The sequence below is a fragment of the Musca autumnalis genome, unplaced genomic scaffold, assembly GCF_047663935.1.
Source record: "Musca autumnalis isolate F117 unplaced genomic scaffold, ASM4766393v1 scaffold_5, whole genome shotgun sequence".
NCBI lineage: Eukaryota > Metazoa > Arthropoda > Insecta > Diptera > Muscidae > Musca > Musca autumnalis.
The window spans coordinates 173,241,003-173,313,091 of record NW_027412088.1 but is presented as its reverse complement, the minus strand read 5'-3'; the positions used below and the strand labels follow the sequence as shown (position 1 = coordinate 173,313,091).

At 36.6% G+C, this 72,089-nt stretch overlaps 20 non-coding genes across 20 annotated transcripts; 18 read left to right on the top strand and 2 right to left on the bottom strand.

Annotated features, from left to right (window-relative positions):
• Positions 1-23,096: 23,096 nt before the first annotated feature.
• TRNAR-ACG (transfer RNA arginine (anticodon ACG)) lies at positions 23,097-23,169 on the bottom strand. The gene has a single exon. It is a non-coding gene; the product is annotated as a tRNA-Arg (tRNA).
• Positions 23,170-23,389: 220 nt separating this feature from the next.
• TRNAR-ACG (transfer RNA arginine (anticodon ACG)) lies at positions 23,390-23,462 on the top strand. Its single transcript has one exon. It is a non-coding gene; the product is annotated as a tRNA-Arg (tRNA).
• Positions 23,463-29,741: 6,279 nt separating this feature from the next.
• Positions 29,742-29,814, top strand: TRNAR-ACG (transfer RNA arginine (anticodon ACG)). Its single transcript has one exon. It is a non-coding gene; the product is annotated as a tRNA-Arg (tRNA).
• Positions 29,815-30,073: 259 nt separating this feature from the next.
• Positions 30,074-30,146, top strand: TRNAR-ACG (transfer RNA arginine (anticodon ACG)). Its single transcript has one exon. It is a non-coding gene; the product is annotated as a tRNA-Arg (tRNA).
• Positions 30,147-30,579: 433 nt separating this feature from the next.
• TRNAR-ACG (transfer RNA arginine (anticodon ACG)) lies at positions 30,580-30,652 on the top strand. Its single transcript has one exon. It is a non-coding gene; the product is annotated as a tRNA-Arg (tRNA).
• Positions 30,653-30,998: 346 nt separating this feature from the next.
• Positions 30,999-31,071, top strand: TRNAR-ACG (transfer RNA arginine (anticodon ACG)). Its single transcript has one exon. It is a non-coding gene; the product is annotated as a tRNA-Arg (tRNA).
• Positions 31,072-31,274: 203 nt separating this feature from the next.
• Positions 31,275-31,347, top strand: TRNAR-ACG (transfer RNA arginine (anticodon ACG)). The gene has a single exon. It is a non-coding gene; the product is annotated as a tRNA-Arg (tRNA).
• A 608-nt stretch (positions 31,348-31,955) lies between these two features.
• TRNAR-ACG (transfer RNA arginine (anticodon ACG)) lies at positions 31,956-32,028 on the top strand. The gene has a single exon. It is a non-coding gene; the product is annotated as a tRNA-Arg (tRNA).
• Positions 32,029-32,895: 867 nt separating this feature from the next.
• Positions 32,896-32,968, top strand: TRNAR-ACG (transfer RNA arginine (anticodon ACG)). Its single transcript has one exon. It is a non-coding gene; the product is annotated as a tRNA-Arg (tRNA).
• Positions 32,969-49,831: 16,863 nt separating this feature from the next.
• TRNAR-ACG (transfer RNA arginine (anticodon ACG)) lies at positions 49,832-49,904 on the top strand. Its single transcript has one exon. It is a non-coding gene; the product is annotated as a tRNA-Arg (tRNA).
• Positions 49,905-50,145: 241 nt separating this feature from the next.
• Positions 50,146-50,218, top strand: TRNAR-ACG (transfer RNA arginine (anticodon ACG)). The gene has a single exon. It is a non-coding gene; the product is annotated as a tRNA-Arg (tRNA).
• A 472-nt stretch (positions 50,219-50,690) lies between these two features.
• TRNAR-ACG (transfer RNA arginine (anticodon ACG)) lies at positions 50,691-50,763 on the top strand. Its single transcript has one exon. It is a non-coding gene; the product is annotated as a tRNA-Arg (tRNA).
• A 407-nt stretch (positions 50,764-51,170) lies between these two features.
• TRNAR-ACG (transfer RNA arginine (anticodon ACG)) lies at positions 51,171-51,243 on the top strand. The gene has a single exon. It is a non-coding gene; the product is annotated as a tRNA-Arg (tRNA).
• Positions 51,244-51,847: 604 nt separating this feature from the next.
• On the top strand, positions 51,848-51,920 carry TRNAR-ACG (transfer RNA arginine (anticodon ACG)). The gene has a single exon. It is a non-coding gene; the product is annotated as a tRNA-Arg (tRNA).
• Positions 51,921-52,314: 394 nt separating this feature from the next.
• On the top strand, positions 52,315-52,387 carry TRNAR-ACG (transfer RNA arginine (anticodon ACG)). Its single transcript has one exon. It is a non-coding gene; the product is annotated as a tRNA-Arg (tRNA).
• A 1,908-nt stretch (positions 52,388-54,295) lies between these two features.
• On the top strand, positions 54,296-54,368 carry TRNAR-ACG (transfer RNA arginine (anticodon ACG)). The gene has a single exon. It is a non-coding gene; the product is annotated as a tRNA-Arg (tRNA).
• A 303-nt stretch (positions 54,369-54,671) lies between these two features.
• Positions 54,672-54,744, top strand: TRNAR-ACG (transfer RNA arginine (anticodon ACG)). The gene has a single exon. It is a non-coding gene; the product is annotated as a tRNA-Arg (tRNA).
• Positions 54,745-56,566: 1,822 nt separating this feature from the next.
• TRNAR-ACG (transfer RNA arginine (anticodon ACG)) lies at positions 56,567-56,639 on the top strand. Its single transcript has one exon. It is a non-coding gene; the product is annotated as a tRNA-Arg (tRNA).
• Positions 56,640-58,276: 1,637 nt separating this feature from the next.
• On the top strand, positions 58,277-58,349 carry TRNAR-ACG (transfer RNA arginine (anticodon ACG)). Its single transcript has one exon. It is a non-coding gene; the product is annotated as a tRNA-Arg (tRNA).
• A 5,628-nt stretch (positions 58,350-63,977) lies between these two features.
• On the bottom strand, positions 63,978-64,050 carry TRNAR-ACG (transfer RNA arginine (anticodon ACG)). Its single transcript has one exon. It is a non-coding gene; the product is annotated as a tRNA-Arg (tRNA).
• Positions 64,051-72,089: the final 8,039 nt, after the last annotated feature.

Sequence of the window (72,089 nt, the reverse complement as noted above, 5' to 3'; positions counted from 1 at the left end):
GAACCACTGGTGAACTAGTAAAATTCTGCTGAGGTAGTAAACCTGTGAAAAGCTTTTGAACTTATGGTGAGCTAATGAATCTTTGGAGAGATAGTGAAACTTTGGTGAGCTAGTGAACCATTGGTAAGCTAGTGAACCACTGGTGAACTAGTGAAACTCTGCTGAGGTAGTGAACCTGCGAAAAGCTATTGAACCTATGGTAAGCTAATGAATCTTTGGTGAGATAGTGAACCATTGTTGAGCTAGTGAACCACTGGTGAGCTAGTGAACTTCTGGTGAGCTAGTGAACCTTTGGTGAGGTATTGAATCTTTGGTGAGCTAGTGAAACTTTGGTGAGCTATTGAGCCACTGGTGAGTAGTGAAACTTTGAAAAGCGAGTGAACCTTTGGTCAGATAATGAATCTTTGGTGAGCTAGTGAAACTTTGGTGAGCTGGTGCACCTTTGGTGAGCTAGTGAACCTTTTTACAGCTAGTAAACCATTGGTTAGCTTATGAGTCATTGGGGAGCTAGTGAACCTTTGGTGAGCTAATGAACCCAATGGACCATTGGTGAGCTAGTGAACCATTGGTAAGCTAGTGAACCATTGTTGAGCTGGTGAACCACTGGTGAACTAGTGAAATTCTGCTGAGGTAGTGAACCTGTGAAAAGCTATTGAACCTATAGTGAGCTAATGAATCTTTCGAGAGATAGTGAAACTTTGGTGAGCTAGTGAACCATTGGTAAGCTAGTGAACCATTGTTTAGCTAGTGAACCACTGGTGAACTAGTGAAATTCTGCTGAGGTAGTGAACCTGCGAAAAGCTATTGAACCTATGGTAAGCTAATGAATCTTTGGTGAGCTATTGAACCACTGCTAATCTAGTGAAACTTTGGTGAGCTAGTGAACTTCTGGTGAGCTAGTGAACCTTTGGTGAGGTATTGAATCTTTGGTGCTAGTCAACCACTGAACCTTTTGTGAGTCAGTGAACCTTTGGTGAGCTAGTGAACCTTTGGTGGGCTAGTTAACCTTTGGTGAGCTAGTGAACCTTTGGTGAGCTAGAAAACCTTTGGTGAGCTAGAAAACCTTTGGTGAGCTAGTTTACCTTTGGTGAGCTAGTAAGCCACTGGTGACCTAGTGAACTTCTGGTGGGCTAGTGAACCTCTGTTGAGCTAGTGAAGCACTGGTGAGCTAGTGAACCACTGGTGAGCTAGTGAACCACTGGTGAGCTAGTGAACTTCTGCTGAGGTAGTGAACTTCTGCTGAGGTAGTGAACCACTGGTGAGCTAGTGAACTTCTGCTGAGGTAGTGAACCTTTGAAAAGCTAGTGAACCTTTGGTGAGCTAATGAATCTTTGGTGAGCTAGTGAAACTTTGGTGAGCTGGTGCACCTTTGGTGAGCTAGTGAACCTTTTTAGAGCTAGTGAACCATTGGTTAGCTTATGAATCATTGGGGAGCTAGTGAACCCTTGGTGAGCTAATGAACCCAATGGACCATTGGTGAGCTAGTGAACCATTGGTAAGCTAGTGAACCATTGTTGAGCTAGTGAACCACTGGTGAACTAGTGAAATTCTGCTGAGGTAGTGAACCTGTGAAAAGCTATTGAACCTATGGTGAGCTAATGAATCTTTGGTGAGATAGTGAACCATTGGTGAGCTAGTGAACTTATGATGAGGTAGTGAACCTTTGAAAAGCTAATGAATCTTTGGTGAGCTAGTGAACCTTTGTAGAGCTAGTGAACCATTGGTGTGCTAATGAATTTCTAGGGAGCTAGTGAACCTTTGATGAGCTAGTGAACCCATTTAACCATTCATTGGTGAGCTAGTTAACCATTGGTAAGATAATGAATCTTTGGTGAGATAGTGAAACGTTGGTGAGCTAGTGAACCTATTGAACCACTGGTAATCTAGTGAACCTTTGGTGAACTAGTGAACTTCTGGTGAGCTAGTGAGCTTCTGGTGAGCTAGTGCTCCATTGGTGAATTAGTGAACCTTTGGTGAGATAGTGAACCATTGGTAAGCTAGTGAACCATTGTTAAGCTAGTGAACCTTTGCTGAGCTAGTGTACCATTGCTGAGCTAGTGAACCATTGGTGAGCTTATGAAACATTGCTGAGATAGTAAAATGTTGGTGAGCTTGTTATCCATTGGGGAGCAAGGTGACCATTGATGAGCGTTGGTGAGCTCTCTGCTATCCTGTTGCTATCATTTTGAAACATTAGAATTACCCAATACCATTGACCCAACTCCCCATTTTTCTTCTATAAAGAAAATGTTTACATTATAAAATTCTCTTTTAAATACCCAACACTCTTAAACCGCCAATCTTTCTAAGAAGTACCGATACCAAAAACAACGCTAACAACAAACAACCGATAACATTACTTTGTAATGACACTGCTGCTCATTGCATTGGCATATAATTTTGTAGTTTGTATTTAAAATCCCAATACTCTTAAGCGGTTTTTGTTTGCTCGAATAATCTAAATCAGCTACAGCTACAAGTTACACCGCCGGGGAAAAGCTGGAAGTAGGTTACGCATTTTCTTCCTTGGCCAGAATGAGAAAAAATGCACAACAACTACAGATTAACAGTACTCAACAGAGCAATCATGATGAAAGTTTCTATGGCCCCGTGGAATAACAATAGCAATAACAACAACAACGAATGAAGGAAAAAAACTATCAAGAAGTTGAAAAGAAAGAACACTTCCCCCCAAAAAGACAAGACACACAAACTATAAAAGTCAGTACGTAAACATATCCTTGTCGCTCGCTAAAGCCCAAACAAATTGTGGAACGATACGGGCCAACAAAAAAACAACTTCCGAATTTACACCAGGCAAGGCAGCTTAACTAAAATTCCTTAGCAATCCTAAAGAGGAGAAAAAAAAATAAAATAATATTAAAAACGGAGGATGGTGCAAAGTATTTTGGCACAAACAGCGAAAAAAAGATGCTCCAAACCACAACACAAAGTTAAGGAAGTCCCAGAACCAGAGACACAAAGGAAGAGAGAGCTAGAGCATGCGATTGAAGATAAACCACTGCAGTTTAGGCAGTCTCTGGTACTACCACCAACAAAAAAAAAAACACGACACCAGGCAAACGGAAGTAATTGCAAAAGAATTACTCGAACATGACAAGCACAGGATACAACAAAAAGTAGAGGTACAACAACGTCATCAACACCATAAAGAAAATAATGCACACAAACTCAAACCTCTGCAAGCAAATCAGCTTTAGGATTGAAAAAAAAAACAAAATCCCCTGCAGTAGTTCTCTGGTTTTCAGGCATTTATTCCACCAATTGTAAGTCGCAAGGGTTGCTCTTGGCTTATCACGTATTTGAGAATTTGCTTTGCCTTTTTTTCCTCTTCTTCTTTGCCTTTAGACCAGTAGTCTCAATAGAATTTGAATATTTTTAGGAAAGCTTCATTTGATGGCAGGCAGCTACTACTGTCATAAATATGTGAATTGTTTTGTCACGACTTGTTTCTATCCTCTGGTGGCTTTACTCGATTCTTCTGTTGCGGCATGATTTTGACTCCAGGCAAATGACTTGCATAACAATTAGCAGAGCATGGATATTGGTTTCTAATGGGGTCTTTTTTATTAGCAGAGTTTTGTAAGCTAATGAAGTATGGAATGAGCTACAAAAGTTGGGGTAAAAGTACAGATACTAGGATGCAATTCATGGAAACTATTGAGCTATGAACTCTCGTAAAAGGTCTATAGAAGCAACATTTCTTTTAGAAAGGGTCTATAGGAGCAACCTTTCTTTTAGAAAGGGTCTATAGGAGCAACCTTTCTTTTAGAAAGGGTCTATAGGAGCACCCTTTCTTTCAGAAAGGGTCTATAGGAGCAACCTTTCTTTAAGAAAGGGTCTATAGGACCAACTTTCTTTCAGAAAGGGTTTATAGAAACACCCTTTTTTTCAGGAAGGGTTTATAGAAGCACCCTTTCTTTCAGAAAGGGTTTATAGAAGCACCCTTTCTTTCAGAAAGGGTTTATAGAAGCACCCTTTCTTTCAGAAAGGGTTTAAAGAAGCACCCTTTCTTTTAGAAAGGGTTTATAGAAGCACCCTTTCTTTCAGAAAGGGTTTATAGAAGCACCCTTTCTTTCAGGAAGGGTTTATAGAAGCACCCTTTCTTTCAGAAAGGGTCTATAGGAGCAACCTTTCTTTAAGAAAGGGTTTATAGAAGCACCCTTTCCTTAAGAAAGGGTCTATAGGAGCAACCTTTCTTTCAGAAAGGGTTTATAGAAGCACCCTTTCTTTCAGAAAGGGTTTATAGAAGCACCCTTTCTTTCAGAAAGGGTTTATAGAAGCACCCTTTCTTTCAGAAAGGGTTTATAGAAGCACCCTTTCTTTCAGAAAGGGTTTATAGAAGCACCCTTTCTTTCAGAAAGGGTTTATAGAAGCACCCTTTCTTTCAGAAAGGGTTTATAGAAGCACCCTTTCTTTCAGAAAGGGTTTATAGAAGCACCCTTTCTTTCAGAAAGGGTTTATAGAAGCACCCTTTCTTTCAGAAAGGGTTTATAGAAGCACCCTTTCTTTCAGAAAGGGTTTATAGAAGCACCCTTTCTTTCAGAAAGGGTTTATAGAAGCACCCTTTCTTTCAGAAAGGGTTTATAGAAGCACCCTTTCTTTCAGAAAGGGTTTATAGAAGCACCCTTTCTTTCAGAAAGGGTTTATAGAAGCACCCTTTCTTTCAGAAAGGGTTTATAGAAGCACCCTTTCTTTCAGAAAGGGTTTATAGAAGCACCCTTTCTTTCAGAAAGGGTTTATAGAAGCACCCTTTCTTTCAGAAAGGGTTTATAGAAGCACCCTTTCTTTCAGAAAGGGTTTATAGAAGCACCCTTTCTTTCAGAAAGGGTTTATAGAAGCACCCTTTCTTTCAGAAAGGGTTTATAGAAGCACCCTTTCTTTCAGAAAGGGTTTATAGAAGCACCCTTTCTTTCAGAAAGGGTTTATAGAAGCACCCTTTCTTTCAGAAAGGGTTTATAGAAGCACCCTTTCTTTCAGAAAGGGTTTATAGAAGCACCCTTTCTTTCAGAAAGGGTTTATAGAAGCACCCTTTCTTTCAGAAAGGGTTTATAGAAGCACCCTTTCTTTCAGAAAGGGTTTATAGAAGCACCCTTTCTTTCAGAAAGGGTTTATAGAAGCACCCTTTCTGAAAGAAAGGGTTTATAGAAGCACCCTTTCTTTCAGAAATGGTTTATAGAAGCACCCTTTCTGAAAGAAAGGGTTTATAGAAGCACCCTTTCTGAAAGAAAGGGTTTATAGAAGCACCCTTTCTGAAAGAAAGGGTTTATAGAAGCACCCTTTCTGAAAGAAAGGGTTTATAGAAGCACCCTTTCTTTCAGAAAGGGTTTATAGAAGCACCCTTTCTTTCAGAAAGGGTTTATAGAAGCACCCTTTCTTTCAGAAAGGGTTTATAGAAGCACCCTTTCTTTCAGAAAGGGTTTATAGAAGCACCCTTTCTTTCAGAAAGGGTTTATAGAAGCACCCTTTCTTTCAGAAAGGGTTTATAGAAGCACCCTTTCTTTCAGAAAGGGTTTATAGAAGCACCCTTTCTTTCAGAAAGGGTTTATAGAAGCACCCTTTCTTTCAGAAAGGGTTTATAGAAGCACCCTTTCTTTCAGAAAGGGTTTATAGAAGCACCCTTTCTTTCAGAAAGGGTTTATAGAAGCACCCTTTCTTTCAGAAAGGGTTTATAGAAGCACCCTTTCTTTTAGAAAGGGTTTAAAGAATCACCCTTTCTTTCAGAAAGGGTTTATAGAAGCACCCTTTCTTTCAGAAAGGGTTTATAGAAGCACCCTTTCTTTCAGAAAGGGTTTATAGAAGCACCCTTTCTTTTAGAAAGGGTTTAAAGAATCACCCTTTCTTTCAGAAAGGGTTTATAGAAGCATCCTTTATTTCAGAAAGGGTTTATAGAAGCACCCTTTCTTTTAGAAAGGGTTTATAGAAGCACCCTTTCTTTCAGAAAGGGTTTATAGAAGCACCCTTTCTTTCAGAAAGGGTTTATAGAAGCACCCTTTCTTTCAGAAAGGGTTTATAGAAGCACCCTTTCTGAAAGAAAGGGTTTATAGAAGCACCCTTTCTGAAAGAAAGGGTTTATAGAAGCACCCTTTCTGAAAGAAAGGGTTTATAGAAGCACCCTTTCTGAAAGAAAGGGTTTATAGAAGCACCCTTTCTGAAAGAAAGGGTTTATAGAAGCACCCTTTCTTTCAGAAAGGGTTTATAGAAGCACCCTTTCTTTCAGAAAGGGTTTATAGAAGCACCCTTTCTTTCAGAAAGGGTTTATAGAAGCACCCTTTCTTTCAGAAAGGGTTTATAGAAGCACCCTTTCTTTCAGAAAGGGTTTATAGAAGCACCCTTTCTTTCAGAAAGGGTTTATAGAAGCACCCTTTCTTTCAGAAAGGGTTTATAGAAGCACCCTTTCTTTCAGAAAGGGTTTATAGAAGCACCCTTTCTTTCAGAAAGGGTTTATAGAAGCACCCTTTCTTTCAGAAAGGGTTTATAGAAGCACCCTTTCTGAAAGGAAGGATCTATAGAAGCATCCTTTCTGAAAATAAGGATCAATAGAAGCACCCTTTCTTTCAGAAAGGGTTTATAGAAGCACCCTTTCTGAAAGGAAGGATCTATAGAAGCATCCTTTCTGAAAATAAGTATCAATAGAAGCACCCTTTCTAAAAAGAAAGGATCTATAGAAGCATCCTTTCTGAAAATAAGGATCAATAGAAGCACCCTTTCTGAAAGGAATGATCTATAGAAGCACCCTTTCTGAAAGGAAGGATCTATAGAAGCACCCTTTCTGAAAGGAAGGATCTATAGAAGCACCCTTTCTGAAAGGAAGGATCTGTAGAAGCACAGTTTCTGTGCACCCTTTCTGAAAGGAAGGATCTATAGGAGCACCCTTTCTGAAAGGCAGGATCTATAGAAACACTCTTTCTGAAAGAAAGGATCTATAGGAGCACCCTTTCTGAAAGGCAGGATCTATAGAAACACTCTTTCTGAAAGAAAGGATCTATAGGAGCACCCTTTCTGAAAGAAAGGATCTATAGGAGCACCCTTTCTGAAAGAAAGGATCTATAAGAGCACCCTTTCTGAAAGAAAGGATCTATATGAACACCCTTTCTGAAAGAAAGGATCTATAGGAGCACCCTTTCTGAAAGAAAGGATCTATAGAAGCACCCTTTCAGAAAGGAAGGAGCTATAGAAGCACCATTTCAGAAAGATTGGATATATAGAAGCACCCTTTATGAAGGACGGATCTATGGAAGCACCCTTTCTGAAAGGAAGGATCTATAGAAGCACCCTTTCTGAAAGGAATAATCTATGGAATCATCCTTTCTGAAAAGAAGGATCTACAGAAGTACCCTTTCTGAAAGGAAGGATTTATAAGGATCTTTGGAAGCACCCTTGCTTTCAGAAAGAGTTTCAGCAAAGGTTTTCTAGTTCACCAATTGTTTAGTAATTCACCAGTGGTTCTCTATCTCACCACTGATTTACTAGATCACCTACTGGTTCACTGGCTCATCAATGGTTCACCATGTCAGCAATGTTTCACCAGCTCACAGAAGACTACCAACAGGGCAGTGATGAGTTCTTACAAGCTAAAACACCTACATTTGCTGCTTTCTTTTGGTATATTGATTTAAAACGCTCATTTCCTTCTTTGATTTGTTTTCCACCCCAAATAACTCTTACATTCACACCCATCCTCATTGTAGAATTCTTCTTTTTTGTTTTTGTTGTAATTTTACGATCTCATTATCAGTGTGTTTCTGTTTAGTACCAGCCTTCGGGGAGTTGACATTTTATGCGGAACGTAATGGTCGATTGGCCCATGTTTAATAACATTTTAACACCACAAAGTTCACAAATCCCCAAACAGAACTCATTAACGAGCCAAAAGGGCATTAATTTCTCAGGCTGTGTGTGTGTGTCGATAGGGCCGTTTGGCAAATGAAGCTGTATTGATTTGAACAAACAGAGACAATTATTATTGTTGCTGTTTTGTTACACCAGTCCACCCACATAGTATAAGCGTGTTTCGCTACTTTTCCATCAAATGTTTTCCACACCAAACATAGTCGATTTTCCATTCTCAGCCAGCTTTAGATATTCCTTGTGGAGCAATGCGGCCGGAATATTTGTCAATGGCGAAGTGTTGTGGCGACTTTTGTGGAGGCGGAAGCGGGGTAGTGTGTGAGTGAATGGGAGTTTGCACGTGTAAATGATTGTGTTGTGCTTTTTAATGATGCATCAAGGGAGCGTAACTTTGGACAACAATCGCATCAAGTTTTTCGGAAATTTGCCGTTATTTAGAAACCATAGACAGAGTTAAAAGCAGCAGGCAGTCATGAAGGTATCTGCAGCCATGGCAATGTACAGCAATGACAACATTAAATCGGAATGTTGTTGCAGTTGTTATTATTGTAGGTGTAGTGGCATAATTTTAATTTTGCCAATAATGTAAAAGCATGTAAAGTAGTAAAAGCAACAACAACAGCACCACACCACCAACAAACAATCGCTACCAACCAAGCAATCAAGCTACTGGGGGAGAGTTCGTTTTGGGAAACACAAACGTCAAATTAACTGCAATATTTCTTTGGGCCTTGAAAAGGGGCCTAGAAAGAGAGTTAATACATTCGGTGAGCTAGGAAACCTTTGGTAAGATAGTGAACCTTTGGTGAGATTAGTTAACCATGAGATAGTTATCCATCCTTTGGTTAGCTAGCGATCCTTTGATGATCTAGTGAACCTTTGGTGAGCGAGTGAAGCTTTGGTGAGCTAGTGAAGCTTTGGTGAGCTAGTGAACCTTTGATGAACCTTTGGTAAGCTAGTGAACCTTTGGAGAGCTAGTGAACCTTTGATGAGCTAGTGAAATTTTAATGAGCTAGTGAACCTTTGGTGTGCCAGTGAAACTTTGGTGAGCTATAGGTCACTGAATAAAATGAGATAGTTATCCATCCTTTGGTGAGCTAGTGAACCTTTAGTGAGCTAGTGAACCTTTAGTGAGCTAGTGAACCTTTGGTGAGCTAGTGAACCTTGGGTGAGCTAGTGCACCTTTGGTGAGCTAGTGAACCTTTGGCGAGCTAGTGAACCTTTGGTGAGCTAGTGAACCTTTGGTGAGCTAAAGAACCTTTGGTGAGCTAGTGAACCTTTGGGAACTTTTCGTGAGCTAGTGAATCTTTCGAGAGCTAGTGAACCTTTCTGAGATAGTGAACCTTTGATGAGCTAGTGAAGCTTTGGTGAGCTAGTGAACCTCTGGTAAGCTAGTGAACCTTTGGTGAGCTAGTGAACCTTTGGTGAGCTAGTGAACCTTTAGTGAGATAGTGAACCTTTGATGAGCTAGTGAACCTTTGGTGAGCTAGTGAACCTTTGGTGAGCTAGTGAACCTTTAGTGAGCTAGTGAACCTTTGGTGAGCTGGTGAACCATCGGTGAGCTAGTGAACCTTTGGTGAGCTGGTGAACCATCGGTGAGCTAGTGAACCTTTAGTGAGTTATTAGGTCACCTAATAAGCCTTTTGAGAGCTACTGATCCTTTGGCGAGATAGTGAAATTTTAGTGAGCTATTGAACCATTGGTTTACTAGTGAACCTTTGGTGAGCTAGTGAACCTTTGTTAAGCTAGTGAAGCTTTCGTGAGCTAGTGAACCAATGGTGAGCTATCGAACTATAGGTCACCTAATAAACCTTTTGAGAGCTACTGAACCGTTGGTGAGATAGTGAAATTTTAGTGAGCTATTGTACCATTGGTGAGCTACTGAACCTTAGGTGAGCTAGTGAACCTTTGGTGAGCTAGTGATCCTTTGGTGAGCTAGTGAACTTTTAGTGAGCTAGTGAACCTTTGGTGAGCTAGTGAACCTTTGGAGAGCTAGTGAACCTTTGGTCAGCTAGTGAACCTTTGGTGAGATTTTGAATCTTTGGTGAGCTAGTTAACCTTTGGTGAGCTAGTGAACCTTTGATGAGGTAGTGAACTTTTGGCGAGCTAGTGAACCTTTGGTGAGCTAGTGACCCATTGGTGAATTAGTGAACTATTGAACTTTTGCCGGGCTAGTAAACCATTTGTAAGGTTGAAACTAATGAAATACTGGTGAACTATTTGCGGGAAGGTTAAATCTGTATGAGCTAGTGAACTAGTTGTGGGCTAGTTAACAATTGGTGAATCATTGTGAACCAATCTCAGGGCCTTATCTTCACTTGCCATAAACATCCATCCGCCTAACAGCTTCACTTCACTTTACCACTGGCACACAAAATCTAATGAATTTCTGCTGCCACGTCGCCGCATGCATCCATGTATGAGAGAGCATTTGATAGGATAAAGTGCTTTCAAAAAGCGATTGTTGGTTGTTTTTCGTTTTTCATTCTTTTCGCCGAAACCTTACACAACAAACAAATGAAGTTATCTCTATTAAAATGTTCACTCTCTCTCGTGCTCGTGCTGTGTAAGCCGCTATTGCTTTTAAGTCACGGTGCCACTTTTACCCCCACCACCACAACTCACCTGACTTTCGCTTACCTTCGCCCCACAAAACCTCAAAGCAATTTTTCCCCCATTGATTTCTTTTGGTAAAAATCATTGTCAATATTGCCACTGCACTCAGGATACAAAGAGATAACTTAAAAGCACCAATGAATGGATGGATGGACCAAAGGCAATGCATTTCGGCCTTCATAGCCCTCTCCCATACCTCTCACCTAGCGTTTGTTCGTTTATGTGATGGCACCACAGGAAAAATTAAGTCACTACACCAACCAAGTAAATCTATTCCACCATGTTCAGTGGGTATGTTTTGAAGCATTGTATCCTGCTGCATCATTGCCGTCATGCATTAGTGAATGTCGTACATGCATGTGTGTGTTCGTGCTTTGCATTGTTGTTGTCATTCCATCCACCTGCTTGCCGTTGCGAAAAAAAGAGAATACTTTCAACAAACCATTTTTATGGTTGTTTAATGAGATTTGGTGTCTACACAAATCTAATGAGTTTTTTTTTGCCGGCACTCCGAACGTTACATTGCATCACTGCTAGGATCACACACGTCATTTTGTTGGCATGCGGAATTTCCGTAAAACTTAGATTTTTTCATGAAACCGAAAACGCATTACTGCATTTTTACTGTAGAATTGTCAAATTCATACAATTTGAAATTCTTAGTGTGGCGTAAAGGAGACGTGTTGATGTTGTTGTTGTTGCTGCTGTTGGCAATATTCGGTTGACCGCTTACACAGCTTTGATGTCACAGCAATTGCTGTTGCAATAATGATAGCAATGACTTGGGTTTATTTCACGATTTGTTTTGTAATTACTTAGTCCGAAGCAATAAAGAAACCACTTTATTGGAATTGCTAAATTTCCAATTTAAAACTATGGCGATTGGTAAGCGGAGGAGGGAAATGGAACCTTTGGTGAGGTATTGAATCATTGGCGCGCCAGTGAACGCTTGGTAAGCTAGTGAAACATTGGTGAGCTATTGAAGCATTGGTGAGCTAGTGAACCATTGGTGTGCTATTGAACATTTGATGAGCTAGTGAATATTTGGTGAGCTAGTGAATCGCAGATGAGCTGGTGAATCGCAGATGAGCTGGTGAATCACAGATGAGCTGGAGAATCGCAGATGTGCTGGTGAATCGCAGATGAGCTGGTGAATCGCAGATGAGCTGGTGAATCGCAGATGAGCTGGTGAATCGCAGATGAGCTGTTGAATCGCAGATGCGCTGGTGAATCGCAGATGAGCTCGTGAATTATTGGTGAGCTACTGAAACTTTTGTTGAACTATTGAATTGTTTATGAGCTTGTTATCTTTTGGTTAGTTAGTAAACCTTGGATGAGCTAGAAATACTTGGGTGAGCCAGCGAACGATAGGTGAGCTAATGAACCTTTAATGAGCAGTGAACCACTGGTGTTTTACTAGTGAATTGTTGGTGAGGTAGAGAAACAATGGCGAACTATTGGACTATAGGTGAGCTAGTGAACCATTGGTAAGCTATTGAATATTTGGTGAGCTAGTGAACTATTGGTGAGCTAGTGAACCATTGGTGACCTATTGAACATTTGATGAGCTAGAGAACCATTGGTGATGTATTGAAGCATTGGTGAGCTATGATGAGTGAACCTTTTGTTGAGCTATTGAAACGTTGGGGAGCTTGTAAAGTTTCGGTTACTTAGTAAACCTTGGATGAGCTCGAAAAAGTTGGGTGAGCAGTGAACCATAGGGGAGCCAGCGAACGATAGGCGAGCTAGTGAACCATTGGTAAGCTATTGAACTATAGGTGAGCTAGTGAACCACTGGTGAGCTAGTGAACCATTGGTGACCTATTGAAAATATGGTGAGCTGGTGAACTATTTGTGAGGTGTTGAACCATTGGTGAGCTAGTGAACATTTGGAGCGCTATTGAAGCTTTTGTTGAGCTCTTGAAAATTTGGGGAGCTTGTAAAGTTTTGGTTAGTTAGTAAACCTTGGATGATCTAGAAAAACTTGGGTGAGATAGAGAACAATAGATGAGCTATTGAATCGCAGATGAGCTAGTGAACCATATGGGAGCCAGCGAACGATAGGTGAGTTAGTGAACCTTTGGTGAACAGGGAACCACAGGTGTTTTACTAGTGAATTATTGGTAAGGTAGAGAAGCAATGGCGATCTATTGAACTATTGGTGGACTAGTCAATCGTTGGTGAAACAGTCAATTAATGCTGAGCCATTCATCAATGGAAAAAAACCATTGATGAGTTAATGAACCAATGCTGAGATAGAGAATCATTGGTGATACAGTGAACCATTGATCATCTAGTGAGCCACTGTGAGCTAGCGAACCATGTCTGTCAAGTAAACTATTAAGCGCCCGTTAATCACTGCTGAGCTAGTAAATCAAATCATTGCTGAGCTAGTAAAATACTGGAAGGCAGCGAAGCATTGCTAAGATTTGGTGAAGCTACATGCATTAAGAATCTTGCGAAGAACTGTTCGCCATAATTAATCAATGGTGAGCTACGGAATCATAGTGAACCTGTCGTGACATAGTCAAATTCTGATAAGCTAGTTGAACATTCGGTGGTCAGTGAACCTAACGGACCAGTACTGAGCATCAGAATAATTTATGTGGTCTTGTGAACCATAGGTGACGTTGTGAACCTTAGGTGACGTTGTAAAACTTAGGTGAAGTTGTGAACCTTAGGTGACGTTGTGAACCTTAGGTTAACTTGTGAACCTTAGGTGATCTTTTGAACCTTAGGTGTACTTGTTAACCTAAGGAGAACTTGTGAACCTTAGGAACTTGTGAACCTTAGTTGAACTTGTGAACCTAAGGTGAACTTGTGAACCTAAGGTGAATTTTAAACCTTAGATAAACATGTAGACCTTAGGTGAACTTGTGAAGCTTAGGTGAACTTGTAAACCTTAGATGAACTTGTGAACCTTAGGTGAACTTGTGAACCTTAGGTGAACATGTGAACCGTAGGTGAACCTGTGAACTTTAGGTGAACTTGCGAACTTTAGGTGATCTTGTGAACCTTAGGTGAACTTGTGAACCTTAGGTGAACTTGTGAACCTTAGGTGAACTTGTGAACCTTAGTTGAACTTGTGAACCTTAGGTGAACTTGTGAACCTTAGTTGAACTTGTGAACCTTAGGTGAACTTGTGAACCTTAGGTGAACTTGTGAACCTTAGGTGAACTTGTGAACCTTAGGTGAACTTGTGAACCTTAGGTGAACTTGTGAACCTTAGGTGAACTTGTGAACCTTAGATGAACTTGTGAACCTTAGATGAACTTATGAACCTTAGGTGAACTTGTGAGCCTTAGGTGAACTTGTGAACTTTGGGTAAACTTGTGAACCTTAGGAACTTGTGAACCTTAGGTGAACTTGTTAACTTTGGGTAAACATGTGAAATTAGGTGGACTTTTGAACTAGTGAACCATAACTGAACTATAGTAGAAAATGAGAGAGGAGAAACGTCTTTTCAGGAGTCAGAATAAAGTCCGAAAATTTTCTACCAAAGAGTGAGGCATCAGACTGATGGCTTTGGTACAGCCTCATACTTCTGTAGAGACCAGCAAGGTAATTTGGCAACTGATACAGATAGTGTGCTCGGTATATGGAAAGAACATTTTTCCAAACTGATGGTATCCAATACTAACGAAGACAATACTATCCAATACTAAGGCAGCAGAAGACGATGGCCTACAAGCCGAGCTGTTCAAATCCGGAGGCGACACGCTGATAAGGTGTACGCATCAACTAGTTACCACCATCTGGCAGGAAAAACGCGTACCCGACGATTGGAACGTGAGCATCCAGTCCACAAGAAGGGAGATAAGACTGTGTGCTCCAATTACAGGGTTATAAGTCTGCTCCATATTGCATATAAGATAGTATATGTCATATTGTGTGAGCGAATAAAGCCTATGGTCAATGAAATAATTGGACCCTATCAGTGCGGCTTTAGACCGGGCAAATCCACCATTGACCAGATATTTACCTTGAGACAAATCCTGGAAAAGACCCAAGAAATGCAGATCGACAACTTCCATCTTTTTGTCGATTATAAAGCAGCTTTCGACAGCCCTATAAGTTTAAAAGTGTTTCAAGCCAAAGCTCATTCGGCTTTGTAAGATGACATTAACTGATACCCGATCCTCAGTTAAAATAGGAAAGAACCTCTCCGAAGAGTTTATTACCAAAAGAGGTTTCAGACAAGGAGACGGCCTGTCGTGTGGTCTCTTCAACATCGTGCTGGAAAAGGTCTTACGAGACGCGAAGATGAAAAGAAGTGGAACAATATACACAAACAGTCATGTGTTACTTGCTTATGCCGAGGGCATTGACATCATGGGTCGATCGGTAAAGGAAGTAACTGACACCTTTGCAAAAGTCGAAAGAGAATCTGCTATAGTAGGTCTGGCAGTAAACAGCGATAAAACCAAGTTGATGAAATCGACGCGTAATACATCCACAATTCTCGCAACATCTGTGAATGTTGGTACCTACAATTTTGAGGTAGTAAAGTACTTCGTCTACCTCGGCACCGCCATAAACACAACAAACAACATCAGTTGTGAATACGAAGAAGAATAGTGTTGGCCAACAGATCCGTCAAACAAAAGTAACTCTTTACAAAACACTGATACTGCCCGTGCTAATGTATGGTTTCGAAGCATGGGGACTTGCGCAAGCAGTTAAGGCAGTGCTTGATGTGTTCGAAAGAAAATTTCTCCGAAAGATCTACAGGCCAATCTGCGATTTTTTTTAATTTTTTGTACCGGAAAGAGTTGTCGAACTTTATTTAGTTTGGGAAAATATTAGGGTTGGCAAAGTTTGGACAAATCTCAGTCACTCCTGTCGATAGTTTTAGTTGACCACTGTAGGAATTATTAGAGCTTTTCTTTTATTATGTCAGGAAGCATCGACTTGCCTGCGAACAACCGCACATTGCTGTAAACAGTACTACAAGGAGTACGTTATTTTGGTGAAAGTTACAAAACTATCCTCGAACCTCCCTTAAACTGCACTTAAGCGAAAATCTTGAACTTTTGTGTTGGAGGTACCCGAAGGTGTTGGCCGATATAGACGTTCTTCGAACTTGATATACATATGTACGTTTGGAATTTTTTTTTACGAAGTGCTCATCAACCATTTAAGTTGATGCGGCAGGGTGTTTAAACTCTTGGAATTATTGACTTGGCCCCGAAAAAATTGTATCGTCGTAATAGGGGCCACGAGTATAGCCATCTAAAAAAAAGGATCCAGCAAATGTCCCTAAACTGCTCTTTTGCGAATAATTTTGAAACTTTGTGTGGGAGGGAGAAATATAATGATGATACGATCCAGTCCAAATATAATTGCGCACATTTTGTCCGAAACCATTTTTTCGATGAGCCACATTGTTGATCGTATCTATAAAAAGTATATTCCCTCGTTAGCCTATAGGCTGAGTGTATAAAAAACAAACATGAATACCGTTTGCTCGTTACATCCTTAATGAAGTTATTTTTCAATATAACAAAAAAACCTGCAGCTTTTTTCTCTGCTCATTTTCCGACTTGAATAAATTATCCACCTTTGAAATTTTAAGCCGCAAAAAAGAGTGTCATTTAATATCCGATATAAATTGCTGAACATATTGTTTCACAGCTCATCAATTGACGTTATTTGAGTGTGTTGGTTTGTGTTGTATGCAACAACAACAAACAATATGTTCATCACTATCCTTGAATAATCAACATATCCTCCCATTTAGTTTTTTTGTTGGTTGATTTTATGAGCAGTTCCTCCTCTTTCATAAAATTGATGTTCAACACGCCTCTCGCTCTCACGGTCTTTTTAACAATATTTTATGATGTGGTTGTTGAGAATGGGCGTGTGGCCAGAATGCTGTTTGTTGCTGATGATGACGATGAATGTAAATCATATTAAATTTATGGCAACATTCAACTATTTTTCGCCCAAAGTCAAACCGGAAAAAACATAACTTCGGCACAGCAAGAAAGTAATCACATTTATTAATAAAGTTTTTTCTGTGATCATAAAATATCCACAATGAATATGGGATGAACTCAAATGAAACAATCGATAGTTAAATGCATGGATATAAGCATGTTTCCATGTAAATATGTAGAGTTGTAAAGTATGTGTATGTGTGTGTTTGTATTTTAATATTTTTCATACTCCATTAAGTTTCATTTAATTAAGAAGTTTATATTTTATGATTGGTCAGAGTGTTGGTTTTATTTTAATTTTTTATTATAATGTTTGTAAATTGGTATTGGTAGACAGATACAACAAACATTTTTTGGAGCCACACACACACATGGATTTTTGTGCAAAACCATAAAACGAGAACTTTAAAAAACTTTGTACCTACTTATGTGAGACCGACCCTCAGGGAAGGGAGGCCTAAAAACGCCATCATAATATAGACAATTTTAATACAGGATGAAGCTTGTAAACGGATTGAGTGATTTATGATACCAAGACCAAACGAAGGAGAGGAGGAGAACTTTTCACAAGGAAATAGGGATGTCGAGCTGGAAAATCTACAACTGGAGCTCTCCAAGAACTTATCTTTTATAAGTCCACTCTGGTCTTTTATTAGTCCACAAGTAACATGTCTGATCTTTTATAAGTCCACGAGTCATGACTGTGGTCTTTTATAAGTCCCAGAGTCATGACTCTTGTCATTTATAAGTCCATGAGTCATGACTGTGGTCTTTTATAAGTCCACGAGTCACGACTCTGATCTTTTATAAGTCCACATGTCAGAATCTGATCATTTATAAGTCCATAAGTCAGAATCTGATTTTTTATAAGTCCACTCTGGTCTTTTCTAAGTGCACGTGTCATGACTTTGGTCATTTACAAGTCCATGAGTCATGACTCTGGTCTTTTGTACATCCACAAGTCATGACTCTGGTCTTTTATACATCCACAAGTCATGACTCTGGTCTTTTGTAAATCAACGAGTCATGACTCTGGTCTTTTATAAATACACGAATCATGACTCTGGTCTTTTATAAGTCCATGACTCAGTCGTTATAAGTCATGACTCTGTCTTTTATAAGTCCCCGAGTCATGACTCTGGTCTTTTATAAGTCCCCGAGTCATGACTCTGGTCTTTTATATGTCCCCGAGTCATGACTCTGGTCTTTCATAAGTCCACAATACATGACTCTGGTCTTTTATAAGTCCACGAGTCATGACTCTGGTCTTTTATAAGTCCACAAGTCATGACTCTGGTAATTTATAAGTCCACGAGTCATGACTCTGTTCATTTATAAGTCCCCGAGTCATGACTCTGGTCTTTTATAAGTCCACAAGTCATGACTCTGGTTTTTATAAGTCCCAGAGTCATGACTCTTGTCATTTATAAGTCAACGAGTCATGACTCCGGTCGTTCATAAGTCCACGAGCCATGACTCTGTTCATTTATAAGTCCCCGAGTCATGACTCTGGTCTTTTATAAGTCCACAAGTCATGACTCTGGTTTCTATAAGTCCCAGAGTCATGACTCTTGTCATTTATAAGTCAACGAGTCATGACTCCGGTCTTTCGTAAGTCCACGAGCCATGACTCTGTTCATTTATAAGTCCCCGAGTCATGACTCTGGTTTCTATAAGTCCCAGAGTCATGACTCTGTTCATTTATAAGTCAACGAGTCATGACTCCGGTCTTTCGTAAGTCCACGAGTCATGACTCTGGTTTTTATAAGTCCCAGAGTCATGGCTCTGGTCTTTTTTAAGTGCACGAATCATGACTCTGGTCATTTATAAGTCCCCGAGTCATGAATCTGGTATTTTGTAAGTCCATGTGTCATGACTCTGGTCATTTATAAGTCCACGAGTCATGACTTTGGTAATTTATAAGTCCACGAGTCATGACTCTAGCATACTCTTAGCCACAGCATATTCCACCCAACTGGCCCAACTGCTTAATAAACGCACTTTTGCACAATGGCAAAACATTGCCCACTCCATGCAAACAGCCGCAAAATCAGTACTTGGATACCAGAGACCTCCACCAAGGAATGGTATGACCAGGAGTGTCGTGCTGCTACCGAAGAGAAAAATGCGGCATATAGGGCTACTTTACAATCAGAAGCAAAGCTCATTCGGCTTTGTAAAATGACTCTAACTGACACAAGATATTCAGTTAAAATAGGAAGGAACCTCTCCGAAGAGTTTTGTACCAAAAAAAGTTTCAGGCAAGGAGACAGCCTTTCATGTGATCTTTTTAACATCCTGCTAGAAAAGGTTGTACGAGAGGCAAACGTCAAAAGAAGTGGCACAATCTACATCAATAGCCACATGTTACTTGTTTATGCTAATGATATAGACATCATGGGACGATCAGTAAAAGAAGTAGCCGATACCTTTAGGAAGGACGAAGGAGAATCTGCTAAAGTGGGTCTGGCGGTAAACGGCGAGAAGACCAAGCTGATGGTGTCGACGCGCAATGCGTCCATTGAGATTGGAAAACTGTTGAAGTTGGTTCCTATACTTTTGAGGTAGTAAAAGACTTCGTATACCTCGGCACCGCCGTAAACACAACAAACGACATCAGTTGTAAAATAAAAAGAAGAATTGTATTGGCCAACAGATGCTACTTTGGCTTAAGTAAGAACTTTAAAAACAAAGACACAACTCGTCAAACAAAAATAGCGCTTTTCAAAACACTGATACCCGTGCTGATGTATGGTTCCGAAGCCTGGGTACTTGCGCAAGCAGATAAGGCAGTGCTTGGCGTGTTTGAGAGTAAAATTCATCGACAGATCTACGGACCGATCTGCGTTGACGGCGAATATCGACGTCGTATGAACCACGAGCTGTATCTGACATCAATATAGTTAAACGTATCGAGATGCAGCGATTGCGTTGGCTAGGCCATATCATAAGAATGAGCGATGATGAACCCGCTAAAAAGGCGTATAAATTCGAGATACATGGCGGTGCACGCAGAATTGGCAGGTCAAAGAATAGATGGCGCAAACAAGTAGATGACAAGGCGTGGTATTTCAAAAAGCGAAGCACGAAACAGAGAGAATTGGAGATCTTTTCTTAGTTCGGTCTTTGGAACAAATGTTCTGTAATGGGCCAGCTAAGTAAGTAAGCTGTCAATCAAGACGACTGATTCTTTTAAATTGTTTTTGGGGCTATTTTTATCAAAATGGTAACACCTACTAAAAAGGTTGTTGAGTTATGCCTGAAAGTATACTTCACTATTTACAAATTCTGAGATCAAATGTGAATGTGGCAATACCGCATAAATTTTGATGATATCTTGGCTTGGTTGATAGCGGTATGATATTCTCTAAAAACTTAGCATACCTTAAGGAGCTGAAATTGTTTTCTATACCACAAAAACTTTGTATAACAGTTCAATGTTGCTAATACGAATAACCAAAAACCATTGATTTTTTTACTTTCCAATTACAATTTTTATTTTTTATTTCATTTTTTAATTTTAAATATTTTTAAATTTGGAAAAAATTAATGGCCTGTTTCTCTAAGACGATTCGAATTCAAATTCGTTCTAAATACGACCAAACTACAGTTATAGTAAAAATTAAACTTGTTTGAAAACACAAATGAGTCAAATATTTTTCAACAAACAGAAGTTTGGTAGTAGTTCGAACGAATTTGAATTCGAATCGTCTTAGTGAAACAGGCCATAAATAATTTTATATTCACATATGTAATTGTTGAATATTTTCAATATAAATATTAAATATTTTTTGATTTAAATAAATTTTGAATATTTTTCGATAAAAATAGATTTAAAATATTTTTACATTTAATTAAATTTTAAATGTTTTTTAATTAAATAAATTTAAAATATTACTTTAATAATTTATTATACATAATTTCAAATGATTCATTTGAATGATACAGATTCTCAAATCACAATTTAGAATTTTTATTTGTTTGAATTTCAAAATTTATGATTTTGTTTAGCTGTTGCTAAAAATCAAATTTAATTGATAACTTCATTTGGTTTTGTCATCCGAAAATTGAAAACGGTTGTTACCATTTATGAATACATTTTTTTGTTGTAACCATTTTGTTGCATACACTCCTCAGGTCATATCAATCAACAAATTTAATAAATATTTTTGTTAACTATGTCTGTCTGTCATAGAAAGTAGGGAGCTCTTCACGTTTAGCGGAATTTCAAAATTTCCTCATGAATCATCACAATTGGTGGTTTATACTCTTTGTATGGGTTGTGTATGGTTTTTGGTTGTCAATTGTTTGTCAAAATGTGTTGTAAATGTGGAAAGGGAAACAATGTTATTTGAAGTGAATATAGCTACGTACATTAGGGTGTTGCAAACAAAGCAAAACAACAAAAAAATTGAAATGAAAATCCATTATTAGACGCCGCACAAATTTCTGTGGAAGTAAAGATGGCTCACATTGATGGCGTAAAATTTTCCACTAGAAATTTTTCGGCATAAATCCACGTTTTCATATAGCTCCCATAGTAGGGTACCTCCGGATTTTCGGTATTTTGAAGGCTGTGGTCTCTATATCCCACCGAAATAGCTGAAATTTTGTATTTAGGCTTCATTGGCGGTATAAAATTTTACAGCAGAAATTTTTTATTTTAGATCAACGTTTTCATGTCGCTTCCATAGCAGGGTACAGGCGGATTTTCGGTATTTTGTAGATTGGGGCCTCAATATCCCACCCAAACGGCTGAAATTTGGTATTCAGTCTTCATGGGTGGTATACAATTTTCCACCAGAAATTTGTCGGTTTAGGTCCACGTTTTCATATAGCCCCCATAGTAAGGTACCTCCGGATTTTCAGTATTCTGAAGGCTGCGGCCTCAATATCCCACCAAAATGGCTGAAATTTTGTATTTAGGCTTCATGGGTGGTATAAAATTTTCCACCAGAAATTTGTCGGTTTAGGTCCACGTTTTCATATAGCCCCCATAGTAAGGTACCTCCGGATTTTCAGTATTCTGAAGGCTGCGGCCTCACTATCCAACCAAAATGGCTTAAATTTGGTATTTAGTCTTTTCCCCATAAATCTGTCAGTATATGTCCAGGTCTTTAAATAGCCCCCATTGAACGGTACCTCCCGACTGTCGGTATTTTGAAGGTTTTTGGCCCAAATATCACATCGAAATGGCTGAAATTTGGTATTTAGTCTTCATTGGTGGTATAAAATTTTACACCATAAATTTGTTGTTATAGGTCCACGTTTTCATATAGCCCCCATAGTAGGGTACCTCCGTATTTTCGGTATTTTGAAGGTTGTGGCCTCTATATCCCACTGAAATGGATGACATTTGGTACTAAGACTTCATTGATGGTGCAAAATTTTCTACCAGAAATTTGTCGGTATAGGTCCACGTTTTCATTTAGCCCCTATAGTAGGATGCCTCCCAATTTTCAAGTTTTTTTTAAGTTTTTGGCCATATTGTCTTACTGAATTAACTGAAACTTGGTATTTAGTATTTGATATGGGTAGAAAACAGGCCTACAGATAATTGTCGGTATAGATGTACGTGTTAATATAACCTCCTTAGGAGAGGTATTGCGGGTTCTAAGATTGGAAGGTTCTAAGATACCGCTCGATGTGAAGTTTTTTGAAGGATTAGTCTGCCACAGTGGCTGTAACTTGTATTTCGGATTCTCAATGGGTAGAAAAGCTCCTCAGCTACACATGCTGAGGATGATCTCTGACGGCAAAGCCGACTGAAACTTGGTTCTTAGGACACCCTATATACCTATCTTTAAGGTTTTGTCTTTGCAGCAATTTGTGCCAAAATGAAATTTTTGGTAGAGGGCACAGAAGGACATTTTTAGCTGTAAACGAATGGTAACTTCATCAAAGAAACAACACTAGAAGACCTTCTAGTAGAATTTATATTCATCTTTATATAAAATTAACTACAAGGTCTTCTAGTATCATTTTCTTTAATGAAGTTACTTCCATTTATTTCTGGAAATTTCCTTCTGTGCCCCTCCCAACAATTTGAATATAACGTAAAGGGGTGTCGCTCCGCAAATATTTGTCACCAAGACCAACAGCAGCTACCATGGTAATCGATGATGATGATGATGTGCAACCAACCACCCATTCATCCATCTAACCTGGCTAACCTGGGAAATCAACCTGACAACCATGTGACCATTAAAAGAATTCAACAAACCATTCATGCTGTTAACCATTTTTATAATAAAGTTTCGTTAAAAACCTTTAGCGCGCTATCACCATGGATGGATGGCTGACTTTATGATGCCCGGGAGCGAGAAAGCAGCAGCAGAAAACCCAACAATATCTTATATCATACAACATGAATTTTCACATTTCACAATTGATGAATGAATGGTGGCGGTTATTGGTTGATATTCGGGAATGTGAAAAAGCGATGAATGGAATGATAATGGTATTCAATATTTTAAAAATTTTATTTATTTATTTTTGGGTTCCAACAAATATGAATATTTATTTGGGTTCTGTTCCATGCCTTACATACTCGTACATATTTATGCCTGATATCCTTGTATTCCTATTTTTGGGATAATTTCCCTTTTCAAATCAAAAACAAAAAAATAATCGCAATAAAAAGTAGTTTTCATTAAAAATGTATGGATTCGATCCTGCCAGGAGTCGAACCTGGAATCTTCTGATCCGTAGTCAGACGCGTTATCCATTGCGCCACAGGACCGCTATTCGACCTCAGGCACATTGATTAAAAGAACTTATTTTAAAGTTTGAGAATTTCATTTTTAAATATCATTCGTATTGAAAATTGATAACTCGGAACAGCTGCAATGTAATTGAACTGTCAATTACTCTACCCGAAAAAGTTGTATGTACATAATTTGTAGTCAGAATTTTGCGGTGTATGGTTTGGAACTTTTGCAACCGGAACAATCGTAGCGTGTGGTCCTGTGGCGCAATGGATAACGCGTCTGACTACGGATCAGAAGATTCCAGGTTCGACTCCTGGCAGGATCGAAATATTTTTGTTCCTAAACTAAGTAAAAATTGATTGAAAAATATTTATTTTCAAATAAAATTAATTTTCAGCTTTTGATTGTACAAAAAAAACATAACAGGAGGAGTTGTGGACCTACATAAATGTGCTCTGAACAGAGATCACAAATTTGAAAAATTAAAAAAAAATGTTATACCCTCCACCGTGAAATACGAGTACTCTCAACTTACATGGAATAAATAATTTTCACAATTTTATGTTGAGATTTTTTTTTGAGCCCTGGGAACCCCAAATACGTAATTTTTGCTAATTCGGTCACCTTAAAACCGGCGGTAGCGTTATGTGGCGGCAATACCACAACGTGGTCCAATGTCCACAATTTTTGAGAGAGAAGTTTTTAACCACTGGGAGAAGTTTTGTGACCACTGGGAACCTCTAATGTTAAATTGCAGGTAGTTCGGTTAAAAATTGTAACTAAAATCCTCAAAATACCGAAAATCGGGAGGTAACGTTATATTGGAACTATGTACGTTGACATTTTTGTGAATAAGTGTTGTAAACCCTAATGGGCCAAATACATACAGTCCGTTGAGCGTCGCGTTACAACAACCACATGAAAACTTAAAGAACTAACTTGGCATCACTTACAGCTTTTTCATGTGGTTGTTGTTTTTAACGTGTGACGCGACGCACAGTGGTTCAGAATCATTTTTTCTTGGTCAAAGTTCTGTAACTTTTTAACGGATAGAGATATTTTTGAATTCTTTTTTTTGTTAGATAGACAAGTTGAACTTTTGAGTTCAAGTTGAACTTTTGAGTTTATTTTTCATCAAAATATGGCTGTTTTTGTGATTTTTTATAAATCCTATATATTAAAGATGGTCAAACTCCAATAAATAAATTGAAAAAAGTGTTAAACGGACGGAACGGGACGGGTACAAAAGTATATATGCGCTAAAAGAGGAGACCCTCCGGTATCTTTCTGTGAAAACAGAACATTGTTCCATGCTGTTCCACAAAAGTTCTAGTCCACTAAATTTGAAATTTCATAAAATTTAGTACCTGAGGAAAAGTAAAATAGCTCATGTTGTGTAAACGCTACGGTAATTTGTTAAAATGATTTTTAAATGCCACTTCTTTCTCCAGATATTTGCAAAAATTACGCATTTCCCAAAAATGGGGAAAATTTTCGTTTTTATGGGCACCCAACACCTTCCAATATTTTGACCTAATTTTTTGGTTTCCTTAGTTTAAATATGTTTACTATCGAATCCCATATAGAAACTAAATATCTTTGAAAAAACAAAATTTTGATTTTTGGCCAGGAAAATCCATTTCTGAACCACCGTGCGACGCCCAACGGACCGTATGTGCCGGAGTCATAAGAACCTTAAAAATCAAATAACAAGTAGTTCGTTCAAAAAAGGTAGCCAAAATCCTGGACCTACATAGGTTGACAATTTTTGGTGGAGAACTGTTTGGACTATTAAGAATCTCAAATTAAGAATCTGCAAACACAACAGATAACCACAGTATATTCCACTGAACTAGCCCAATTGCTTAACGAGAGCACTCCTTGTCCCGATAACATAACAACACAATGGCAAAATATTGCCCACTCCATTGCCACAAAATCTATACTTGGTTTCCAGAGACCTCCATAAAGGAATTCATGGTATGACCAGGAGTGTCGTGCTGGTACCGAAGAGAAAAATGCGGCATATAGAGCTACTTTACAATCAGTAGAAACGCGTAGCGCACGATAGAGATATCGGGAGAAACGAAGAGAAGAGAAACGTCTTTTCCACAAGAAAAAGAGAGAAATGGAAAAGCGGGAGTAAGAAAAAATCGAGATGTACAGGAGCCAGAATGAAGTCTGGTTTTGGTACAGGCACATCCTCCTATAGATACCAGCAAGGTAATTTGGTACAGATACAGACAGCGTGCTCAGGATATGGAAGGAACATTTCTCCAATCTGCTGGTATCCAATAGTAGCGAAGTAGATGATGATACCACAGATCCAATCCCAGAAGATGGTATTGAATGTATACCACCCGGTCAAGATGAGGTAAAAACAGCAATCAACCGGCTGAAGAATAATAAAGGCTTACCAGCCGAGCTGTTTAAAACCGGAGGCGACACGCTGATAAGGTGTATTCATCAGCTAGTTAGCACCATTTGGCAGGAAGAACGAGTACCCAACGATTGGAACCTGAGTATCCTGTGCCCCGTTCACAAGAAGGGAGATAAGACTGTATGCTCTAACTATAGGGGCATAAGTCTACTCCCTATTGCCTACAAGATCGTGTCAGGGATATTGTGCGAACGACTAAAGCCTATGGTCAACGAGATAATTCGACCATACCAATGCGGCTTTAGACCTGGCAAGTCCACCATTGACCAGATATTTACCTTGCGGCAAATCCTAGAGAAGACCCAAGAGATGCAGATCGAGACCTACCACCTTTTTGTCGATTATAAAGCAGCCTTCGACAGCCCGCTGCGTTCAAAGGTATTCCAAGCCATGTCTGAATTTGGTATCCCCTCAAAGCTCATCCGGCTTTGTAAAATGACTTTGACTGACAGGAGGTCCTCAGTTAAAATAGGAAAGAACCTCTCCGAAGAGTTTGGTACCAAAAGAGGTTTCAGACAAGGAGACAGCCTTTCGTGTGATCTCTTCAACATCCTGCTGGAAAAGGTTATACGAGAGGCAAACGTCAAAAGAAGTGGCACAATCTACACCAATAGTCCACATGTTACTTGCTTATGCTGATGATATAGACATCATGGGCCGATCAGTAACTGATACCTCTATAAAGGTCGAAGGAGAATCTGCTAAAGTGGGTCTGGCGGTAAACGGTGAGAAGACCACGTTGATGGTGTCAACGCGCAATGCGTCCATTGAGCTCGGACCGACTGGAAGTTGGTTTCTATAATATTGAGGTAGTAAAAGACTTTGTCTACCTCGGCACCTCCGTAAACACAACAAACGACATCAGTTGTGAAATAAAAAGAAGAATTGTATTGGCTAACAGAGGCTACTTTGGTTTAAGTAAGCAGTTTAAAAACAAAGCCACAACAAAACAAAAGTAACGCTCTACAAAACACTGATACTACCCGTGCTGATATATGGCTCCGAAGCCTGGGTACTTGCGCAAGCAGACATGGCAGTGCTTGGTGTGTTTGAGAGAAAAATTCTTCGAAAGATCTACGGACCAATTTGCGTTGACGATGAATATCGACGTCGCATGAACCACGAACTGTATCTGCTATACAACGACATCAATATTGTTAAACGTATCGAGATGCAGCGATTGCCTTGGCTAGGCCATATCATAAGAATGAGCGATGATGAACGCGCTAAAAAGGCGTATAAATACGGACCGCTTGGCGGTGCACCCAGAATTGGCAGGTGAGGGAATAGATGCCGCAAACAAGTGGATGATGAGATGATAAGGCGCGGTATTCCAGAATGCGAAGCAACAAATAGAGAGGAATGGAGATCTTGTCTTAGTTCGGCCTATGGAACAAATGTTCTGTAATGTAAATTCCATCAAAATGGGACTAAAGAAAATGTTGTAGCTATGAAAATTCTCTACAAGATCGACCTTTACGGTATATTCATAATTTTTACCATTTTTGAGATATAGAAGTTCAAATTGAGACAATGCATTGACTATATCGCCCCCTTAGAAAACAATGTCATGAAGGGTGCACCTTAACTAACTTTTGATGAAAACCGCTTACACAAGGGAAGGTTTTGTGAATTCTGAAACAGCAATATTCATAGATGAGAAAAATCCAAAAACAAGAAAAAATCTCTGTAGGGATTTTTAAATAAATCGCGGTCAAAATGCACATTTTTAGGTGTTTTTTAGGTTTTCACGATTTTGCTTGCAAACCGCAAGTCCAATCGGAATGGAGCTAAAGAAAATGTTGTAGCTGTGAAAATTCTCTAGAGGACTGACTTTTATCATTTGTTCCCAGCCTGTACCATTTTTGAGATAAAGAAGCTCAGTTTACATTTTTAGGTTTTTTTGTTAGGGTTTCGCGATTTTGCTTGAATGCGGTAAGTCTTATCGATATGGGACCTACGAAAATCTTAAAGCTGCGAAAATTCTCTACAAGACTGACTTAAGTAACTTATCGTAAGTTGTACTATTTTTTTAGATACATAAGTTTAAGTTGGGAATTTGCAGTCATGACATTGTTTTATAAGGGGCGATACAGAATTGAATTGAATTTGAATTGTCCCAATTTGAACTTCTATATCTCAAAAACGGTAAAACCGATGAGAATACCATAAAGGTCAGTCTTGTATAGAATTTTCATAGCTATAACATTTTCTTCAGTCTCATTTTAATAGGACTTGCGGTTTCTAAGCAAAATCGTGAAAACCTAAACAACTCCTAAAAATGTCAACTTAAATCGCGATTTATTTAAAAAGCGCTCCTGCGATTTTTTTTGTTTTTAGATTTTTCTCATCTATGAACATTGTAGTTTCAGAATCCGCAAAAACTTCCGAGGTGTAAGCACCTTCCATTTAAAATTGTTTCAAGAGCACCGTGTTAGTTCTTGAAAAGATCTTCAAACACACAAAAATTTCCTCATAGCAATATAATAAAAGAAAATGACAGGAAGATCATCTTAAAGAAGACTCTAACTTTTCTCAAAATCGTAGTATCAATATAACTTCTATAAAAGTCCAGTTGATCTTCAGTACGATTTCTCTTAAAGTACCACAAGGTCTTTCTTAGACGTCCAGCAGGACCTTTCACAGAAGACATTAATAACTACTAATAGAAAACAAGAGGAGAAGACCAGTGAGCATTCTATGAGATGACCAGTAAATCCTCTAGAAGATCTTGACCCGAAATTGTTTCCGATTAAATTATAATTCTTTAACGCATTTATAGAATTTTTGATCTAAGAAATTTTTGATAAATGTAGAACAAATTGTTGGCCGGAGTTGGAGACGAGCTTTTGTCACCACTCCGGCTCCGACTCCAACAAAATTTGCTAGACTCCAACTCCGAAACCCTGGTAAACAACGTTAAGTTCGGTCGCTGTAACCAGATTTTAGGTATTTCGGCTGGATTATGTGGCTACAACTTTTAAAATACCGAATATCGGCTGGCAACGTCTACAGGGGATTTTCCTATACGGAGACTAAATAATTTGTGTGAGAATAATGTGGCTAAAACCTTCAAAATTCCGAAAATCCGGCTTTGCCAACAGAAGATGTGTGCCCTCACTCAGCTTATGGGAATTAGGATTTTCATCTATGGATAGATCGAATTCCGGCTATTTAAGCGAAAGTCCAGTTAGGGACACGGATATTGTTTTAAAGCGAGTGCTCCTTGGGGTTAGTTCTGAGTACAACCATATAACTTGTTTTGTTGATGAACTTTTAGAGCATTTGGTTGTTTTATGAGGAAACATGGGCATTATATCGCTATAAAAAGGACCACAAAGACTATATTTTATAACAAACTATTCAAAACGATCATCGAACAGCCCTTAAACTGTAATCAAGTAGCCGAAGGTGTTGTCCAATATAGGCCATGCTGGGTTTTATGGAGCTTTTTGACCATTACTTCTGAAAGTAAAAATTTTCGACTGAAAAAATTACATCGTTGTTATATAGATCGAAAAAAAAATCAAAACGATTTGAGATATGTTTTTAAACTGCACTTTTGCGAAACAATTTGAAATTTTCGTTGTAAGATACTCGAATGAGTGGACCGTTATAGTCTATATTCCAACCTGAACTATGCCTGGAAAAAATATTACGATGTGTTAAGTTTGTCCTAAACCGTTTTCTCCCATCGCGAGTTTAGCAAAAACATTAAAACTTTTGTGGGTGAGGTACCCGAAGGAGTAGATCGATATGGCGTATCTTCGAACTTGGTCTAAGTTTTTACAAAATATTATCAGGTGCAAAGTTTGGATCCATTGGGTTGTTTCGTTTGATATTTATAGTACACACCAGCCAAACAGACAGGCAGACTGACGGAATGGGCAGAATCGACTGCAAATTTTCTGAAACGGATTTCATAGAAACATATGTACTTGGGGTCTAAAACCATTATCTTGATGAGGCACATTTTTGATAGTATCAAAGTGTATATAACCTCGTTAACCTGAAAGCTGATATTGATCCTAACCTAACTAATTACAAGATTATGGCAGACTGATCTTCTTCGGAGCAAATTTCAAAAATTGTATCTCATATAATTTTTCTTCAGATCCATTTTTTATTTAGCATCATGTCGAGGCATATTCGACAAAAATGCAAGGTCCTGTGGCGCAATGGATAACGCGTCTGACTACGGATCAGAAGATTCCAGGTTCGACTCCTGGCAGGATCGAAGCAGAATTTTTTGGTATCAAAAAAAGTGAAAAAACTAAAAGGTTTTCTATAGAATAGTAGTTTCCCCAATCTTCTTAGTGGATTTCTATTGCATATCCCTTTGGAATCTTCTGTAGAATAGAAGACCTAGTAAGAGGTCTTTTGTAGATAGAATAGTGGCTCTTATTTCTTATTTTGCAGAAAGTTTCTTAGTTACGAAATTCGTATTATAAATTAACTGGATTCCAGAATTGTATAATTTTTACAAGACTCTATGTGGTCCTGTGGCGCAATGGATAACGCGTCTGACTACGGATCAGAAGATTCCAGGTTCGACTCCTGGCAGGATCGAAACATGCTCTTTTGCTGATTTTTTTAACGGAGAGATGAAAACAATTTTGGAAAATGTAGAGTATTTGGGGCTCGCTTAGATTCATCTAGATTACATTTTATTATTCAATTTTTCAGTTTGTTTTCCTGGTTCTAACAAGTTTATTGAAAACAATAGCTAAAGTTATTTGGAATATAAGCCAATAGAATGTATTAGCCTATTGTTATTGAAACTCTTTCAATGTAAATGTAAAGTTCGACAAATTAAACTTTAAATCAAAAGAGACTTGATATTGATTTGATTGAAATTAATGATATTTAAAAGCTCAAATCTAAAATCTACTCATAGAACTTCGTCAAAATCATTCTTGAATACAAAATATTTATCTTAAGATTATTGAAGATATCTTGGAAAAAATTTCGCTGCATGGGTTCTCAAACCGTTACATTGTGTGGTCCTGTGGCGCAATGGATAACGCGTCTGACTACGGATCAGAAGATTCCAGGTTCGACTCCTGGCAGGATCGAAGCTTTTTGTATTAAATTTTTACATTATTAACCCATTGGCTCATGCAACTTAGCGAGTATATTGCCCCCAGCTAGAGAAGAAAAAACAAAAGTCACTGCATCTCGGTTGTGTGGAATGGACCATGACAGTTAAATGGTACAAAGAAACTATTTCAAGTGGTTTTAATGTGTCAGTAGACCACTTGAAGAGTTTTCAATTACTTTTTTTTGTGAACCTCTTAAGTGCGTATTGAAAGTAAAAATAAAACTGGAATAAACCAATAATTTCAATAAAACTTAGCTCATAATTTGAAGTTACAATAAATAATTTGCAACTTCAAAATTTCATTAATACCATTTCAATACGGTCCTGTGGCGCAATGGATAACGCGTCTGACTACGGATCAGAAGATTCCAGGTTCGACTCCTGGCAGGATCGAAATCAACATTTTTGTCCCCAAAACACGAAAATAACTCAATCAACGAGAGAAGAATAGACTCAAGTAGAATTTCTCCTTCAATTAGAATATTTTGGTCCATTTCATCTTGGGATATCGGACCAGAAATAACCCCTGATTTTAGCTGGTATTATTGGTGATTTTATTTATTTTTAGAATATAACTGTAGCTCTTGTGGCATATGGGTCCTGTGGCGCAATGGATAACGCGTCTGACTACGGATCAGAAGATTCCAGGTTCGACTCCTGGCAGGATCGAGGTACTTTTTACTGCAGTATGGAAAAGTATAAATAGGAAATTTTATTTGAAATTCAAAATTACCATGCAATATGTTAACTTTTGTTTTAGGGATAGGAAATCGACTTTCGACTAACCGACTTTTTTTCGGGGTAAAATGTGTAAAAGTCGTAAAAATTGTAAAAACTTTTTAGTTCTGGAACAATGCTATTATCTTGTGATCGATTTTCGAGTTCGCCCATAGGTTGCTGACTTGGCGGTTTTACAGTTTCAAAAGAAAACATTGGTTTCACGATTAAATTTCGTTTTATAAACGTCAAATCCCGCAAATTTCGGGAAGATTTTAATATAGGTTCGATATGGTGACGCCTGTCATTTTATAAAACTAAAATGGATCAAAATCAGTCATGACCACTAATTTCATCTGGTTTTTGGCTTATTGATGGGCCACTCTACTTTTTTCCTATAACTTCAACATAAATGTAACTCCTACTCGTTTTACTGTAATATAAACACAACTGTATAAACAAAATGTTTCCAATAATATATTGAAAAACATTTTTTGGAATTACAAGATTTCAAAAAGAGAATTCTTCGGAATTATATATAATGAAAAAATCCGATATATGGTCCTGTGGCGCAATGGATAACGCGTCTGACTACGGATCAGAAGATTCCAGGTTCGACTCCTGGCAGGATCGAGAGATTTCTTTTGCCTCGTCTTTGGGAAACAACATTAAATGTAGATTCGATCAAGAATGCTGATTTCCCTATAAATCAGAACAAATTGATCCACTTGATCTGTGGTTAAGTTCAGAAGATCCTAGCTAAACTGTAGTCCAAATTTTGAATATTTTTAGAACTTAGCTATTTGTAGAGAACGAAGAGTAGAGTTTATTCCAGGCCGGAAATTAATAGAAACATATGCAATCTCGATCATTAGAAATCAACTAGAAAGATAAATTATTAAAAATCTTCGCACTAGTCGGCCAAATACTTAAATAATAAAGACAAATATGGAAGAAAATCGAATATTTCGAGCACTTTCTAATATTTTTGCCTACATGATGAGTTTTTAAATATAATTGTAGCTAACTTATAGACACGTTAATTGGTGATTTTGAAGTATATTGTTATCTTTCTGCACAATGTTGTTTTCTTAAGAAATAATCATCACGATCTAAGGAATTTGTATCAGATGTGATTGGCTAGACAAGGGTAGTTTTTGAAGTAATTTTTTCTATCAATGTCATAAAATAAAATACTTTTTATATAATATCGTCGATTCTCATTTCTTGATCGTTGATCTATCCTTCGTTAAATTTTACCAAACTCTTGTGTATTCATAACATAAAGTAGAATACAGAAGAAACTCGATGATTCTTAGTTCCATGACATAACAAATGGTTGGTCTCCAGCAGAGATGAACACAATGAGCAGGCCACTTTACATCTATTCTTCAAATTCGATAAATTGGTGACCCCGATGTCTCATATATAAATGGCAGTTCCTGTGGCATACGAAATAACGATAATCCAGTGTTTTATCACTGTTTCTAGAAAAAGTATGGTCCTGTGGCGCAATGGATAACGCGTCTGACTACGGATCAGAAGATTCCAGGTTCGACTCCTGGCAGGATCGTAACTGACATTCAAAAGTCTACACTACATTTTGCAAAATAGTGAGTGCTTAACATATGTTCTGGTAATCAGGAAACAAACAAAAATACGATTTATCACATTCAAGATCTAAGGAAAAAGAACTGAAGAAACAGTTATGGGCCCATACAAGAGTTGAACGTCTTTCGAGTAGAAGGTTATATGCGCAAAAGTAGGGGACCGGCTCCGAATTATCCATGTACCTTGTAGCATACAACGAGTAAAAATGTGGCAGGTGTTGATGGGATACTCATTGATAGGAATGCACGCTTGGAACCAGCCTTATAGCTCGTCGGAGGGGGGGTCCGAATGCCTTCAATGATCCCTACGCCACTGAGCATACATTTGAATATAAAAGATACGTGCATTTTTGCTTGAGTGTATAAAAGGAGATACAACAGAAAAGGAAACGGAAACAGCTGAATGAAACAAGGGTCATGTTAAAAGATTAACAGAACGGAAAAGGAAAGTATACAGAGATTGAAAATTAGACAGTGGAGAAAGAATGTAGAAATATTGAGAGGGAGAAACGAAAGAGATCAAATGATGTGGACAACGAGATGTTTGTTGTCGTAGAAACCCACCCAACCATGGCTGCAACATGCTGCGTCCAAGCTAAGAGTAGTTAGTTGTTGCAGCCCCATATATGTTCATAACAAACCTTTACCTACATTACAGAGAACTCAAGCAGATTATTTTTAATTTACTCGAAATTCATTTTTTCTCTTTATTAAATAATTCAGAAACCAACATTTGACTCTCTTAGAAGTAATTTAATGAAATTATAATATTCTGTAATCTCATCTATCATTCTTTATGATTCCAAATGAAAAGTAAAGGCATATATGTATATTAATAAGAGATGGACAAAATAATTTCATTAGATCCGCTCTACTAATTCAATTTATGATATAAATGTTGTTTATATACTATGAAATTTAAAGGCTATTAATCAAACAATGACGAAAGGTCGTAATGATGGAAACAGAAATTTAGAGAAAAATACTAGTTTGAAATATAGAAGAGAAATAATGAAATTATTTTCCCGCGTACATATGTAATCTAATCGATGGGTAATTTATATTTTTAATTATAAGAGAACGGGATATTATTATTACTAAATAAAAATTAGAAAATAAAAAAAATTAAATAAATTATATATATATATATCCATGGAAAAAATTAACACTATATAGTAGAATAATAATGAGACAAATTAAATCAAAAATAATATCTATCGGTTGTTGGACAATCTATAAGTCGAGTGTTATTTGGAGGGAAAACAACAACAAAAGATCTTGAAAAGTGTATATTGAGTTTCTTTTGCTTTCAGTTTTTGTTTAGAGAAATTTATCTCGAATTTTGCTTAAAGTACATGCAACTTTAATTTTTTTTTTGTTACAAGGAAAAAAAAACACTGTTCTAGTTATTTGGGCATGTTGGATATCAAAACCATATTCATATTTCAAAATGCAACCAGGATAGAGAAAGGGTGACCATATAGTTCAGTAATAATTTCTAGTAATTGTCAACATGTTATTTAAGGGAAAAGTATTACATTATTTTAACTAGTTTTAACATTTAAAACGTAATTAGTTTTAGTATAACATATTTTAATAATAATGTTTGGCTAAAATCAACGAAAGATTACAAGTTAAATATCATTGGAAACTATATGTTTGCATGGTCACTCTTTCCCTTTCTCTCTTCATCATTATCATATGCAAATTTAAATAAAAGAGGTTCAATGACTTACTTTGATTCTCTGTTGTGGTTTCTCCTTCGTTGAAAGCGCTTTCGACGTCGGCAGAGTGGTACCAATGGGGACCACGATAGTACAAAGAGACTGCAGGTAAAGGTGTTCTCTGTTGGTTGTGTTCTCAGAGAGTGTTATTCAATAATGAGAGAGTGTAGAGTTTTTTGTGATGGTTGCTTAAAAATGTTAAGTTAACAGTAAGAAATGTTAAACAGCAGAGTTACAACATTCACACACACTTGTAATTATCATTGACCATTGGTTAACAGTTGTAAAGGAACATCACTTAACATTGCACTGGCAGTAAATCTCAAATAGATTGACACTGATTTTTTAATGATCATTAATGGTCATAAATTCCAAAAATTTATATGCACAAGCTTGTGTATATTAGGTGATATTTCTTTTTTCTTACAAACAAACCAACGGTATCAAAAATTTGTACACTTCACTTTCTGCTGAAATATTCTGTAAAATTTTTATTTAAGATTTTTTTTCTTATGCAAATGCGATTGTGGTTTTCTTTCTTCTTTTTGTTACATTTTTTTTTTTCTTAACATTCATGTAGAGACTTTTGTTGTATGTTTTCTTTCCATTTTTTCGCACTCTATGACTTTTTTATTTTCAAACAATTTTCTTTTTTTTTTCTTGAGAGCAAAAATTTAAACCAATTAACCAATGCTTATAACACTCGAAATCAATGTTTTGAAGAAGTTTAGGCAAATATATATAAAACACTATGTCGTGACTGAATTAAAGCAAAATTTCTCTGATTCTTGATTAGGTATAGGTAATTTAATGATATTTAGCAGCACTTATATGGACAATTAGAATGACGGATTTTCGCAAATTTGTATTTCTTTTACATTAGTCGAATTTTCCGGCGGCACTTCTTTTCATGGAGGAAAAAGGCTAATTCGATAGGTATTACACTACGATAAAATTGGTGTTTGGGGATTTCTCGCACTTTTCACAAAATGGAAACTTGGTTTGGGCTTGATTGGTACCGAACCGGCTATTTTAGCAGCGATTTTATTGGATATTTGGGGTTTTCTTTCACTTCACTTGTTTGGGCAATCAATGCGGCGGTAGAACACAGAACATTCGATTCGTTTACGTTGCGTTTGTTGAGATGACCAGTGAGAACTAAATCTGCATATGGGATCTCCACAAATTGAGCAAATTTTTGTGTGCCAGCAGCAGAATAGCTTGCAAAAATTTCGATCTCACCTAACCTTAGGCAGGTTAGCCTGTTGCAATATTAAGCAATTCAGCCTATAGGAATGAAGAAATATCAAATGAGAAAAATAAAACCAAAACCTGTGCGCAAAAGAAAAAAAAAATAATTACCAGTTGAGGTATTTTAAAGCGTATACTGTGAGAGAAATCAATCCAAATACATAACCATGTATTTATTTGAAAGGAAAAATCTCCTGACATAACCTCGTCATGGAATCCTATGCGAAAATGCTAATAAAATGGAAAAAAAAATATTTTTTTTTCTCTTAGTTTTTTCCTTTACCAAAAAAAATTAAATGGGAAAGAAAAACGAAAGGCGTACTTACTAGGCAAAATAGAGTAAACTCAAGAATAAAAATTAGAATTTTTATAAGTGAAAATAATTTCCACTTAAGCACAACGTTAATGTAGGTTAAGAAAGACTTTTAACTTTTTAACTTTTTTTGTAGTTGACGGTATGAGCTTCACTAAACCAAATGAACGAGAAAATCTAAAAAATTCTAGATGAAACCTTGGTAATGATTTCAACTAACGTTTCTATTCCAAAAAAAAAATGTTGGTAAAAGCATAAAAATAAATAAGGGTAGAACGTCAATTGGCTGATAGATAATTCGCATACGTTCACGCATATTGTTCACAGAGGTCGCCGTACTGAGCCGTTAAAATTTAAATGCAAAAGAAAAATTAATAAAAAAAATAGCTATTGCAAGAAAAATCCATAGTCAATGCAAGCGCCATTACAATTTCCCCCAGCCAAAATCAGCATTGGGGTAAAATTTTTTACATCCAAGGCTGATACCGCTTGCATTCACAACATCTACTGTCGTATGTCTTTTGCGTGGTATATGCCCACCAGGTTTCCCTGTAAATCTTCAAGCTCATAGTTGGAATTGCCAAGCTTTCGACGAATTCGAGACTTAAGAAAAGTTGGTGCCAGTTTCGCGTTGTAACCTTGAGAAAAGTTACTCTGTTTGAAATTTCGCCGATAGACCTCCTGACCTACATCATAGGACACCTCTTTGCTTCGAAGATTATAAGTCCTCTGATTCCTTTCAAATTGTTTTTGCATTAAATCCCTAGCTTTGTTGCCTACTATAGCAAGAGAATCATCTTTGCTAAAATTCACAGTTCTGTCTTCTAGCATATTTAGTTGACGTAGAAGGGGATAAGTAGAGCCGTTTGTCACCATATGTTGACCGAAAACAAGATAATATGGTGCTGTCCCGATAGCAGAATGGAATGAGGATCTAAGTGCACAACAAATCTTACCAAGCATTTGATCCCAATCCTTCTGGTTCGGCGAAATATATGATTTGACTGCTGCGAGAACTGATCGATTTACTCGTTCAGAGGCGTTTGCCTGAGGAGCATGAACGGCAGTAAACATGTGGTGAACTTTATAACGCTGAAGAAATTTGCTGAATAGGTTGGATCTGAACTGAGACCCGTTGTCTGACACTATAGTTTCAGGGACGCCATATGTATAAAATAATTCGTTTTCCAGATAATCAATAATTATGTCAGAGGAAAACTTTTTCACTGCCTTTAGGAATGGAAATTTCGTCATATGATCCACGACCACAAATATACCTATGTTTCCAACTTTAGATCGCGGGTAGGGTCCCAAAAAATCTATAAATATCTTCTGAAAGAACCTGTGTGTTTCTGCGGTTTTACCCATTGGTGGTCGTAGGGGCTGGTTAGGATGCTTTGTGGACTTACAAATTTCGCATCCGTTTACGTAATTTTTCACATCCACTACCATGTTTGGCCAAAAGAAAAATTTCCTCAGAACATACAGAGTTTTATTTATACCACCATGAGCGGACAGAGGGTCATCATGGGCCCTCTTTAACACCTCGGGAATCATTTCCTGTGGGATCCATAATTTCCACGCAAGATCATCTTGGACTTGTTCCCCTGTTGCGTGTTCCATACGTCGATAAAGATACCCGTCAACTATGCGTAAGTCCGGCATCTTATCTATAGCCTTCTCTACTTTTCCTATAAGCTGCTTATAGCTGTCGGATTTAAAAATGGGAGAACTCAAGTCAACAAACATGCCACTATAATCATGAGATTCGCTTTTATCAGACACTTCAAAAACGGAGAAACTACCTACCTCAAGAGCGGACAAGTCATCTGAGTTGGTTCGGGAAAGTGCATCAGGCACTACGTTCTGACTACCACGCCTATGTTGTATTGAGAATTTGTAGCCTTGAAGCTTCAAAGCCCATCGAGCAAGCCGCGTGCTGAGGTCTGTTTGGGACATGAGCCACTTCAATGACGCGTGGTCAGTGATCACAGTAAACTCATGTCCTTCCACATACGCTCGAAATTTTTTAATGCTAAGCATTGCTGCCAAGCATTCTTGTTCGGTCACCGAATAGTTACGTTGGGCTTGGTTGAGTTTCTTTGACATAAAGGCAATAGGAAACTCTTCGCCCTCCGCATCTTTCTGGACCAATACACCTCCTATACCAGTTCTACTAGCATCACAGTGTATGTAAAACGGCTGTGAGAAATCTGGGCTATGTAGAACTGGGGCGGTGCTCAGATGGGTCTTTAAAGTCTCAAACGCTTTTTGAGCTTCATCATTCCAAATAAACTTGCGTTTTGTCTTAGTGAGATCTGTCAGAGGCGTGGCAATAGAAGCGTAGTCCCTGATGAATTTCCTATACCACCCCGTCATCCCTAGGAATCTTCTAATTTGTTTAACAGAGTTCGGCACAGGAAAGTCAGTGATAGCTGACACCTTTTCTGGGTCAGTCTTTATGACACCACCTCCAACTAAATGGCCAAGATATTTCACCTCTGCCACGCAGAAGTTACTTTTCTCCACATTGATGGTTAGCCCTGATTCGCGTATCTTACCAGCCACTAGCCTTAGAACTTCCAGATGTCTTTCGAAAGATTCCGAAACAATCAGCAAGTCATCAAGATAAACAAACACTTCCGTCCTGAGAGCCGGTGGAATGACCTTATCCATGAGACGCGACATGGTCTGTGGCGCATTACACAAGCCGAATGGCATGACCGTGTAATGGTACAACGGTCTCCCAGGAACGGTGAATGCTGTTTTCTCTTTTGACTGCTGATCCAACGGAATCTGCCAAAAGGCATCCTTCAGATCTAAGGCAGTTATATACTCGGCTTTTGGCAGACGACTTAAAATACCATCAATGTGGGGTAACGGATAAGCGTCGCCTACAGTAACTGAATTTAACTTTCGACTGTCCAAACACAATCTATTTTTCCCCGGTTTCCTGTGAAGGACAACAGGAGACGACCATGGACTATTTGATTCTTCGATTACCCCAAGTTCAAGCATTCTATCTAGTTCATCGTATATTAATTTTTCAATAGCCGGGGAGACCGGAAAATGTCGTTGCTTAATAGGCTTGGCAGAACCAGTGTCTATAACATGTTCAAGGACACGAGTTCTCCCTAATCCTTCCTTAGCAAACGACGGAAAAAGCGCAACAACTTTATTTAGTTTTTGCCTTTGTATCTCAGAAAGCTGAACTTGTGGGGTAACCTCGGATATCATAGCCATATTATCTGACAGGTAATCCTTGCAAATTAATCCTGGAGAAAGCAAATCAAACAGGTTCCAAAAATCTACCCCTAAAAAGAGGTCCCTGTCTAAACTAGGTATAATAAAGATTGTAATATCCTTTTCTAATCCTTTAAACGTTATCCTTGTGTCCACGAAGCCCACAATATCCTGGGTCTTGCCATCTGCTGTTTTGACAAACGATTTCAGTTTTTTATAGAATTTCCCAGACTCTAAATATTTCCTAGCAGCACCTGCACCAACACAACTTAAAGAAGCTCCTGTATCCATCAACCCTAACATCTTCTCCCCAAAGAGGATGACCTCAGCATATGGTCGAATATCAGAGGGTTTATCTAAAACTGAGCACACAAATTTCTTATTGAAACTTCTCACCTTCTTCCAAAAGTCTCGAATCCGCCTAGCCGACCTAGATGTTTTTGGAATTTCGTTGAAGATCCTGTCTCGTGCTTCATAATACTCCTTTACACGTACATGTAAAGGTTTGAATGTGTGTGTGGTTGAAACAGACCTATCCGAATCAAGTTCATTAAAGTTTTTGGTACTAATTTTGTTATTGTCACATTCGGGTATGGTATCAATTTTTGGTCTTTGGAGTATCGTTACTCCACATCGGGTTTCTTTCTCGGTGCACTCGTTTGTGCACCCGAACGACAGTTTTTTGGGTTACATCTTTTGCATTGCGGTTTGTAAGTATCGGGAGCACCGCAACCATAACAAAAGATTGTCCTTTCGGACAGGCAGTCCTGGTAGCGATGTCCTTCCTGATGACAATTCCAGCAATTTAAGCTCAAAGCAGAAATTTGGTCGTTTTCGGCAAGTGGTAACTCTACATCGTCGTCTACCAACACTTCATCTATACCATAGACCTTTTTCCCTATCATAGCTGGTTTAGAAAACCCACTTCCATGCTTGCGTCGAATGTCCTGAAGGAAAAACTCCCTCCTCCTGCATACATCCCTGAGCTCTTGAATCGAGGTGATTTTTAAATTCAAAATCTCGTGTTGAATTTCGGGTAATAAATTTCTTCTTAAAACCTCCACTAACATTCCACTCGATAAAGGCTCCTTCAATCTATCTGTTAATTCGACCACCGAATCATAGAAATTATCAAAGCTTTCGCCCTGTTTTTGTTTTCGGTCCCTAATGAGTTCCCTAATGTCAACATCAGATCGTGAATCACCATATTGTTGTCGCAAGGCCCTGCACATGTCACTACAGGATACATGGGATACTGACCGATGGTAACGCCAAAACCAATCGGCGGCCTTTCCTTCGAAAAGTGAACTTGCGTTTCGACAAAGCAAATCGAAATCTGCATGCAGCGTTTGTACAGTAAGAGATTCGATTCTGTATATAAAGTTCTCTACACTAATGCCACTCGAATTACCCGTGAATTTTATCCTCCAGTTGGCAATGATGTGAAGGACTTTGTCTGGTCTTGATGACAAATCTGAAGAGGATGACTGTTGAGAGCCAGGAGGTACAGAATTACTTGCATTCAAGCGACCATTGTTCTGAGAATTATTGAGAGGATTCCCGAACATTTCATGGAATGTGCGTTCAATCTCTTCTGCAGTACGCATTCGGTTTGGAGGCGTTGGCTGGTTAGCGCCAGGCACAGCGGAAGCTGAGGTGCTTTGCCCGTTTAGGTTTAGTCTAGAAAAATGTGACTCAACATTGCTCTGAACTAAACGAGAGATTCGGTTGTCAAGGCTAGCAAGAAGTTGAGCCTGTTGTTCGGAAACAATCGAACTGATCATTTGGTGAAGATCACCAGAACGAATATTAAGAGTGTTATCTACAACAGTGGTATTCGTTGGCACCGCAGAAGCAGAGCTAGACTGGTCTTCAATTGGTAAACTGCCTGCTGGTTGAGCAGAGGCTGCCTTGGTTTGGGACCTAGTACAAGCACCGGATGAACTGGGGGTTGAAGGCTCGCTATACAGCCTTAAATTGCAGACAGGGCAGTACGGTCTTAATTTCTCGCATTTTGCCAGACAGGATTTATGGAATGTATGTCCACAATTGGTCTTGACAAATGTGGTTTTGTTCCTAATCAATGTCGCGCATCCTCCGCATACAGGAGTTTCCTCTGAAGGATCGTTAATCGCCTCTTCATTACCTTGCACAAAAGCCATATTGAAATAATATAATAAAATTAGGTAAGCACAAATGATCAAACAAAAATCCCCCTACTATTAACCACTAATTAAACGAATAGGAAATAGGAACTTTAAAGCAATGGAATCAATCAAAAACTGAGAAAATTCCAGGTCCCTAAAAGGATATATTCAGGAAAACCGACTTACTCTCTACCCCTAATCGTAAAAATTGGGAAAACTATAAAAGTGATGCCGGAGCTCAAGCTAAATATTAATCCGAAGCTTTACAAATCGAGTAACTTTTGAGCAATAAATTTCCAAAATACTCATATAAAGTTAATCACAAAATAAACAAATAAAGTGATTTATTGTCCTGTGTCCAATACAATATATTTTGAAAACCACTTCAGGAAAAATATCACCAATCTAATTCAAAATTATATTTCTAAATAGTATTTTGAAAATAGTTCGGTATTTCCTTCCCTGTTAATGACCTGTAATCAAGTCCAACGTTGAATAAAAAAACAAACAAAAATCTTGGTATAACCAAATGTATCTAAAATCGAAGTCGATTGGGAAAAATCAATGAAAAATATATTAGGAAAAAAAATCCTATCTCGATTGGACCTTGAGTATGCTTCGTGAAAATACAGCAAACAAACTATTACTATATACTTCGGTTCATTTGGGAAACAATTTGAAACGAAAAAAACCAAAACTGACGTTTAAAATAAATCAAAGTGTCTGCTTTTTGGAATGGCCTTAAAAATAAAACGAATTCTCAATATTTCCGTTACTCTTTAGATTTCTATGAAATGGGCTCAATATTGAAGAATGAAAACTGGAAGAAAATTATTTTTAATATAAATGTTTAAATTCGTAGTGAATTTAAAAAACACCAGTGCAAACGACTAGGGAAATAAATCCATAAACAATATTAAGTTATGCGATCCTTGAGTATATTTTCCCTAAATTTATAAGACAGCCGATAACAATATTCAACCGTAACTAAATTCGATAACCATTCAACGGGAAAACCAGAACTGGGTTATCAAATTACTTCCAAAATTTGACGCAAGGATAATTCCCAGAATTACAAGAAATTCTAAAAAATCCCAAAAATTTATTGAACAACAATCACGTGATCAATATCTCAACAACGCAACAATAACTAATGTTTGTAGTATTAATGCATGAATAGCATTCGAAATATCGTCATATAAACGTTGAGTTCAGAACTCCACTTGCATGTGAAGTTAAGCGAATAATTTGTTATAAAATGGATATGCTGGCTGCTGCTGCTAAAATACTGATTAATTTTTCCCTCGGTGTAAGTACAGAAATATTGGCACGTACTATAGACACAATTAATAAGGGATCAGAGAAAAATTATACAAAAAGTTTTAAAACTTTGAGTGGTAGATAAAACAAAAAAGTATAAATACTTGTAGAGGGTGAAAAAAAAACAAGACTAAATTTTGAGTAATAAATCAATTTCTGGACTAAAGTCCAAATTCTTGGAGTATATATAGAACAAAAGAAAAAATGGAAAAAAATTTAAAATAGTTAACGCTTACACTCGAAAAGAAATTAGTTATAAAAGAATAATAATTTTCAAAGAGTTTAATAAAAAGAAAAATGATTAAAAAAAATACTTTCAATCAAGAAAACGGATTACCTGATTTCATATATTAATGTTAATCTGTTTGAGAACCCTATGGTAGCAAAGGTTTGTTATTGAGGACATCATTTGACTCAAGGAAAGAAAAGAGAAAGTTGAATAGGATAGAAAGAAAAACTCATACACTGGTATGGAAGTTCTATTCCATATTTCCAGAAGAATGATAAAGGCTATGGCTATATTGATCCAAAGTATTGGCAGGTTAGATCTAGCTAAATAAAGTCCAGAAGCGGAATTCCACACCAATTTCTGGTACCAACAAGACCATAGTGTAATTGAAAGGAAAGTATTGGAAACTAATGGCCATTTAAGGATGACTAGCTGACCCAAAATGTATTCCTATTAGTTACTCAATACCTTAAAAGGGGGAAATAAAAACGAGATAGAATGATAGTATGTAAATGATTAACAAGTTTGAAAAGTATTTTTGGTGAAGCCGAATAACTGTGGCAAACTGCCAGATGGTGATTTTTAAAGTATACTATTATTATTCGGGCCCCACGTTGGGCGCCATTTTATATTATATACTGTAGCATACAACGAGTAAAAATGTGGCAGGTGTTGATGGGATACTCATTGATAGGAATGCACGCTTGGAACCAGCCTTATAGCTCGTCGGAGGGGGGGTCCGAATGCCTTCAATGATCCCTACGCCACTGAGCATACATTTGAATATAAAAGATACGTGCATTTTTGCTTGAGTGTATAAAAGGAGATACAACAGAAAAGGAAACGGAAACAGCTGAATGAAACAAGGGTCATGTTAAAAGATTAACAGAACGGAAAAGGAAAGTATACAGAGATTGAAAATTAGACAGTGGAGAAAGAATGTAGAAATATTGAGAGGGAGAAACGAAAGAGATCAAATGATGTGGACAACGAGATGTTTGTTGTCGTAGAAACCCACCCAACCATGACTGCAACATGCTGCGTCCAAGCTAAGAGTAGTTAGTTGTTGCAGCCCCATATATGTTCATAACAAACCTTTACCTACATTACAGAGAACTCAAGCAGATTATTTTTAATTTACTCGAAATTCATTTTTTCTCTTTATTAAATAATTCAGAAACCAACATTTGACTCTCTTAGAAGTAATTTAATGAAATTATAATATTCTGTAATCTCATCTATCATTCTTTATGATTCCAAATGAAAAGTAAAGGCATATATGTATATTAATAAGAGATGGACAAAATAATTTCATTAGATCCGCTCTACTAATTCAATTTATGATATAAATGTTGTTTATATACTATGAAATTTAAAGGCTATTAATCAAACAATGACGAAAGGTCGTAATGATGGAAACAGAAATTTAGAGAAAAATACTAGTTTGAAATATAGAAGAGAAATAATGAAATTATTTTCCCGCGTACATATGTAATCTAATCGATGGGTAATTTATATTTTTAATTATAAGAGAACGGGATATTATTATTACTAAATAAAAATTAGAAAATAAAAAAAATTAAATAAATTATATATATATATATCCATGGAAAAAATTAACACTATATAGTAGAATAATAATGAGACAAATTAAATCAAAAATAATATCTATCGGTTGTTGGACAATCTATAAGTCGAGTGTTATTTGGAGGGAAAACAACAACAAAAGATCTTGAAAAGTGTATATTGAGTTTCTTTTGCTTTCAGTTTTTGTTTAGAGAAATTTATCTCGAATTTTGCTTAAAGTACATGCAACTTTAATTTTTTTTTGTTACAAGGAAAAAAAAACACTGTTCTAGTTATTTGGGCATGTTGGATATCAAAACCATATTCATATTTCAAAATGCAACCAGGATAGAGAAAGGGTGACCATATAGTTCAGTAATAATTTCTAGTAATTGTCAACATGTTATTTAAGGGAAAAGTATTACATTATTTTAACTAGTTTTAACATTTAAAACGTAATTAGTTTTAGTATAACATATTTTAATAATAATGTTTGGCTAAAATCAACGAAAGATTACAAGTTAAATATCATTGGAAACTATATGTTTGCATGGTCACTCTTTCCCTTTCTCTCTTCATCATTATCATATGCAAATTTAAATAAAAGAGGTTCAATGACTTACTTTGATTCTCTGTTGTGGTTTCTCCTTCGTTGAAAGCGCTTTCGACGTCGGCAGAGTGGTACCAATGGGGACCACGATAGTACAAAGAGACTGCAGGTAAAGGTGTTCTCTGTTGGTTGTGTTCTCAGAGAGTGTTATTCAATAATGAGAGAGTGTAGAGTTTTTTGTGATGGTTGCTTAAAAATGTTAAGTTAACAGTAAGAAATGTTAAACAGCAGAGTTACAACATTCACACACACTTGTAATTATCATTGACCATTGGTTAACAGTTGTAAAGGAACATCACTTAACATTGCACTGGCAGTAAATCTCAAATAGATTGACACTGATTTTTTAATGATCATTAATGGTCATAAATTCCAAAAATTTATATGCACAAGCTTGTGTATATTAGGTGATATTTCTTTTTTCTTACAAACAAACCAACGGTATCAAAAATTTGTACACTTCACTTTCTGCTGAAATATTCTGTAAAATTTTTATTTAAGATTTTTTTTCTTATGCAAATGCGATTGTGGTTTTCTTTCTTCTTTTTGTTACATTTTTTTTTTTCTTAACATTCATGTAGAGACTTTTGTTGTATGTTTTCTTTCCATTTTTTCGCACTCTATGACTTTTTTATTTTCAAACAATTTTCTTTTTTTTTCTTGAGAGCAAAAATTTAAACCAATTAACCAATGCTTATAACACTCGAAATCAATGTTTTGAAGAAGTTTAGGCAAATATATATAAAACACTATGTCGTGACTGAATTAAAGCAAAATTTCTCTGATTCTTGATTAGGTATAGGTAATTTAATGATATTTAGCAGCACTTATATGGACAATTAGAATGACGGATTTTCGCAAATTTGTATTTCTTTTACATTAGTCGAATTTTCCGGCGGCACTTCTTTTCATGGAGGAAAAAGGCTAATTCGATAGGTATTACACTACGATAAAATTGGTGTTTGGGGATTTCTCGCACTTTTCACAAAATGGAAACTTGGTTTGTGCTTGATTGGTACCGAACCGGCTATTTTAGCAGCGATTTTATTGGATATTTGGGGTTTTCTTTCACTTCACTTGTTTGGGCAATCAATGCGGCGGTAGAACACAGAACATTCGATTCGTTTACGTTGCGTTTGTTGAGATGACCAGTGAGAACTAAATCTGCATATGGGATCTCCACAAATTGAGCAAATTTTTGTGTGCCAGCAGCAGAATAGCTTGCAAAAATTTCGATCTCACCTAACCTTAGGCAGGTTAGCCTGTTGCAATATTAAGCAATTCAGCCTATAGGAATGAAGAAATATCAAATGAGAAAAATAAAACCAAAACCTGTGCGCAAAAGAAAAAAAAATAATTACCAGTTGAGGTATTTTAAAGCGTATACTGTGAGAGAAATCAATCCAAATACATAACCATGTATTTATTTGAAAGGAAAAATCTCCTGACATAACCTCGTCATGGAATCCTATGCGAAAATGCTAATAAAATGGAAAAAAAAATATTTTTTTTTTCTCTTAGTTTTTTCCTTTACCAAAAAAAATTAAATGGGAAAGAAAAACGAAAGGCGTACTTACTAGGCAAAATAGAGTAAACTCAAGAATAAAAATTAGAATTTTTATAAGTGAAAATAATTTCCACTTAAGCACAACGTTAATGTAGGTTAAGAAAGACTTTTAACTTTTTAACTTTTTTTGTAGTTGACGGTATGAGCTTCACTAAACCAAATGAACGAGAAAATCTAAAAAATTCTAGATGAAACCTTGGTAATGATTTCAACTAACGTTTCTATTCCAAAAAAAAAATGTTGGTAAAAGCATAAAAATAAATAAGGGTAGAACGTCAATTGGCTGATAGATAATTCGCATACGTTCACGCATATTGTTCACAGAGGTCGCCGTACTGAGCCGTTAAAATTTAAATGCAAAAGAAAAATTAATAAAAAAAATAGCTATTGCAAGAAAAATCCATAGTCAATGCAAGCGCCATTACAACCTTTATATAAAACAAAATGTCATTAGAGTCACAGCGAAACCAAACAAGTAAGAACGGCTTTAAGTTCAGCCGGGCCGAACTTGTTAGACCCTCCACCACGAGTGGTATTGAAGTAAAATGAAACAATTAGCTTCCTTTCGTTTTTGAAGACGACTTAATATCGAATTTCGGTAAAACAATGTCTTCTCTGGCGTAGAGCCTTTAGACTCAAAGAAGACTAAATACCAAATTTCCGATATTTCAGTAAGATAATGTGGTTAAAACCAAAAAAATACCGTAAATCACCGAAAATCAAGAGGTAAGCTTCTATGGGGAATATAGGAAGACGTGGATCTATACTTATAATTCTTTTCTGGAGCATTTTATAACGCCATGAAAGATTAAATAACAAATTTCAGTCGTTTTGGTGGGATATGGACGTCACATCCCTCACAATTACGAAAATCGGGAGGTACCGTTCTATGAGGCTATATCGAAACGTTGACCGTAAAAAATTTATTCTATCACATGAATTGTCAAATTTTGTAGATCGATTTGCTCGCCTTAGCGATAATGGAGAGTGCTGATTTTTAAATGAGGAATTCTTAACTCTATTTTGAACTCATCTACGAAAACATTAAGTCTGTATGTCATTTGTAGGCTGAACTACGGATGCCTAAATTATTACGAATATAGACGAACGAACAAAAATAAGTTACAAAAACAGGGGGTAAGTACCAAATATCAGCCATTTCGGTACGATAATGAAGCTAAAAACTTCAAAACACCGAAAATCGGTGCACCTGCACCAACAAATTTGTTGGGGAAAGTTTTTTACCCCCAACGAAGACTAAATACCAAATTTCAGCCACTTGGGATGAATATTGAGGCCACAACGTTCAAAATACCGAAAATCGGGAAGTACCGTTTTATGGGGACTATACGAAGGCGTGGACCTGTACCCATAAATTTCTGGGGGAAAGTTTCGTACCCCCAACAAAACTAAATACCAAATTTCAGCCATTTCGGGGGAATATTGAGGCCAAAACCTTCAAAATATTAGGAGTAATATACCAAATTACAAACCTCTATCTTAAAAATTGCGAGCTTTATCTTGATTTCAACAGACGGACATGGTTATATCGACTTAGAATTTTACATTTAGAATATATATACTTTATAGGGTTTCCGATGAATATTTTGGTGTGTTACAAACGGAATGGCAAATTTAATTATACCCTCCATATGGTGGAGGGTATAAAAATGGTTACAACCGTATAAATAGCAGATCCAAGCACCAATTCTATGAAATGTGGTGTTTGGAAGTTAGTTCTCCATCCAACACGGGCTGATATAAAGTTCCAGCAGATTGGGCTTTTAATTTTGTTTGCTATAGCAGTTGAACATTTTTCATCCGTTACGTGCAGAGTTTTATGTACTTTAAATATTCCTAAGCAAATGGAAAGGACCGATTAATTGATTTTTTTTTCCGGTTAGCTGTTGTATATTCCTGCGTTATGGTTGGAAATCGGCAATTGATACCCTATAAAGTCCCAGCAGAAAGAAACAGACGTTGAGCAAATTGGACTTTGTATTTTCATTTTCTAACCAGTTGCAGTTGACACACTTAGAAGTATTTTAAGGATTCTATCTTAATTTTATGGTCAAATTGGCTGTAGTTTGGCATTTGGGGTTCCCAATGGTACATAAACTTCCTCACCAAACATGTTGGACATAGATCAAGGTTTTGGTATAGCCTCCATATGGCGGTACCACCCGATTTCAGGTATTTTAAGGATTTTATTTTCATTTTCGACCTGAATTGGCTGAAACTTCACATTTGGAGTTCCCAATGGTATTGGAACTTCCCCACCAAAAATTATGAACATAAGTCCAGGTTTTGGTATAGCCCTTATATAACGATATCACACGATTTCAGGCATTTTAAAGTTTTTATCTACATTTTCGGCCTAAATTGGCTATAATTTTGTTATGAGGTTCTCTCTGGTCAAAAAATTTAATAACTGAAAAGTTAAAAATAAAAAATAATTCAAAAAATTAAGTTACAATTTTTGATTTTTTATAAATTCACTTAAAACTAGAAAATAATTTTTCAAATAAAACGCTTGCATTTGAATGAAAAATTGTGACAATATTAAACGGCCAGCGTTTTATTTGAGAGATTTCATCATGAAAAATGATTTTCTAGTTTTAAGTGAATTTATAAATAAAAAACTGTAACCAAATTTTTTAAATTATTTTTTATTAATGACAATGTTCATAGTTTTATGTTTTTTAGATGGCGTAATGCAAATGGAGGGATCGGCTGATTGAAGTTTCACTTGTACAGATATATGAAACACTTTTCCCATTTCATAGAGAATTACAACCATAAGTCAAGAATTTTTCCAACTGATTGAGAATTATTACCTTTTTCAATGAATATAACGGTCCTGTGGCGCAATGGATAACGCGTCTGACTACGGATCAGAAGATTCCAGGTTCGACTCCTGGCAGGATCGAGGAATTACACTTTTTTAATATGAACAATACTGTCTTAAGCCCTTAGTGGAATTAGAATAAGACGATACACGAAATTTGCAATTACCTTAAATTTTCGTGATCAATTCCGCCTCCCAAAAGATCGAGAAATATGGATAGAATGTCTGAAAGAACAAATTACAGACAAGTTTTTCTATAAAAAAATTTATTAATTTTCTAATTTTCTTCCAACACTTAAAATAATTATGGTACCTTTGGAACGGTCCTGTGGCGCAATGGATAACGCGTCTGACTACGGATCAGAAGATTCCAGGTTCGACTCCTGGCAGGATCGAAGTTAACTCTTTTTTTCTGACGGAAAACAGTAGCTGATTTCAGGTAATCCTAATCCGCATATATTCACCTCAGTTGTTGATTCCACGATCAATAGACTTGCTACATTTTGACATTTGATAGTCCAATACTGATTTTCAAAAAACCAAATAACTCACACAGAGTGAATGTTTGGAGCGGTTTATAGATTGGGCGGCATCATCGGGCAGTATATTTTTTCATAAACCCAGTAACAATTCAAGAGCTAAAGGATGAGGTAATTTAGCACAATTTGACATCCAAATGATGACGATGTTCCAACTAAACCTTTAAGTAATTATACCCCTATATCAGAGGGTCAGCCCTTCCGATTTTTTATTGATTTATTTCCTTAAATAAGAACCTAGCCCAAAGGTCCGGTTAGGAACGGTTCCAGAAAGCACAACATATTCTTCATTTGAATTTTTATAGTTCACCAAAGTTGGTGAGCGTGTGGTCCTGTGGCGCAATGGATAACGCGTCTGACTACGGATCAGAAGATTCCAGGTTCGACTCCTGGCAGGATCGATGAATTCTACTTTTTAATGAGAACATGGTGAGGGGGAAGCACACATCAAAAATAGTTGGTCGGAACAAAAATTCAAGGCCAACTCAAAACCCAAATCCAATAGAACATTTGTGGGCTATATACAAAAATCGTCTGAGTTTTAGATTAACGGGCAGGAAATAATGTCGAAGTGTAATAAAGCCTAGGACCTATTGAGATTAAATTTTTCCGGTTTGCTGATCAGTAGTATAGATATACGATTTTTCTACTATTTAGATTGTAACTATGAAGCCTAGGACCCACTGATTAAATTTTTCCGGTTCAATGATTAGTTGTTTAGATATACGATTTTTCTCCTTTTTAGAGGAGAAATTTTCCAACTGATTGAGAATTATTATCTTTATGTTACCTTTTGAATAAATATAACGGTCCTGTGGCGCAATGGATAACGCGTCTGACTACGGATCAGAAGATTCCAGGTTCGACTCCTGGCAGGATCGGGTATTTATTAGATTTTTAATAGCACAACTGAGTGTACATTCTATTTTCCATGAATTTTCTGGCCTAATCATTCATCTCCATGAAACTAACACTAAAGAATAGCAGAACTCTACTGCATTATTCATTCGTAATTATAGAAACATTAAATACATTTATTGATTCTGCTGCTATGTTCGAAAAAATCGGATCACATTTTGATGAAATTTTAAAAGGTTTTTAGTGCTAGTCAGTATATATCAATTCATGTACTGAGTAGTAAGAACTTTTCCTCCAATAAGAAACACACTGATGATCATGACCCCAAACGTAGTAGAATCGTTATTAGCTTTACATATTTATAAACCACTTGAATATTTACACAAAAGATGAACCAGTTTCTACAAGTGTTTTCTATGAAGCATCTTTCAAGTGGTTTCATGAGATCATTGTTCATCTGTCTACTGTGTTTACCTTGATCAAACATTGAAACACATTGTATCGACAACAAATAAAACTACATATTAATGATTTATTGAATAGAATATTCAAATTTGTTTTTTTTTTTTATGAATAAATTAATTACACAAATTTTAAATACATTGTGATCTCGAATAACGGTACCTCGGTCCTGTGGCGCAATGGATAACGCGTCTGACTACGGATCAGAAGATTCCAGGTTCGACTCCTGGCAGGATCGTAACTGACATTCAAAAGTCTACACAATGTTTTGTTCGCTTTTTTAAATGGATTGAGAGCTACAGTAGAATCACGATAAATTGGAAACTAAATAATTTTTAATAAAATGCCGGTTCTTGTTGGCTGTATTCTTCTCATTTTAACCCCGATAAATCGAAAATCCCGTTATATCATAAAAATGGAAGTTCCATATGTGACAAATTATCGAGATTTTACATTATTTAAATTATGAGGAAGATGTGTGAACTTAATTTTCTCTATTTTTTAATAATAATTAGCTTATTCCACTGTAACTAATTTTAGTTTGTGTACCACTTCATTTATGGAATCAAATATTACAGATATATCATTGCCGCACATTCATATTTTTAAAATTAGAGCGCGATCGTCGACATGGTCCTGTGGCGCAATGGATAACGCGTCTGACTACGGATCAGAAGATTCCAGGTTCGACTCCTGGCAGGATCGTAACTGACATTCAAAAGTCTTACACAATATTTTGTTTTTCAAACGGAATCGGGAATCGGTATAAATTATGAGATGTTTCAAATTCCATTTTCCGTGCGCACGATCGTAATTGTTTTCTTATGTGCCCGCCTTGAAAAAGAATTTGTGTTTCAGCCCGAAGATGATACGAAACATACTTCCAAAATCGTTATCAGAAGAAGGCAATTTCAAAGCCCCGACCTTCACCCAATTGAAAATTTGTCAATCCCTTTATGTCCTGGTACCCATATAATGTTAACCGAACCATGGTGGGAGTTGTCGTTGATTGATTTTTTACACTTCAGGACAGTTTTTGATGTCGCCGTCTTGCTTATTATTGCTTTAATTGCTGCTTTACTGTCCGTTAGGAAGTTTACAGTGATTGGCCTTGTGTTAGTTAGTGATCGCTCGGATTTCGGCCTGTATTATCGTATTATGATCCGGCAGTCGAAGGGAGATTCTAGTTTCCTGGTCTTCGATATATAGACCCAGACCCTTTCTCCCCCCTAGAACGGCCCCATCTGTGAACCCACAGATTCCAGTTGGCATCCGTTCCAGGGTTCCATCGATGTGGATCGATCCGGTATTAAAATTTCACATGAGGCTGCTTCGATTGATTCAGATATACGGTCTGATACAATACGATCTATTGACTCACCCGTTGTAACCTGTAATATACTTTGGTGGTATGTTAGGTGGTCTCTTACGATCCACTCGCTCATCGACTTAAGTCTTATAGCTGCAATGGCTGCCTCATACCTTACCTGAATTTCTATTGGGTGGACAAATAAAATTGTCTATAAAGCCCTAGTTGGTGTTGTCCTCATTGCCCCGCTAACACTTAAGCAGCACATTCTTTGGACTTTTTGTAGTACTTTTACGTTACATTTCTTGTCCGTAGCTGTCCACCATACCACAGAAGCGTAATTTAGAATCGGTCTAATTACGCTTCTGTATAACCAGTGTGAGCTTTATTAGCCCCATCCTGAATATGGCCTTTCCATTTAAGTTTTCTGTCTAGAATTACTCCCAGGTACTTAATTTTTGGAGAAATGTTTATCATCTTATCTGGGAAAACGGGTTCTTCGTAAGCTCCTATTTTCGTTTTCCTTGTGAATAGACATAGCTAGTGAGATGTATTTTAACAAGTTTATAAAAATGGGAGGTCCTTAAACTTATCTACTTTCGGGAAATCCAGTGAAGATTATAATTTCGGTCAGCGTCACTTTACCTCATCAGTTGTCTTAGTTCTTTGTATTGAAGCAAAGAACTCTTCCCCAATTTCATGGCTATACAAGCTCAAGAATTCAGAGCAGTTGAATTCATTTAAGGGGGTTATCTCTAGTTCTGCACACCAAAAACTCTTTTTTCATGATTTTTTTTTCAAAGAATCTACCAATATTTGTAAGTATTTCTTTCTTGAATCTGAAAGAGCACATCTTATACTACTTTTGGAATTTTTGTTATTGGAATTTTTGTTATTGAAAAATATTGCTAAGTTTTGTAAAAGTGTCTTGCAGTGCCAACAATTGCTCGAAAACAAATGGGCCGGTCTTCGTATATTTTTTGGGGGCGTTTTAAGAACCTAATAATCTGATTAAATCGAAAAAGAATTAAAAAAAATCGTTTTAAAAAAAAATTGTGAATACTCTTATAACTTGTTCTTCAAAATAGCCGAATATTTGTTTCGATTTTTTAAAGTAGTAAGTATATGTAACCTAAATGCGGATTCAACAGAAAGTCAATCAATTAAAAAACCTCCCACTTTAAAAAGCCGGTCACTGATCAGATGTATAGATATATGATTTTCTCATTTTATAGAGGATTATAACCATAACTCATGAATTTTTCCAACTGATTGAGAATTATTAACTTTTGAGTAAATATAACGGTCCTGTGGCGCAATGGATAACGCGTCTGACTACGGATCAGAAGATTCCAGGTTCGACTCCTGGCAGGATCGATGAATTCTATTTTTTAATAAGACATGGTGATGGGAAACACACTTTCAAGTTGGTCGATCGGAACAAATATTCCAAACCCAAATCCAATTGAAAATTTGTGGGCTATATACAAAAATCGTCTGAGTTTAGACAAACGGGCAAACAATTGACGAGTAATGAAGCCAAGAACCCATTGATTGAGTTTTTACGGTTCGCTGATCAGTTGTATAGATATACGGTTTTTCTCCTTTTTAGAGGATTATAACCATAACTCGTGAATTTTCCAACTCATTGAGAATTATTACTACTTGAATATATATAACGGTCCTGTGGCGCAATGGATAACGCGTCTGACTACGGATCAGAAGATTCCAGGTTCGACTCCTGGCAGGATCGATAAATTCTACTTTTTAATGAGAACATGGTGAGGGGGAAACACACTTCCAAAATAGTTGGTCGGAAACAAATTCAAGGCCGACTCACAAAGCCCCATCCAATTAAAAAATTGTGGACTATGTACAAAATTCGTGTGAGTTTAGACCAACGGGCGGGCAGCCAAGAATATTGAGGAGTAATTAAACCTAGGACCTCTTTTTTCCGGATCGCTGATCAGTTGTATAGATATAAGATTTTTCTATTATTTAGAAGATTGTAACTTTGATGCCTAGGACCCACTGATTCAATTTCTCCGGTTCGCTAATCAACTAGTTGTACAGATATACACTCCGGTTCATCTGAATAGAACCAACCAATATTTGTCTACAAATACAGTTATATCTGACGAAAGGAGAAAGGCCGTGAGTGTCGATTGCCAACAAATGTTGTGTAAAAAAATTGTATTAGGGTCTTGGAATTTGACGAAAATAGAGGCTTAGAGCTCCAAAAAATATTCTTATGAAGAATTCGGTGGAAACAATTTATAAAGTCAAAATTTTATACTGAAGTATACACAACATTTTCTATAAAATTACAAAAAAGTCACATTTGATAGGTTTATGAGTCCGAAACAGAGTAAATATGGTAAAGATAACTCAAATTGATATTTTATCTCAGGAAAGTGAATGCAAATCGATGGGTTCCACCCAGTTTCGTTGGCTGTGAACATCTACAGGTCCAAAAATAAAGAAAATTCCACCGCCGAACGCTTCATCTCAACATCAAGGGCTTTGATTTAGAAGATATCGCATGACAAGGAAAGCACAGAAACATAGGCGCTATTTTTTGTGTAATAACGGATCAGAAATATTTTTTCGGTACTTATACTATGAGGAAAAGATGTGTGGACATCATAACCATCAAAATTAAACACTTTCCTTTCGAAAAAATTAACGTCTGCCTTTCCCTATCGCTAAGCTGTTTCTTCACATAAAATGTCTTAAAACCTTTTGAAATTCTAAGGACTTGATGGTGAGATGGAGCGTTCGGCGGCGGAATTTTCATTATTTTTTGGACCTATAGATGTCCACAGCCAACGAAACTGGGTGGAACTCATCGATTTGCATTCACTTTCCTGAGATAAAATATCAATTTTTGGATTGGAAAGGTAGAAATTTGAGTTATATTTACCATATTTCCTCTGTTTCGGACTCCTAAAACTATCAAATGTGACTTTTTTGTAATTTTATCGTAATCTAGAAAATTTTGTATATAATTCAGTATAAAATTTTGACTTTATAAATTGTTTCCACCGATTTCTTCATAAGAATATTTTTTGGAGCTCTATGCATCTATTTTCGTCAAATTCCAAGACCATAATACACATTTTTTACACAACATTTGTAGGCAATCAACACTCACGGCCTTTATTTATAATAATAAATAGTTTTTTTTTTTAAGTTTACCACATCTGACCAAGGGTTTGTGTAAATTCTTAGGGTGGTTCTATCCTGGTGAACCATTAAAACATGCTAATATTTTGACAATTTTTCATAAAGCGAGTAAAAAGTACCGTTATAACGCATATGTGAAACATGTTAGATATTGGAAATATCGGCTACTATATACTCTACATGTCCACAAAACTATAATTTACAATTCCTCTCCTTTCGTCAGATATAACTGTATTTGTAGACAAATATTGTTTGGTTCTATTCAAATGAACCGGAGTGTACATATGTACGATTTTTCTCCTTTTTAGGAAGATTGTAACTATAACTCGAGAATTTTCCCAACTGATTGAGAATTATTACCATTATGTTACCTTTTGAATAAATATAACGGTCCTGTGGCGCAATGGATAACGCGTCTGACTACGGATCAGAAGATTCCAGGTTCGACTCCTGGCAGGATCGACGAATTACATTTTTTTAATAGTGATACGAAACATATTTCTAAAATGGTTTTCAGAACAAAAACTCAAGACCACTTAAAAGCCCACTGTGTGCAATCAAATTGAAAATTTGTGACCATCGGCGGCAAAGAATATTGAGCCAACAAAATATGGGTTAATTTTCTTAATGAAATTATTCAAAATTTGGTGAAAAGTAAGAGCAATTATATGCAAATAGGGGCTAGGGGCTAAATACTGAAACATTTTCTGCGAAATGTATTTTTTTCAGCAAGTGGAAAATCTGAGTGTATCCATTCATTAATCGTATGCTTACCTCAATCACAGTGCGCCTGAACCAACTTTAAATGGAAAACGCTTACACCTGGGAAGTTTTTGCGGATTCTGAAACTACAATGTTCATAGAAGAAAAAAAATCAAAAAACAAAAGAATCGCCGGAGCGCTTTATTTATTCAAAAAATCGCGATCAAAGTTCAAATTTTTAAGGTTTTTTAGGTTTTTTGCTTGGAAACTAAAAGTCCCATTGCAATGGAATTAGAGAAAATGTTGTAGCTGTGAAAATACTCTAGAACATGGAACTTTATGATATTTTCGTATGATTTACCATTTTTGAGATATAGAAGTTAAAATTGGGACAATGCACTGACTGTATCGCCTCCTTATAAAACAATTTTGACCAAAAATTATTTAAAAAGCGCTCCGTCATTTTTTTTACTTTTCTCATCTATTTTCCCTTCCATATAAAGTTGGTTCAGTTCAACACCTGCAAGAATATAATATGTATTTTTATTTTTTTAGTAGACTTTGCAGATTCTGAAACAGCATTTGGTTTAGGTATCGATAATATACATATGAATACCCGATATACGTGAATACTCTGATTTTTGTAACATTTTAACGATCAATACTGGTTTTAAAAAATTGTAATCAACCATACATATAACCGAACATATAACCGAAAATGTATACTTCTGTAGGTTAATTTCGCGAATAAACTATCATTCTGTTGCGATCGTTTATCATTTTTATACCCTACACCACTTTGTGGTAAGGGGTATTATGTCTTTGTGCGCATGTCCGTCTGTCCATGTATTTTTGTAAACAAAGTACAGGTCGCATTTATTGTCCGATTCGCATGAAAATTGGGAAAGGTAGTTTTTTTGGCCAAAGGACGAACGCTATTTATTTTGGTTAAAATCGGTTCAGATTTGGATATAGCCCCCATATATATTTTCGCCCGATTTAAGGCATTTGGTGCACGAAACACGCTATACATGTACGATTTCAATCAAATTTGGAATGTTTGCCTAGAAATAAGTGTGCCAAATTATATCGAAATCGGTTCAGATTTGGATATAGCTCTCATATATATTTTCCACCTATTTGAGGTATTTGATGCAAACACGCTATATATGTCCAATTTTGATGAAATTTGGACTATGTGACGGAATTTGGTCTACAAATAAATGTGAAAAATTATATCAAAATCTGTTCTGATTTGGATTTAGCTCCAATATATATTTTACATGTTCACAGGCCCCGCCCGACTTTGATCCTTTCCTTACTGGTTATTAATCTATTTGCTTTGTTAATAGACATTCCAGCTTCGGTTGAAAATCGTACCTAAACAGCGTACGTACGGTCCTGTGGCGCAATGGATAACGCGTCTGACTACGGATCAGAAGATTCCAGGTTCGACTCCTGGCAGGATCGAGAACTTTAATTTTTATAGACGTTTACCCCTCATCACCTGTAGAGCCCAATAAAAGCAACTTCATGGATTTTCTCTACGCGAAAACTACTTACATTTTTCAGAAAAGTTCTTTTCAGCTAAAATAGCATATCTGATTTTATTAATAGAGAATATAAAAATATCAAAAAAAAGTAGAATGTCTAATTTAGATTTCAAGATTCATAAATCGGTTAGAAAAAAATGTTAAAAAAAAAATCGCTGGTTTAAAGGAAAGAATTTGTTGTACACGAAATATATAATTTTCGGTTCATTCGTTTTCGAGCTGGAGTGAACACGGATTTCAAAAATGGATTTTCGAGAAAAATGCATTCTTCATTCATTCTTTCGACGCTAATATCTCAATCCGATTTGCTCCGACCAACTTGAGATTTTTACCACATATTACCATAATTTATGTTTAGCTGCATCATTCATAACTGCATCTTGGCATTTTCTGGCCATAATCAAAAGTCAACTTCGATATTTAGGATATTTACAGGAAAAAAAAAATCGACAGTATCCGGATTATCTTCTGTCTCTAGAGAAAACACTCATCATAAAGTGTCGGCCAAAACTAAAGCATCCCCTCAATACATCTGATCTTGAGTTATTTGAAGCCGCAAAGAAAGCCTGGGAAGCAATATCGCCAGCAATAATTAATAATTTGGTATCCCCTATGCCTAAAAGATGTGCTTGTGTCATCCAGACTAAAGGATACGCAACGAAATATTGATTTCAATAGTTTTTGGGAACATTCCTGTTTAACTATAATGGTCCGATCGAATCGAAAATTTTACCAGAGATAGATTTCGATGCCGCGATTATGAAAAATTTAATATTTTGCCGGCGGTCACAACCGGTTATTCGGTTATTTGAACCCAAAGTCCGGGTAGAAAACCGGATATGTAACCGATTTGGGTATCAAACTAAAGCTTAAGAAAACACCTATCGAAATATGTAACTTTTTTAGCTGTTTATAAACTAGTTACGACTCTGGAGCAAATTTCGGCTACGCGGACAAAATTTCCTTAAAATTGTAAGTTTTTGGTTAAACAGAATTTTTAAAAAATAGAGTTTTTTACTGTAACTCCGAAACCGGGGTTTGCAACTTAACAAAAATTGTATCATTAAATAAATAAATAAATTAAATAAACAAGTGAGAAAAGGCTATAGTCGGAACGGGACCGACTATGTGATACCCTACACCACTACCTCTGTGAATAATCTTTTCACTCGAAAACATTTCTTTTATGGAGATCGAAAGTTTTCACCTATCTGGCTTTTATACCAATTGACTTAAGGTGAACTGAACCAAAATAATTAATATTTAATTTTATATTTGACTACTGTCGACATCACCAACTTCAATAGGCTTCTATCTCTGTGAGAAAATTTCGTGATGATCCGATCAAAATTCCGAGCTGTAGTGTGATTGCAGAAAAAGTGGAAAAAAGGTATGCATTAACGACTATTGCGATATCTCTACTATTTGACTACCTACGCCAACCTACTTTGTATAATTTCAAAGGTGGGATTTTCTACTTTTTTAGTCAGGCTTTGCTTTTAGAAGGTCCCCAACCAAAGGTGTGATATCCGTCATTATTATTAAAATCGCAAAAATGAAAATTTGGGTTTAATTAGCGACTATTGTGATATCTTCGTTGTTTGATCACCCACGAGAACCTACTTTACATCGTTAGAAAGGTGATATTTTCTACTTTCATTGTCAGGTTTTGCTTTTTGTAGACCCCTTATAGACGCTGAGACATTTGCTTTGGAATAAAATGTTGACTTTTTCTCCAAATAAAGTTTTTACTCATTCCGACCCCTAAATATTATCCGACCATCATCAAAATCAATGGGCTTCTTCCTCTGTGAGACCCTCATTAACCCTCGAAATTTCGTGACGATCTGATCAAAATTGCGCCCAGTAGCGTGATTTCCAAAAAAATGGAAAAATGGGATGTATTATCGAATATTGCGATATCTCCGTTATTTGGTCACCTACGCCGACCTAGTTTGCATCATTGTAAAGATGGAATCTTCTACTTTCATAGTAAGGCTTTGCTTTTGGAAAGTATCCAACCAAAGCTGTGATATTCGTCATTATAACTAAAATCGCAAAAATAAAAATTTGGGTTTAATTTGCGACTATTGTGATATCTTCGTTGTTTGATCATCCACGAGAACCTACTTTACATCGTTAGAAAGGTGATATTTTCTACTTTCATTGTCAGGTTTTGCTTTTGGTATTCCCCTTATAGAAGCTGAGATATTAGCTTTGGAAAAAAGTTGTGTTTTTATCCAAATAAGTTTTTTGCCCATTCCGACCCCTAAATATTATTCGACCCTCACCAAAATCAATAGGCTTCTTCCTCTTTGAGATCCCCATTAACTCTTTCTTTCGTGACGATCCGATCAAAATTGCGGCTTGTAGCGTGATTTCCAAAAAAAATGGAAAAATGGGATGAATTACCGACTATTGTGATATCTCCGCTATTTGGTCACCTACGCCGACCTAGTTTGCATCATGTAAAGGTGGAATCTTCTACTTTCATAGTCAGGCTTTGCTTTTGAAAAGTCCCCAGCCAAAGCTGTGATATTCGTCATTATAACTAAAATCGCAAACACGAAAATTTGGGGTTTATTTGCGACTATTGTGATATCTTCGTTGTTTCATCACCTACAAGAACCTACTTTACATCATTAGAAAGGTGATATTTTCTACTTTCATTGTCAGGTTTTGCTTTTGGTATACCCCATATCAAAGCTTAGATATTCGCTTTGGAAAAAATGTTGTCTTTTTATCCACATACGTTTTTTTGCCCATTCCGAACCCTAAATATTATCCGACCATCACCAAAATCAATAGGCTTCTTTCCATCCGGGACCCCCATCAACACGATCCGATCAAATTGCGACCTGTAGCGTGATTACAAGGTTTAGATGGACAGACGGACGGACACACACAGCCAGATCGACTCAGCTCGTCGAGACATTCATTTTGATATATATAAGTATGGGTCTACGACCATTATTTCGATGCGTTACAAACTTTTTGGCCAAAACCAACTTATAATACCCTCCCCACATAGTGGTGTAGGATATAATAAATAAATAAATAAAAAAACAAGTAAGAAAAGCGTTAAGTTCGGTCGGGCCGAACTTTTTATACCCTCCACCACAAATTTCAGCCATTTCGGTGGATTAATGTGGCCACAACCTTCAAAATACCGAAATTCGGAAGGTACCGTTCTATGGGGGCTATATGATGGCGTGGACCTATACCTACAAATTTCTGGCGGAAAGTTTTATACGCCTAAAGAAGACTAAATACCAAATTTCAGCCATCTCGGTGTGATAATGAGGCTAAAACGTTCAAAATATCGAAAATCGGGAGATATCGTATTATGGGGGCACGTGGGCCTATATAAACATTTTATGGTAGAACTGTTTCTTAGCCTCTGGAAACACAAAATACAAAGTTACAACCGATTCTTTGGTCAACTGGGTCTAATACATTCAAAATATATTAAAATGACGCGTACTTTATAAGGGGCCTTATGTGGGGACTATACCGAAACGTGGACCTATATAACCCAACTTTCGTAGGAATGTTTTCTGGCCTCTGAAGACACAAAACACCAAATTACAACCAATTCTGTGGTCAAATGGGTCTAATACATTCAAAATATATTAAAATGACGCGTACTTTATATGGGTCCTTATATGGGGGCTATACCAAAACGTGGACCTATATAACCCAACTTTGGTAGGAATATTTGTTGGCCTCTAGAGACACAAAGTAACAAATTACAAACAATTCTGTGGTTAAATGGGTCTAATACATTCAAAATATATTAAAATGACGCGTACTTTATAAGGGGCCTTATGTGGGGGCTATACCAAAACGTGGATCTATATAACCCAACTTTGGTAGGAATGTTTTCTGGCCTCTTAAGACACAAAATACCAAATTACAACCAATTCTGTGGTCAAATGGGTCTAATACATTCAAAATATATTAAAATGACGCGTACTTTATATGGGGCCTTATATGGGGGCTATACCAAAACGTGGACCTATATCACCCAACTTTGGTAGGAATATTTTTTGGCCTCTGGAGACACAAAGTACCAAATTACAACCAATTCGGTGGTAAAATGGGCCAAATATCTTAAAAATTCCTTAAAACGACGACGCGTCACGCGTCATTTTGTATGGGGGCTATACGAAAGCGTGGACCTACATAGCCCGCTTTTAATACCAAAAGTCCTACGTAAATATAACATATTTTCCCAAAATTTCATCAACCTACGTCAATCCGTTCGGACGCTAGAGTGATTTCCACAGACGGACAGACAGACAGACGGACAGACGGACGGACATGGCTATATCGATGTAGAATTGCACGCGGATCAAGAATATATATACTTTGTGGGGTCTACAATGGTTATTTCGAGTAGTTACAAACGTAGTGACAAACTTAATATACCCCCATCCTATGGTGGAGGGTATAATAAATTAATTAATTAATTTGGCAAGAGAAACAAACAGTTTATGATACCCCATAAAAACCTAACAGTTTAAGCTAAGAACTTCCAAGCTTCTTTTGTCACCTCCGAAAAATCGGTCGATTTTATGTATTTGATGAACCAATACGTTATAAATTTCCAATTTCGATTAAATTTTGAATTTGTGACGAAATTCGGTCTAGACATAAGTTTGCTATCTTATTTTTTGAGAACGGTTCCATTTTTTTTTGCCCAATATTTGATGCTCTAAACTTTACTCGTTTTTATACCCTCCAACATTATGAGGTCATTCGGTCTTGATCCGCAAAAATTCCCAAATTTCGTTATATTGAGGATTTTAGCTACAAGTTATAACCACACTTGCCGTAATTTACCATTTGAGGTTCCTAACGTTCACAACACCTCGCCACTGAAATTTGTCAATATAGGTCCATGTTTTGGTATAGCCCCCATATAACAGTACCTCCCGATTTCAGGTATTTTGAGAATTTTAAGTACATTTTAGCCGAACTACCTCTTATTTGACATTTGACGTTCAAAGTTGTCACAAAACTTCTCCACCAAAAACTGTCACTTGTCAGAAGTTCAGCTATCGGACTATCTGTAATTTGATATGTATTTGAGGTTCCCAGTGGTGCCCGATTGAAGAAATTTTTGATACATTTTCTGATCTTTGGGTTTCAGTGGTCACAAATTATCTCCACTTAAAATTGTGGACGGGAAGGGTATGTATTTCATTTCATTTTTACTTGTTATATATGTAAATATATACACTTTCTTGTATACACTTTTTAATTGTTATTATTTCAAACAACAATAAAATCTTTTTCACTTAACTATTAGTACTTAATATTTTAATATTTAGTAATCTTTTTTGTTTCTGTTTGTAAATATCTAGTTGGCCAACTGCGTATGATGAACAGAATAAAAATATGATTTAAGACCTTCATAAAAGCTCAGAATCGATTATGTCTTTATTGTAAATTTTCCTATAACACATGGGCCTACTTTCTCTGTAAGCAAAAAATATTTTTTTCTTAAGAAATAATTAAAAAAAAAAAACAAAAAAATGTTCGATCCTGCCAGGAGTCGAACCTGGAATCTTCTGATCCGTAGTCAGACGCGTTATCCATTGCGCCACAGGACCGTGTTATCGTTTTGGCTCATACCCCACAACAATACTTCATGTTCCCATGTGTGTTTGTTTGACTTGATCGTTCGTCTGACCACATGGCCTGGTGACGTTTGGTCATGTGTTTGTTCTATCCGCTCTCACTCTGTCTGCTTATCTATGCTCCAACAACAATAAGCTCCACTAACTTATAGCAAACTACAATGTTCGTTCGTACTATGAAAATAAAAGCCCCCACCATTTAAAACGACAGAATGCGTGTTTGTTTGGATGTTTTTTTATTTTGTTCGTCGTCGCTACAATTCTAATCGTCATCGACCACATGGTTCCCCCCATTCAGTCGGCAGAAAAAAACTACTTCTATTTTTAGCTACAACAACAACAAAAAACAGCACTGACCTAAGTGATGGGTTGTGTGTGAATGTACTTTGTTTGGTGTTGTTGCTGTTTCTACTGTTGATTTCGACTGACTAGTGGGCCTAGTTTTGTATGGTAAGTGGGGTGAGTGGAGTGGTAGTTCTTTCAAAGCAAAAAAAAAATAGATAAAGGTTTGTATAATAAAACAATTTAAAATAAAATGTTATACGACACTTTTTTGTGAAACAAATTTATTTATGGAACTATTTTCGAATGTTTGGCAAATTGGTCCATATTTACATTAGGCAATTTTCCTTGCGGCAATTGTCAGATATCAGTGCTAAATTTCTGGGCAAGATCAAGCATGATTTGACTTGTTTTAGTGCTTCATAATGTTGAATTATGCGAAGCTCGTAGTAAATGAGTTGTAACTCGTTGAGTTTTAGAGATATCAACATGAAAATTTGACACAGGATAAAGTAGAAATTGTAGAAAAAATAGAAATTGCTAACTCAGAAATCGCATTTTTTGAGTTACGTCACTCTTTGAGTAAAAGAGCGATATGGACTGGAAAATTGTCTCTTAATTGGAACCAAATAAAATTTTCATACATACAGTTTGTGAGCTAAATATTTTCAAAATACATATACAGTTAGTCAACTATATTATTGCAAACGATGAATTTTTAAAAATTTAGATGTTTAATTAGGGATAACTACAAGAAATTATTTCAATAATGTTGGGCTTTTTGTAAATATCGGTTGATTTACCTGTTAATGACATCAAGCCAATAAATCCAGAAATCGGTTGGAAATAACAAAAATAACGGGCAAAAAGGATAGGTACCTGTTTTTTGTGGTGTCAACTAAATAATTGCAAAATTAATTATGTGCAATAAAATCCTGGGGTTTCCCCCTCGAGTTTTTGCATTTAAGGATTTTTAAGACTTTTATGGTATGTGGACATGTTAGATCCATAATTTTTGATCGTAAATTAATTTGTGTGTGTGTAACATAGGCGGTATATTCAGAAAAAGGGAAAGTCAGGTAAGCGGTTTCGGAAAATATGCTACATTTGGTCTATTCCAATTATAATAATGGTAAATCTAAAAGAGAAATCCCTAAAATCACCTCTCGCAAGCTGAGAAGTGTACAAAACATCATATACTGCACCGAGAAAGAAGCCAGGCTCAAACTGAGGGCGTTACATGGTAGGTCCAAAATAGTAACCACACGAATTAACTGTAGAATGATTAAAGAAATTAACGAAATAGCCCAAGCAGTACCAGAAAATAGCTTTTTTCTAATTACAAATGATTTTAGAGTAAGTATGTCACATGGAAAAGTCAGAAAAGTGCTACATAATAACAAGCACTCATCACGAGTGACTAGGTAAAAACCATTGCCCTCCCATCATAATATATAGAAACTATTCAGACTTGTTATAGACAACTTTTCACGCCATCTTTAGTATTGGGATGGCGTTATATTTTCTGATAAGGCTAAAATTATGTTGTACTATCACAATGGACCTCAAAAAGTATTGGGAAAACCCTTGAAAGCCATGGATAACAAAAATTTAATACATACCGTAAAGTTCGGAAAACTGTCAGTTATGGTATGGGGTTGTATACCAAGCAGTGACGTTGGTAAAATCCTGATTTTGGAAGAAACAATGACGTAGGAGGTTTATTTAGATGTTTTAAGTAAATATTTAACCAAAAGCGTCAAGAAATTTGGGCCTGTTGGCCCTGAAAATTCAAACAAATTGCAATATAAGTACTACCAAGACAACGACCCTAAGTATAAATCTAATTTATGTAAGACTTGGTTGTTATACAACTGTACCAAAGTCATTTACATCCAGTTCCAGTGTCTAGATATTAACCCCATCGAAAATTCATAGGTACACCTGAAGGAAAAAGTCGGGAATAGGTGGCCCACTAACCTGGGGGACTAAATAAAATGCAATAAAGAAGAATGGCTAAAAAATACCATTGGAATATGACATTCCGAAACTTATTTATTAAATTCAGATACGTTTACAAACTGTTTTTGATGCCAAATGTGGGCATACGAAATATTAGAACCGACTTTTCGAAAAATACCGTGAAAGACTGAAAAGTTGTGAAATTTGCAATTCTTTAGTTGACAGTGCAAATAATGAGTTGTACTAATTTTTGTTAATTTTAAGAAAATGTTTAGCGAAATTTAGCTACTTTTTATTTTATTATATTAATAAACATGTGTAAGAATTGTATTGTTAACAAAAATATTAATAATGATATTTACTTATACCAATAAAATGATGTTTTATTTAAAATTTTGTAATAATTTTGGTTTTGCAATAATTAAGTTGACTAACTGTATATTCTTTTAAATTTTTATTCTTCTTATATATGTATAAAAGACAATGTGTGTATCTTAGTATGTTTGTGTGTTTGTATGTTCCGTATAGACTCAAAAACGGTTGAACCGATTTTCTTGAAAATTTCAGAGAATGTACAGGGAACACCAGTGGTGAAAATAGGCTATATATTTTTTTTGCATTTCGGAGGGGGCGGGGCACCTCCCCCATGCCCTATTTTTTAAAAACGCTATTTTAGCAAAACTGACGAACGTATCGGAGAGAAAATTTATTTGCGAGACAACGGTTGTTGTGCCTCTGATCCTAGGTACTAATTTGGGGCCTAAAGACCCGACAACGCCCACTTTTTTTAACTAGCTTATATATCAAAAACTGCCTAACCGATTTTGAAAATTTCAGAGAATCTACTGGGAGGACCCGTGATGAAATTAGGGTACATATTTTGCGGAATTTCGGAGGGGGCGGGGTACCTCCCACAAGCCTCCCACATGCCCTATTTTTTAAAAACTCTATGTTTACAAAATTGACGAACGTATCGGAGAGAAAATTAATTTGCGAGACAATGGTTGTTGTGTCTCCGACCCTAGGTACTGATTTGGGGCCGAAAGACCCGACCACGCCCACTTTTTTAAATAACTTATATATCAAAAACTGCTTAACTGATTTTCTTGAAAATGTCAGAGAATCTACTGGGAGAACCCGTGGTGAAAATAGGTTATATATTTTGTTGAAACCGGGGGGGGGGGGCCTCCCCATGCCCTATTTCTTTGAAAATGATAATTTAACAAAACTGAAGAACGTATCGGAGAGAAAAATAATTTGGGGACAATGGTGGTTGTGTCTCCGACCCTATGTACGCATTTGGGACCAAACCACGCTCACTTTTTAAGAAAGGAAAGGGATGACCCCTGGTGAAAATAGGCTATATATTTTGTTGAATTTCTGAGTGAGCGGGGTACCTCCCCTTTGCCCTATTTTATTAAAACTCTGTCTTTGCATAACTTACGTACATACATATGGCATAGAAAATAAATTTGCGAGACAACGGTGGTTGAATCTCCGACCCTATGTATTTATTTAGGACCTAAAGACTCGACCATTCCCACTTTTTAAAATATGTTATATCTCTGAAACTACTGAGACAATTTTCTTTAAAATTTCAGAGAATGTACAGCGATGGCCCACCATGAACACCCGTTGTGAAAATAGGCTATCTATTTTTTTTGAATTTCGCAGGGGACGGGGTACCTCCCCCATGCCCTCCTTATTATAAAATCCTTTAAGCACGGCCATTTTTTAATAACGTTATATCTCCAAAACTTCTGAACCGATTTCCATGTCATTTTCAGATGATGTACAGGGAAGGCTTTATAAACTTACGAACGTGTCCGTTTCCCCAACCCTGGGTATATATTTTAGCCGTAAGACCCGATCACTCCCAATTTCTGAAATATAGTTGAAAATTCATTAATACCCTGCAAACATTTCTCAAAATTGTGGAAGACACGTATTATATTATGAGTATTGACAAACCACACTTGTCCAGGTTTTGCCAAGTTTAACCAAAAGACAACATAGTGACTGAGGAAACAGTACTGAGTACAGTGCCTATAACAAATAACCACAACATAAAGGAATAATTAAAAACCATAACAAAGCAGAAAAGAAAACAAAAGCAGAAAACTATACAACAAATAAAAGAAACAAAAAACAATTGTTCTATTTTTTTTTAATTTTTCTTTACATGTTGATCTTCTGAAGATCTTCCAGATGATTAATCTTCGATTCTTCCTCGCGATTCGCTTCCCGGACACAGTTACTTTATGTCGGCGATTCGCAGGTTATCATTAGGCGCGCTCTTCCGCGATTGAATTGATCTTCCCCGCGAATCGCAGATTATCTTTAAGCGATTAAAAATTTGAAAAAATGTTTGCAGGGCACTTGCAGTTCACGACTATTTTGCAATGCAAGAAAAATATAATTTACTTAACAAAAGGCAACATAAAACTGTTTCAAGGGCCAGCAACGTGGACCGGGCCGGCTAGTTTTATTAATAAATCTAAGGTTTTCTTGGAAAACGACATAGGTAGGTCTAAAAATCAAAATTTTCAGCATAGCGAAAACAATATTTTTGTGATATGATTTTTATTTTGGGTTTTTCTTACATATTCATACAGGATGGCAAAATGAATATGAATAAAAAATTTTCGATTTTTACAAATATATTTATTTTTAAACTTTTTCAGTTCTTTTAGTGAGAATTTGTAAATTCTTGCTGGACAAATTTCTCCTAGCAAGCACTTGCAAACTCTTCTTCTTCTTCCTGAAAACAATCAGCTGTTTTTAATTGTTCGGTGATTTACATACAGTGACTGTCACTAAAATTTATGCAACCTGAAATAAAAAATGAAAACGTTGATTACTCGGAAACGAGTTGAGATTTTTTAACAATTCAAAAAACAAAAGACCGAAGAGTTGTCTTTAAGATGACGTAAAAAACATTCCGTTTCCAGTACCGTTATACAAAACTTTACCGGAAAGCAAAAAATGGTCCTTTTTAATGTGAACATTAAAAATGATGCACCACAATAATCGATTAATAATTTCCAAATTTTTCGCTTTTTATGCACTTTTAGTAACCAGAATGGTGGAATTATTCGTTCCCAATCATTTTTAGTAGTGTTTTCAATGATTCCGATCGAAAAAATTATATTCTTGACGTAATATTGGCATTTTTGTAATTATTGTCCCTTTGTAGGGAATTTGGCTAGAAATTTCTAGTTTTGGAAGTTATGTTCCAAAAAATGACCATGAAGAATCATTAATGGTTATCTCCAGAGTACGTACACACAACCTAATGATATATGAAAAGTCCTGTATTAGCCAGGCTTGCCCTATATTATACTAGTCTTTAATGATTGCCCTGATAGCGGTAAAAATCGGGGTATATAACATTTGTTTGCACTTTTCTTTAAAAATAGTTTTCAGACATTTTTAACAATATTTTGACCATGTTTGCTTTTAAAGGGTGTTTTTCTAAGCCCGATAGAACTTGAAATTGTAAAAAATAACACAAAAAATTAAATTGTAATCAAAATTTTTTTTATTCGAAAGATCAATACGTGGCAACATTGGAAAATGATTTCGGGCATATGGGCACCGCGGCTGTTCTTGACGAAGTGCATTCTGGACGTCCAATTTTTGACCACTTTTTCGAGCACTGCTGGCCGTATGTCACGAATAACACGAACAATGCTGGCCTCCAAGGCATCAATTGTTGCTGGTTTATCAGGATAAACCAGTGACTTCACGTAGCCCCACAGGAAATAATCGAGAGGTGTCAAATCGCACAACCTTGGAGGCCAATTGACAGGTGCACTTCTCGAAATCAACTTATCGCCAAATTTTGATTTCAATAAGTCGATGGTTGCGTTCGCCGTATGGCACGTGGCGCCATCCTGTTGAAACCACATCTCCTCCGGATCAATGTCATCCATATTTTCAAACAAAAAATCATTGATCATGGTGCGGTAACGATCTCCATTGACCGTAACGCGAGCTCCGGCCTCATTTATGAAGAAATAAGGTCCGATGATGCCACCAGCGTGGTGCATTTTTCTGGATGTAACACAAAAAATTAAATTGTAATTAAATTGCATTAACATTTGAAAATGATTTCGGGCATATGGGCACCGCGGCTGTTCTTGACGAAGTGCATTCTGGACGTCCAATTTTTGACCACTTTTTCGAGCACTGCTGGTCGTATGTCACGAATAACACGAACAATGCTGGCCTCCAAGGCATCAATTGTTGCTGGTTTATCAGGATAAACCAGTGACTTCACGGACTAAGGTCCGATGATGCCACCAGCGTGAAAACCGCACCATACGGTGCATTTTTCTGGATGTAATGGAGTCTGTAGGGTCTCTTGTGGATTGGTCTCACTCCATATGCGGCAATTTTGCTTATTAACAAACCCGTTAAGCCAAAAATGCGCCTCATCGCTGAACGCCATACAAATGACGAAGTCGTCTATAAGTTGCGCGAATCGACGACTGGTTTTCAAAGTAAATTTGGATAATTTCGTAGCGTTGTTCAAGCGTGAGTCTATTCATGATGATTGGTCAGAGTATACTGAAACAAATAAAAAAAAGTTTCATCAAAATGTAATTTTTGTGTTACTTTTTACAATTTAAAGTTCTATCTAGCTTAAAAAAACACCCTATATAAAAACAAAAATTTCAACACCCATTGTTGCTATTCAGGCCAAACAATACTACTCCCATCGACGAGTTTCATAGAATCACTCCAATTCTTTTTTTGGTGCGGGTTTTTTTTTTTCAAAATATGTCGTATTTTTGCGGGCTTTGTGTATAAAATTAATATTTCGGATGGAAATCAACATATCTGGCGTAAAATCGATATTTTACTTGTGGAAGAAGCTAACACACGCCTGAGTTTAAATAAATAAACTCGCTATCAAAACGCTTCGTAAGAAGTAGTATTGTTTGGGCTTGAATGGCAACAAAGGGTGTTGAAATTTTTATTTTTATAAAAGCAAACATAGTCAAAACATTGTTAAGAATATTTCTGAAAACTATTTTCAAAGAAAAAAAGCCAACAATTTTGTTCTATGCCCCAATTCTTACCCCTATCAGGCAACGCCGTTAAAGAATAGTATAATATAGGACAAGCCTGGCTAATACAGACTTTCCCTATATTATTAGATTGTTTGTACTTACTCTGGACATAACCCTTAATGATTTTTCGTGGTCATTTTTTGGAAAATAACCAATAATTCCACCATTCTAATTACTAAAATTGCATAAAAAGCGAACAATTTGGAAATTATTATTCGATTATTGTGGTGCATCATTTTTAATGTTCACATTAAAAAGGACCATTTTTTTATTTTCTGGTAAAATTTTAGTATAGCGGTACTGTAAACGGAATATTTTTGTATGCCATCTTAAAGACAACTCTTCGGCCTACAAAATTTGGTCTGTTCCTTTACTTTTAAAAATGGTAAAACCGGCAAAAGTAGTAAAAGTTGTAAATTGCCACCATATGAATTGTATCGTGTCTGAAGTAAAGGAACGCTTTTCGAGTAAAAAGTGGTAAAACATGAAGATTGTTGTACGTAAAAGAACAGAGCTATTGTTTCTTGAATTGTTAAAAAATCTCAACTCGTTTCCACGTTATCAACGTTTACATTTTTTTATTTCAGGTTGCATCATTTGTAGTGACAGTCACTGTATGTTTGTGAAAATGAAAAAACAATTTTATTGTGGAAATAGCAAGCCTTACTGTATTGTTTTTTCGGAGAACAA